We start from the raw sequence: 72,089 nt of genomic DNA, 5'->3' as shown, positions 1-72,089 counted from the left end.
TGAACAACTTACCTCTTCTGTAAGCTACATCTTTTAATGAGGTTGAGTGGGATTTTTGTCCTATTAAACTTTACCAACCTTACAACAGTAGCTACAAATAGATGCATTTGTGAGTGAAGCTCGGATAACACAATTGGATGGACAATGTAAGAGCAACATATATACACACACACACACACACACACACACACACACACACACACACACACACACACACAAGCTCACTTACAGCTAAGCCTAAGAGGGAGAGAGTGTGTGTGAGTGTGTGTATCGCTCTTACACTGCGCCCAGGCTGAGGTAGGAAGCGGATTAGGAGGTGAAGGCGCTCCGGTTGCCACAGAGATGCTGACCGCAGTGCTGAAATCACTCGGCTTCATTCATCAAAGCCTCTTTGAGCAGCTCCAGCACTGAGCCCCTGAGTACGGTCGCAGTTTCAAATCCAACTCTACTGCCCCGAACACTTGGCTGATGCACACATACACACACACTTTTTTTTTTTTTTCTCTCTCTCTCACACACTCACACACACACACACATCTCTCTCTTTAAAGCTGCTCCAGGGCTGATCTACTCTCTTCATAGGCCTGGGTGATAAAGCAATAACACTAAATAATCAAACATTATTTCAGTATACTTGACATTTTCTTTCAGTCTTAAAATCAATTGAGGCTTAAAACTATATGGAATAATAAAAAAAAAAAAGGTATATGGAAGTACTGGTATCCGATGTTATGTTATATAATGAAACTATATTTTGAATCATTATCCGGTTGTAAAAGCCTCTCATCTTTCATCTCGGATTTGAGAATCAAGGTCTAAGACATTGTCAAAACATGTAACCCTATACCCAACCCTTACCTTAAACTTACCCTTTTAGGGTTAGATATAAGGTTTAGTTTAAGATTAGGTTTAGAGTTTATGGCTGATTCAAGGGTAAGGTTAAGGGTAGGTGCAGGGTTCCATTCAATGGACGGCCATTTACATTCAGCTTACAGTTCAGATGCATTTAATACACGTCATCGTGGTCACACATCCCCAAAATGGTGACTTTACAGGAGAAGGCATAAACGTTCTTAACTTTAAATGGAAGTCAATGTATTCATCCAGTATTATAAACACAGTGCACAGAGCTGCTACAGGGTTCAAACCATGGAAAACAAAAACTAAAAACAGACAGAAATTGAGATGTTTTTCACATGTATGAGGGCAGTGATATTCAGTTGAATGTCAGGTGAGCATCTACAAGGCATCTACAATGGACCATTTCAGTAAAGTGTTACCAGCTGATGAATTAGATTGAGTTTTTTAATGTTATGAAAACAGTGTAACTGTGCATTAGGGTTTACTGAAAAGCCTATTTATTATTTTTTTGACTAGATAGAGTTTTTGTTTACTACTGGGGAAATTTGTGAATTTCCCCACTGCGGGACTAATAAAGGACTATCTTACTACATAGCAAAAAAAGCTGGAACAAAATATGTAAAGAAAAACAAAACTTAATAAATAATTAATTAGAAAATTCTCTCTAAATGCAGGTATAAAGTGGATCTTTTGATATTGAGGTCAAGGGTCTTATTTGATTTTCATTAACTCAATGTGAAGAGTTTGCAATGTAGCAGGTGGTCGGAATATGGGTAAAGGGATAGGTGCAACATTTTTTTCACCTTTTCCTGCAATATTTTACTTTGTTTATATGAGGATTCTTGTGTCTTTTAAAATCAGAGCATTTTATTAGCTTTGTTATTTTTTTTTTTAGTTCTCATATTTAAGTGTTTTTGTATTTCAGTCTGTCCTATTGGTCTGTCTTAAAATGCAGGATTTGCCTTTGATAAACCACACTGCTTGATTTTGACCCCTGTTGTGACTGCAAGAATAATTTCGAGAAGACTCTGTTCATGGATCACATTTCTACCTATCATTTCTTAATGTATCCCCCTATTCAACAACTTCCCACGGCACCGCTGTGCTGATGAGACGGGTTAATCCATGTTCGAGTTCAATACGCTCTCTCTGTAATGTTCTGAATGGCACTGACAAGCAGGAAAATAAGTATAGAGTGGAAACTTGTGTGTGCACGGCTATAAAAACCATGACACTATTAGGAGCAAAAAAACAAACTGACATTTCACTGCTAGGAGTGTGAATGTCTCTGGTGTGCCACGGTGTGTAATTGTGGCGAAGCGTCGGCGAGTGTGGAGTGTAAACCTGCTAACCGGAACAGGGAGGCGGTTTCAGCTCAGCCTGAAACGATCTAATGAGAATTAAAGCTGCTGCCTGATGTCACACCTGTTGATTTCGGCTTCAGCCGCACCAGAGTGGCTTACCTAATTGTTTCGCCAAGCTTAATTTGCATCTTCCAAAAAAAAAAAAAAAAAAAAAAAAAAAAAAAGCGCCTCTGCAGTAATGAGCCAAGCTTGGCCATGTGCGTGTGTGTGTGCGATTCTCATACACAGCTCAGAACAATAATGCTTGATCGCTGAAGGCTGTAACAGCGCTTGTAGGAAAATGGAAACAATCAGCTTTTCAATTCTCAAAAGCACTACAAGAGCAAACAGAGTCAAACTGAACAAAAGCTAAACCTCTATTGTTCTTCACCAGTTCCAACAGGACGCTAATCATTTCTTTGACTTGCAAGTTAAAACCACAACACCATCTGGATTCCAACATGTAACCATTGAATGCCTACCTACTGTCTTTGACTGCCCGTGACCTCATTTGCCCTTCTCCAAGTCATCTGTTGTTTTCAGATAAGACAAATAAAATATCAAAATATGATTTTTTTCAGACAGCTGTTTATGTTGCAGTAGATAGAAGTGTCAGGCCACTCAGTACTTAAAGTACAGAGAAACAGAGGAATAAAACATTTATTTAAAGATTAAACATCCATGCAAATAATGGGTAAATGCCCATGCAACCTTTTAAGGGTTAACCCCTCCCCCCGTATATATCAAACAATCATGCATGAAAGTGAAACAACTTTAGAACCTATAGATTTAAGTATTAAAAACTTGCACTTATGTTGTGCACTATGCCTTTAAGGGTTAAACACCAATGATTTTAATGTTTCCACAGCTATGGACTTCAATGTTGAAAGTCTATGCATTTTAGATTAAGGCTCACTGTCTAGAAACTAATTCGTTTAAAAGTTCAACACCTGTGTTTTTAATGCACGTATGCATTTAAGAAATAAACAATTCATTTAACGCATCAAAAAAAAAGCATGTAAAGATTAAATATGCATTTAGGAGTTAATCCCTTAAACAGCCTTTTGGTACAAACTTCTGTTACCAAAGATTAGCCCCACCAGTTTGTACAGAAGTCCCAGTAGTTACTGAATAACACATCTTAGTGTGTAATAATCCTTTCTGCGTTAAGGGGTTAAACATCACTGCATTGGAGTGTTAAACATCAAAGCATTTAAGGCCTAAACATTTATACACTTTAGAGTTAAACAGCAACGCATTTAGGGGTTAAAGATCTATGACTGAGTGTTGAACCCCAATGCATATAAGGGTTAAACCTCAATGAACCCAAGTGGTAAACACCAATGCATTTAAGGGGTACACATCTATGAATTTCAGTACTGAATCCCAATGCATTTAAGGATTAAACACCAATACACTTAAGTGGTAAACACCTATTAATTCGACTGCTGAGCCCCAATGGATTTAAAGTTAAACCACAACGCATTTACATGTTAAACACCCATACTTTTACAAGTTGAATTAAAATGCTTTTAAGGGTGTATGATTTTAAGGGATTTTAAACAAATTACATTTCCGTATTGAACACCTTTCAAATTAAAAGTTGAATAAAGGTCTTACAAAGAAAGATGCAGATCCAAGATGCATATCCGTGCCAGTCCCATATCTGTTAAGGTTCTAATAAAGACTCAAAAGACTCGCAATCAGCAGCCTTAATGAGTCAGTTTTCTCACTGTCACATGAGGAGCTTGATGGTCTCCGCCAAACTCCCCTGTCGCCTAATGACCGAGCTGAGAAAGACCCAGTGTGTGCATCCAGATGCTTTTTGGTTTGGATTTGAACTTGCTTTGTGTTCCAGTTTATGTAATATGGCCTGGATTCATACTGCTGTAGGATCAGCCCTCATTCTTGTGGGAATTTTTCTCAACTCACAGCCATAAAGGGCATGATCAAAAGGCAGGATTTTGAATGTGAAAATGCAAGTGCTTCCCAGTTGGGAATCAGTTACCGTGGATCTCTTTCACTCAGTCAGCCGACTGATAATGCAGTACTCTACTTCTGAAAGAAAAACTTTATATTCTTTCTCTTAAATAGCTACTTAAAACAAGCAACGTATACATCTTAGCAAAAGTTTTCATTTGCTGCAGAGGCATATGTGAAGGATGGACTCTCTACATGATCATTTATGTGCCAGTACTCGCCAAGCACTTTCAATCAATCATCACTTGAATGCCACAGCTTGTTTGAGTATTGTTGCAGACCATGTGCATCCTTTCATGGTCATGTGTTATTCAGGGGTCTTCTCAAGCACCGAATCTAAATCCAGTAGAACACAATTGGGATGTGAAAGAAAAGGAGATTCACAGCTTGAAAATGCATCCGACAAAATCAACAGGAGTTATGTGACACAGGCATATCAACATGGACCAGAATCTCATCTTGTGGAAGAAAGAATGTATTGAGAGCAAAGGGAGGCCCTACCTAGTATTCCCTAATAAAGTGCCCAGTGAGTATATCCATATCACTGTTCACAGCATTTCTTCAACATCAGTCTGAGTATTGAACATCTATGCTACAGCTATAGTAGTTACAGCTATCAGCCAGAGTAGGTACAGCTGTCCTTAACAATGCGTTCTTGGCTACATGCTTGTTCTCCAGAATAGCACAGTTTAATTTATGAATAAACACATGCAAAATTCTCAATTTACAATGATAAAATGATAAAACTGCTGTCTGGCCATGGCAAAACTCATTGATTTCAGTATTCAAAACTGGCACTTTAAACCAAGTAAGACCCCTGGACATCCTTAAACACTCTATTTAGTTCCAAAGTTCAAACTGACTCTCAGTCCTCCTCAAGTCACCTGGTACCGAAACTTGAACTGAAACTACATTTTGAGCTGCGGTGAGATGTTAGCGCTATACACTCTTTCAGTGAAAATGCTGCTGTCAAACTGATGGGACAGTCCAGCCACTCTTAGCCTGCACTACTCACAGCTCATTCATCATTCAAACACACTGCAGATAGCCTTATGTAAGCTCAAGTGATAGTTCTGCCAAAAAAAATAAAATAAAAAAGAATCACATGTACAAATTTTCCTCTTAACCTAGATGTCATCTGCTAAGACTTGATTACTGTCTGAAGTCTGTTCCTTTAGTTTAACACCAATAAGCACTGTGCAAACGACATGCCTAAACCATCATATGCTTGCCTCAACAGTTGTTAAAGGTACCCTAGAATGGCATTTACCTAAAAGGTATTTACCGTAGTTCAATAATGAGCGTTCAAGTGGAAGTAGAAGTGACATACCATGAACCTCAAACACTGTTATTTTCCCCTTCAGAAGAAACTTCTGTATAAGTAAAACACGGGCTGGAAAACAGGCCAATTCCAAACACTCAAAACTCAAAATATGTTACTGTACTTGTTCTGTTCACACCTCTAAAAATGTATACACACCCAGAACAACACTTTCCTGGTCAAATGACGCAGCTACTTCATGAGAATACAAAAGTAAAGCCAAAGAAGGGGTACAACCGGTAAAGCAAGCGGGTGCTAGGCTAAATGCTAACCCAGCAGTCCAGGAAAAGAAGACGCCAAGAAGACGCCAAGAAGACGCCAAGAAGACACCAAGAAGACACCAAGAAGACACCAAGAAGACACCAAGAAGACACCAAGAAGACACCAAGAAGACTTCAGTGCTAAAAACAATGCTAGGCTAAGTTATGCCATGCTATGCTATGCTATGAGCCATCATAGTGACCACAACACTGAGCTCCCACTGCAAAAGGAAAAAGAGCATGTTTAATTCTGAGGCAAAATAACAGGGTGGTAAATAGGCTTGTAAAACTGCATCTGAGGCTGTGATCAGAATGGCACTCTAGCTACATTTTAGGGCACTGATGAGTATGTCGGCCATTTTTCGCAGAGTATCTGAATCGTAAAGTGGAATTCTAATGGGATTTTGAGGCCACTACAATCGCCCTTAATACACCACTAATTTACTCATTTATAGTAAACACTGTAGCTCAGTACATCAGCTGATGTGGATCATAATGCCTTATGCATCTCATTACTAAGCAACAGACAGTGGAACGAAACTGAGTCAACATTTGTAGTCCCAGGTAGTTTTTTTTAAATAGAGGCTTTTTATTCAAAGATTATTCCATGAACAGCACAAGATTTTCCTAGCTTAAATTCAGGATTCGGTTCATGTGCTTTAAACATAGCTCAGCCACTCACGTTCGTTTCTAGAACTACTTAGTAAACTAAATTCTCTCCATATACAACAAAATCCTAATGAGGCAATAGGGATCCATTTCAGTCACAGCCTTAGCATTTTTCATTCCAACCAAAGTCACATTTTAACTATTTATAAATTAAACAAAAACTAAAATACTAAACAACTGAATACCCAATAAATGCATTATATGGAACATTTAAGTAATCTCTTGAACAGCAGATTTCTAAGACTGTATGGCACATTTATCTTTAAAAATGGACAAAAGTACAGCCAAAATTCTGACTTCAAGACATCGGCTACAACACATGGCAAAGTTATCTTTTTAAAAATCTGCTTTTTTTTTTTCCTTCCTACCAATTCAACTGATTATACATGGATTTATTAAAAACACTGTAGGTGTTGAGCCCAGTGGACAGCACTGGGTCAGAGAAGGCCTCTAAGCATGAGCTCAGAGTTGAATATTTAGCAGTGTGCGAAAGGCCAAGCAGAAAGTTTTTTGGGTCGAGCTCATAGTTTTGCTGAGTCAAATTAATTTCACTTTTTCCATGTCTGAGCTGAATGACCTGTCTGATCGGCTCTGCAGCTTGCTGAAGCTAATCCATTGAAGGCTATGATCCTTATTCCTTCAGCACAGAACTCCATCAGGACTGCAGTCACAAACATGTTTACTGAGGTAACTTTAAATAACTTCCAAGCGTTGTCTTATTAAAATCTATGTTTAATTCAGCAGGAGGAGGGATTAACATCCTCTTTTGGCACTAAGCGCTTTAAAGATTTTGCAGAGTATTGCTTTACAGTTTTAAGATGGAGGCAGTTTTGCTCTCTGGTGACTTTAAGTGCTGTAAGTGGAAATATCTGTCTCTGCATGAGATCGCCAAGTACGTTTACATGTACAAAATAATGTGAAATGTGCAGATCAGATTTTGGCAGTAATTTATCCCACATGCTACAGTTTATCTAAGAAATTTCATCAAAGAAAAACCCCAGCAGTTAGTAACCATATTTTTTTTTCTGACATGCAGATCTACAGCAGCTTTCCAACCCCCCCAATAAACTCAAGCGACATGAAAAGGAAGCAAAATGAAAATATCTTGCCACAGTTTGTTATTTTAAATTTCTAATCGCTTGCTGGAGTTTTTATGGTTCCAGATTTACACAGTGCTGTCATTCGTCCACTCCCTGTGGCCGGCGATTAGGACAACGAGGCATACCCACAGTACTTGCCTGTTCATTAAGTTGCATTCCAGCACACAGTAGAGACCTGTATCTTAGCTGGCTCACTATAAACATGAGTTCTTATAAGATGGATTACATGTTTGAAAACAATGGCAGATGAAAATTAAAACTGCTAATTCCACTTGAACCACCCAACAAAGCAAAAATGAACAGAATCTGAAAAGAAAATGTTGTGTAACGCTAGCTGGCAGAACTGGTATTTAGTGTTCTCCTCCAAGCATGTTCAGCTACACATCATTATTTTGCATAGCTCAGCTGAATCAACTGAATCTAAGTGCCAAAACCTTATGAATGAACATACCACAGGCAGTATCAGGCAGTCTAGCATGGGCCGTGCACATACTACATGTGGTACACATACTACATGTGGTACACATACAAGGCAGAGGTTTGGAGGGTCAGTATTTGGCTGATGAATTTCAAAACAGTTAGCTTCATCATGGTGTCCTGTTTCTGGGAAAAGTTTATTTATCAGGTTATATTCTGTGAAAACAAAGACTGTCAGATGTAACATTTACATGAATAACAAAGAGCTGCCCATACATCTTTTTTTTTTTTTTTTTTTATTCACAAGGAGCCAAATCCACACAACCGGTCTGCCATGTACTTGAAGAATTGAGAAAACAGTGTAGCTACAGCTTCATTTATGCTGCTTTTCTCCGTTATGGAGCTTCTAAAAAAGGGAAAGGAATAAATGGATGGAAACTCCTGCAGAAACTGTAAACGTTTTACAATTCTACTATAGTTTAGGATTAGGGTAAAGGTTGGTTAGATTTAGGTTATTGACAGATAGATAGATAGATAGATCACTTTATCCCACGGGGAAAGTCAGTTTTCACAGCAGCAAAATCAAACAAGAGAGCAGCATAATAAAGGCACTTAAAATAGTAGTAAGAAGTGGCAAATAGGAAATAGTAAATCTGACTATAAATACAGCTATAATATACATAATATAACCCAATTATATAAATAAGAAGTACTAGAAAAAGTGATTGCAGTGCAGCAATAACATTAATATAATGTAATATACAGAATGAATTATGTGTAATGTAACAGTGCAGTAACTACATTAATATAATGTAGTGATGTAAAGCATCCTGGGGTATCAGTACAGTATAAGTGATAAACAATAGAGTTTTAAAGTGGCAGTGCAGATGACAGATGTGTTAAGGTAACACCCTAACACAGAAAGGCTTATACAAGGTGTATTATTCAGTAACTAGAGGACTTCTTTACAAACTGGTAGGGGGAATTCTTTGGTAACAGAATTTAGTAATAACACTTTCGGCCCACCGGTGGGCCATAGGATTTTTAAGGGGTTAAGTATAGGGTTAGGGTAGGTTCAGGTTGAGGTGTACAATCAGGTAATAAAATTCCTCTGGTTGCTTTGTAATATTCTCTGTTCATATCGATCAGTTTCTGCATGTTTGAGTTGTGTCAGTAATTTGTACATATGTCAACTAGATTTCATTCACATTGTACATATCCTGAAATGGTCTTTTACTCACATTTGTAAGTATTTCTCTTGAGACCAGGCTGCAACATGTCTATTGATTTGATTAAATACCTTTAATATATGCAGTCTTAGAACGAAGGGTCTGAAAAGAGTGGAATCCTTTTTGGTCGAAACATTTCATATTTTTTAAATAACCATATACAAATTTTCCATTACAGACAAGAATCATTTCTACATCTAAATGCTTCTTTGAAATAGTATGGTTGTATACAGAAATGTTGCTGTTACTAATAGTCTTTACTTTGTGTATGTACAATGCATATATATCATTCTGTTTACATGGACACTCAAAAAATAAAATCAAGTTATTAGTGTATTTTATTGCTAATATTACTCAATAAGATACACTGAAAATATTAATACTACCTGAATCTTTTTTTTTTTTTTTTTTTTAAATCATCTGCTCTGCAGATCTCCTATTCCTCATGGGCAAAATTTATATTCTATAACTTGTAACTAGCTCAGACAGACTAGAAACTTTTTAGGATTTCTTTGAAAGTAATACTTCAGTGTTTTGATTGCAAAGTTTGCTGTATATTTCTGATCCTTTTTAAGTAGAAAGAGGCAGGCTGAGCACGTTGGGGGAGGAAGCTAGCTTTTCTTGGATGAGCTATATTCTCCTTAGGGTTAATGTTCAGTCCCCTGAAAAAAGGGCCACTAATTGATAAATGGATGTAGAGCTCAGGGATGTACTCAAGGCCACTGGCTGGAATGGGCTGGGGGAAAAAAGCTCTTCTATTGTGAATTATTAATAGACCCATTTCTTCCCCGACCCCCAATTTTGCACCATGGCAGACACTAAGGACCTAAAAAAGCCATCAACATGACAGGGGACATCATAGCAATCTTACACTTTTCAAAGGAGAGAGAGGGAAAAAGCATCGTTCACTTAAACTGTCTCAGTATTTCTCCAAAGCACGGCAAAATTACACCAGTAAAATCAGTCTTCTTAAAGAAGAAGTCTAAAATTTGTTTAATCTAATATTTTAATAGGTTTGTAAAATAATATGTTAATTAAAAAAACATATCTTATGATGTATGCTTCAAAAGGTATGAATAAAGGAACGACTTTCCCTAGGGTTCTATAACACACACCTGCTTATTTATTGTTTCTTCTGAAATCAAGGGTATTAAAAAAAATATTATCCTGCTTTTGTTGGAGTAACTGTCCAGGGAAGGCTTTCTACTAGACTTTGAAGCACACTGCTGTGAGGATTTGATTGCGTTCAGCGAGGTCAGGATCATGTATGATCACCACATCACCTCATCCACAACTCATCCCAAAAGCATTGGATGGAGCACCATCATTCCAGAGGACACAGTTGCACTGCTCCAGAGCTCAATGCTGGGGAGCCGAATATACTCCTCTAGCTCATGCCTGGCATTAGGCATGGTGCCAATCGGTTCATATTTATCTATTCTATCGGTAGTACTTCTCTATAGGGACTAGACAAGCTGTCTGTATGTGCATTTGCACATCTGTGTCAGCAATGGGTGCAACTTAAAGTAGTTAAAAGCATTCACAAGAATAGGTGTCCACAAACTTATATATAGTGTAGAAGTATATCCAGGTTCAAGTACGACAGCAGGCAAAAAAAAAAAAAAAAAGGCAAAAAAAAAAAGTTGAACATCAGATCTTATGGTTGTCTTATGAATTATGAATGAGTATTTTCACATATCTATAATGTATTTCCTTTCACCAATCCCTCGTGTTTTTACACCAGGGAGAAAAGTGCAAAGTGGTGAATCACTTCGCACAACCAGTGCACTGCAGTAAAACAGGTGCAAATGAGCGATTCTGAAAGCAGTCATGGTGTCCTTGTTTATGCCAAAAAGAAAGCTTGGAGCAATACTTTTTTTGCTACATTTAACAATTTAGATAACCATGATTAATAGGACTCAAACTCAACTGCTGCAGACTTCCTTTTAGCCAGGTTTTACTCTGCAATTAGCAAAGCGATTAGCAATGAGAAGTGATTTTAATCCAGTATCAGTCTAGTGTGTGTGCATTTTTACGGTCTAACATGTAGCTATAACTGTAGTGGTTTTATTCCACTGTTACTCTGTACAGTATGTAGTGTTTACAGTGACCGTAGACATTGTGGTGTGAAGTCTGTAATAGTCTGAACGTGGACGTCCTTCAATAATACTAGTCATATTCCCAACCACCCACACTAAAAAAAAACAACAAACAAACAAAAAAAAACATAACTTGCCAAAAGACATGGGGGTGATTTCGGACATGGATTTTGCCTGATCTTAGACTTAGCACCACTAAAGATCTTTTCAGTCAGGAATTTGAGTCTGGTAAACTAGGCCAATGGTTTACAGCTTCTACGTTATGAGAGCATTAAGAGAAACCAGCTCGGATTCTTCTGCATTGCTCTGAAATGCATGGGTTAGTCTGATCCATCAGGGATACACATTACATGCAAATCAATACAACATTATGCAATATTTTGCCATAGTTTTACCATAGTATTGATACACAGAGGCCCAAATAAAGGTAGTTTCTAATTTACTTCTTTATTCGAAGGGCCCTATTTTAGTGATCTTGATTTAGGGTATGTCAGTGTGTCTTTCCTATCATAACGACGGGAAAAGTAAGTCACACATAGGTGTGTTTTGGGTGTAACGTGCTATAAATCAATCGGCAGGTCACTCGCCATTCCCTTTAAAAGCCAGGTGCGGTCTGACTTTGGCGGATTGCTATTTCAATGGCGCAAAGTGGGTGCGTATGCACCTGTGTTGACAATTCTCTGCCAAGATTTGTTGATATCTGCCTAGGTTGTTTTCAGTCAGTGGCATACCTGTGTTTTCCGTTGCCAAGATAGCGATATGCCAGAAATTTACTTGATCACACCTCATTTCGAGACCACCCCGTCCATCGGCGTAGATATATTCGCAACCACTATTATGACGCAGGCGGAAGACGTGAAAATAGATGGTTGGCGGAGTGTAAGACAGGGTCCTTAATGTTTTAATGTGTTTAAAGTCTACCAAGAGACAATGTTGTCTCAGTCTGTAGGGAGAAGCTGAGAAGTTGTTTTCCCCCTCTCTGGTAAAAAAGTTTGTCAATAAGGGTGCGATTATATTTTATGGTGGGGTCTCTAGTGATTCTCAGCCCTACTATGCACCGGCCTATGTGGCAGAAGGACAAGATGCCAACGAAATGATTAAAAGGAGCATCCTCAAAACTGCTGAGCAAAAGAAACAAGTTGTTAGTTGGCACATACACACATGCGCACACACACAGTAAACATTCTAGGACTCCATAAGCCCCAGTGTCTTTCTGATTTGAATATGAGCAGAATGCACAAACATCTAGATCCAGCCTTGAATAACCCACTAACCCATATACCCTATAATTAGAGACAGTAGACCAACGTTCCAGTTCAGTTTCTGCACAAATAACAGCGAGACAAGAGTGCAGATGCAAGCTGAAGTGAAGCAGCAATTAAAGATAAAAGAAAAGCTTATCCTGCTCAGGGACAAACACATGCTCTCTTTCTGAAGTTCAGTTTGCTGGCCTGGTAAACATCAGTTCTGCTCTGCAGGTCACAGCTGGATAGAACGGCTCCATCTAGACCCTTGTGAAAAGTGCATAAGAAATTAGTCAAATAATCCATGTTAAATATCTTCCATATTTCATTGGAAATCTCTGGTGGATGTGCTTTGTGCTTTCTGTGCTGGCAGAACACGTCACACTGGGAAATGTGTTCTGAACAGAGTTCACAGTGTTTAGGTATTGCGGTCAGTGTTCACTGAACAGCGTTTAGGTATTGCGGCCAGTGTTCACTGAACAGCGTTTAGTATTCAGATACGTGTTCACTGAACAGCGTTTAGGTATTGCGGTCAGTGTTCACTGAACAGCGTTTAGTATTCAGATACGTGTTCACTGAACAGCGTTTAGGTATTGCGGTCAGTGTTCACTGAACAGCGTTTAGGTATTACGGTCAGTGTTCACTGAACAGTGTTTAGTATTCAGATTAGTGTTCACTGAACAGCGTTTAGGTATTGCGGTCAATGTTCACTGAACAGCGTTTAGTATTCAGATACGTGTTCACTGAACAGCGTTTAGGTATTGCGGTCAGTGTTCACTGAACAGCGTTTAGGTATTGCGGTCAGTGTTCACTGAACAGCGTTTAGTATTCAGATTAGTGTTCACTGAACAGTGTTTAGTGCTCTGATTAGTGTTCACCGAACAGTGTTTAGTGCTCTGATTAGTGTTCACCGAACAGTGTTTAGTGCTCTGATTAGTGTTCACCGAACAGTGTTTAGTGCTCTGATTAGTGTTCACTGAACAGTGTTTAGTGCTCTGATTAGTGTTCACTGAACAGTGTTTAGTGCTCTGATTAGTGTTCACTGAACAGTGTTTAGTGCTCTGATTAGTGTTCACCGAACAGTGTTTAGTGCTCTGAATACTGCTTTTCCTTTTTGAATTTTAAATTATTATTAAGTCAACTGAGCATTGCTGCAGCAAGTCTATCAAAGACCTTTCAAATCCTTACATCAAAACTATCACACCATCAACACATGCTTGTATAATGAGATGAAAATGTATGAATGTTGGAAGAAGAAAACCCTGAGACTTTAGCCAGGAGTCCTGTGTGGCTTCTTCTCCCAAACCTTAGTTATTGTATGACACCATTTCAACTGTCCTATTGAGACCATTGGACTCATTAGTAAGTACAGACTGAACCACGGTACGTCATGACACTGAAACGCTGAGAGACAACAGAGACATTCTGTTCTTGCCTGATAAAAAGTAGTGCACCTAAAGTCACTGAAATTTCTGGAAGGCATATTTTGTGCAAGTGAAACCATGGCAGTTTCAAAAGTTTAAAATAAAACATTCTTAACTTTTTATTTTTATGATGAATATCATTGCTGACTATGTAAACAGAACCACCCCCTCCCCACACATACAAAAAAGATGGTAACTTTCTTTTCTTTAATGGGCCCATGTGATACATTTTCCATGTTGTTTATTCTTTCTGTGATTTTATGTACCAAAGTGTATTTTGTTTTTTATATATTTGTATTTTTACCAGTTTTAATACTAAACAAACAAACAAATATGGAAATGTGTTTTTCCACGACAGCACTCCTTTAATTATTTTTATTTTTTTCTTATTTTATTAAACATCTGGATGAGGCGCAGTAGGAGCGAGACTTCATCGTCTGGTCGTTTCGTCTCTGATCTTTATTTCATATCATAACACACACTGATCTCCCATGTGGGAGTATGAAAGAGTCATAAAGCCAAGACGCGTGTGTGTACAAACTGTAAACAACCGCATCAAACATGCACAATAGCGGCACTGGATATTTCTGTTATACGGGCCATGCAGTAAAAGTCCTGATGGCGTTCTCAATGGGAAACAAAAAGAAAAGAGCATAAAAAAGGGAAAATAATAATCATAAGTGACTATAAGGATCAAAGAGGGAGCGGTGGGATTGGACTCGGTCAGAATGACTCGCATTGTGTTTTTGTATTACAAATAGCAGGGGAGTGGCGCGAGGGTTTTTTTTTTTTTATTCAGCGGAGAGTGTGATTAATTGAACACATGTTCCTTTTGAAACAGCCAATGCCTCTGAGAGTCACTTCGTCTGTGCTTTATCGCTCCTGATGTTCTAGCAGACAGGAATACATTAAAATAAACAATCAGAATAAAGACATGCAAATAAAAAATGGCACAAAGATAAATAGCACCAGCCATAAAGACGGGGAAAAAAAGCCCAAAAGAATGAAGCTGGTCTATTCATTCTGATGGCAAAAGTGTAGAGACGGCAGCAGCTCTGAGGCAGTGATGCACTGGCATAAACACACACTTGACAAATGAACGCTGAGCGAAGGGCAGCAGATGTTTTACTCAGCATAAAGCGCAGCAATTAGAAATCATCATTAGCCTCTGGTGTTTCTGTGTTAGTGTGGCGCTGGTATTTGTGTGTTATTAAACTTCACTTGAGGGGTAACATATACTGAAGAGCCTTGGAGAAACGAAATGTGCCAACCTTCCCTCAGAATGCAAAAAAAAAAATAAAAAAAAAACAAGAGCAGCAACAGTTACAATGTTGTAAGAACTTATATATCTTATAGGAAAAAAAGTTTTCATAATAAAATATATATGGAAGTAATTTGTAAACACTGTGAAAGTTATAAAACATACCATACACTCCACCGTCCAAATATGTAAATGAAGCAGAATGAAACAGCCTGATTTCAACTCGTTTGTTATGACGTCTCGAAAAGCAATACATTTACATATATTTGTGTATTCAGCCCACAGCAGTTTGGCTCTGCCCATTCACGCCGAAGTTATAATGAGTGTTCCTTCGGAACTTCTTCTTAAATGAAGCCCAAGACATGGCAGAATATCACAACAAAACTGTGTGAAAAAGCTCTGTAAAAATATGCTCCTAACCTTTCTAACCTTTCTAACCTTCTAACCCTTTTAGTCATATACATCTCAGTTAGTCCGACTGGAATCCAATCAGCTAACTCTCGTTCAATTACATAGTCTCCTTAACCAGCTCATGCTCACTCTTTCACTTTTTCCACTGCAGCGAACAGTGCCATCACATCATTGCAACTAAAGCTACGCTTATACAGCAGGTAAAAATGGCCCAAATAACAAAGCCCAGTTGAATTTTTGAAAAAAAACAGCCCCTTGAGGGGGTTAAATCCCATATTTTTGTCATATATGACAGATGTGCCACTGTGTGGCAGTGTGAACGGCAAAAAACACATTGAATCCGACATATTCATTTCCGATTTGGGCCACTTTCATATGTGGCATTGAGAACACGAACAGCCAGACCGGAATTTATGTTGCATTTACATCAATCCAGCTCGACATTAGTCATAAATGTGTGCTCAGAAGAAAGGAAAATGTACAATCGACAGCAGTGGGGGAGGATTTCAGTGGTGGGACAGTGAGGTAACAGTTCTCATAAATATTTGGGATGACGTCTGTGTTCAAAATGTCAAAAGAAATGGCACAGGAGGACGTGACTGCAATGTCTACTGTCACCGCACTGTTGCTAACTGTTACTAATCCACTGCAGCTAACAGTGCTAACCTTCTGCTGCAGCTACACAGGCTATTATATCACTTCCACAAACAACACGATTACTTTACAGCAGCTAACATTGTAATCCACCACAGCCAGCACTGCCATCTTTCCATTGCAGCTACTTCATGTTTCTTTGACCCACCAAGAGATTTTCCTGACCCATTGGGAGACCAGTGACCACCTTTCTGCAGCCACCTGTAGTCCACATTCACACTCCAGGAAGCTGCAGAGGGGTCGTCACTTGCCGTTACATGTCAATGGTGCTGAAGTGGAAAGAGTCAGCAGTGTCAAGTTCCTTGTTGTACACCTTACTGATGAGCTCACCTGGTCCCTCCACAACAACACAGCTGTGACATCTGCCCATCAGTGCCTCTTCATCTTGTGAAGTCTCAAGAAGTTTGGTCTGGCTCCTGACATTCTCACCAACTTTTACAGATGCAGCATAGGGAGCATCCTCACGATCAACATCACCGCCTGGTTTGGGATGTCGGTGACCGCAAAGGACCACCAGAGAGCAGTGAAGAGAGCAGGATCCATCATAGGCAGCAAATTCCCAGAAGTAGGGACATCTATTAGTCAAGAAGCCTGAGGACAACCCACAAAACAATGTCACAGAGCAGTCACCCAGCAACGGTCATCTGACAGGGGGTACTGCAGCATTATTACTATTATATTAGATTACTGCTATGGACACGGTTACCACGCCACCTTGATATTACAATAATAACATTATTTAACACATTTTTTTCTGGACCTCCTTGAGGGGTCAATAGTTCCGGTGACCCACGCAACCCCCACAAGTACCTCTGCATACCGGTGTGGGTGCACACCATGCTCCAGGTGCAATGGCACCCCATTTGGCGATCCATTGGCCTGGTGATGTCTGGCGAGCTGGTGCACATACATTAGCAAAGGGCCCATGCGGTGTTATGCATGTCCAACTGAGCTTTCGTGCTGCTTGAACCTATGCACGTTCCATGGAGAGCTGTGCAGCCTCCTCTTAAGCACGCTGGTTCTCCTCACAGCTCGCAGTGTCAATACCGGTGACATTGGGGGTGATGACAGCAGCAGCAATCTTCCCAGCCACCTCTACTGTCCGTGCTTTCCACATACTTCATCGTCTGCCATACTGTCAACGCCGACGAGGGTGCTGCTTGTGTGCACTGCCCACGGGCCTCAGGGATCCACCAACCGGTGCTCACGTTGTGTGTTCAGCTCCTCCAGCACCGCCAGGCGCAGTACCTTCTGGGAGCTCTGGCTCTCCGCCTCCACTCTCTGCCTCTAGCCACCCTAACTTGTCTCCTCTTTCTGCTCAGTGCTTCTTTCTTGAGTTTAAGCACAGCCTCGGCCAGTGGAAGGAAATCCAGTCTGAGTATGTAAGCATCCTGAATGAGCATGAGCCAGAATTCACAAACTCGGCTCATCTCTCCACCACAACTGGAATTCACTTCCTACCTCACATGTGGATTCAGCTGATTCAGCTTGTGTCAACAAGTGCAATGAGCTGTTTCCCCTCTACACTGCACTCCATCCAAAGCCTGTGGTGGCAGCCAGTCCTCTCTGGATAATGTCGCTGTCTGGCGTGGTGTCCTCTCTCCTTACACCGCCAGCACACCAGCCGCAGTTCGCTCTGGGTTCGCTTGGCATGTTGCCTCTTCACAGAGCTTTTTTTGTCGTTCACAGCATCGTCATGCTGCTGAGAATGAGTTCTGCCCTCTCTGCTTCCACAGCAGCCAAGTGGATTTTGGCTAGCACTACTCAATTTGTTTGCGCCACGTCTGGTAGTAGCGTGTTCAAGAAGTTGTCCAGTGCAAGCTCTCTTGTGCAGCTTTTGGAACATCAGATAGGCCTGTCTAGCACACTTACCTGCTCTCATTTCATCCTTCGCCTGTCCGGGAGCAGTCGGTTGACATTTAGCGCTGCTGATACTGCTGGAGGAAGGTGCTATTCAGGGGAACCTGTAGCACTTTCCCTTCCAGCTCTAAGCATGACTGCATTGAGGTGAAGTCCAGTAGGGATGCTGGGGGACCACTTGTAACTGCATCATAAGGTTCCCAGACGACTTCGCATTTGTAGCCATCTCCTTGTTCCGGGCTGGTGCTGAAGTCATGCTCTCCTTGGCCTCTGTCTCTCTAGTGCCAACCTCTCGCCAGACCCCATAGTAAAGCCCTCCACAGCTGTCTTTCTCCATATTCCATCTGGGCTTAGCCCCCTCCAGAGTCTCCCAAGCCTGCCTGAATTTTCTTTGCCTTCTTGCTTAGCCAACCGTACTCTCTGATCCATCCAGCAGGGGGCAGGGGTAGTGTTAGTCCACTTCCTCTAACCGCTTTATCACACCACTGAATTTAACAATGCTATCAATGCTGGTAGCCAACAGTGCCATCACTCCAGTATAGCTAACAGTTTGATCACTGCACTACAGCCAAATGTTTTTTGCTTGTTGGCAACCCCTACCTGCAGGATTTGTCTTCTTTGCTGTCCACCTTGTTTGATGATGCATTACTCATCTTCCAGGTTAGCCCCTATTGGCAGTCAAAAGAAATAGAGTGAGCAAGGTTCGTCAAACATTTAAGGAGGAAAGTGAGCTAGAGGAAATTAGATCACGCCAGTAATTTACCACTATATTGCCATCGGACATGCTTTTTGATTTTTTTAAGCCTAGAATTGAATTTACACTTTTACTTGGAAAACAATAAGCACTTTATTGTAAAGTCAGACAGAAAGCCTCACTGCAGTCGATACATGAACCAAGAGGTTGCAACTGATTCACTGAACAATGACTCACTCTGTGCATTATTCAATAAACACACACACATAGCCATGTCACTCACTACACAAGGCTTTTTCGTACATGGTAACTGATCAATACATGTGCCTAACTTGCATAATGTGTGCAGTTTAATGTCCTGTTTTTGCATGGTAGGTGCATTAGTTAGTTTATATGTGTGTGTAACAAATAAGGCTCAGTGTGTCATTGTTTAGTGAATTAACTGCACCCTCCTGATTCATGTATTGACTCCAGCAAGGCTTTCTGCTCAGTTTTACAATTAATAGCCTTTTTTCTAAAAACAAAAGTTGGAAAATGAAAATGCTACAATATAGTGTGTTTATATTTTTGTTATGTTATATATGCTATAGATTTTGTAGTCAACTTGTGAAATATATATAGTACAGATATCTGCATATAGGGTCCTTTGTGTTCTGTATATTTAGCAGTATACTGCTGTAGAGAAATGTACTGGCTTGTTGTGCCAATGACTTTGTCTCTGACTCTGACAAGAAAGGAACCTTCTCCATTTTCACCATTCACTTTTATTCCTTCAGCTCTCACCTTTAAATTGAGTTCCGTAGTGGCTGAAGTAGAAGATGGCAAAGCTTAGTTAAGAGGTAGAGTTATACTTCCTATTAGACTTTCTAATAATATCTATCACTTTGCTATAGTTAACATTACTACAGCTTTATCGCTCTACTAGAACCAACAGTGCAATCTCACCACTGTAGCTACAAGTTCTGTCATTTAATTGAAACTAATGCTATTCCACTACCTCTAACTTTTCCATCATCCCCAGTGGAGACAACAGTGCCATCATTCCCAGTGAAGCCAACAGTGCCATCATCCCACTGTATCCAACAGTGTCGTCATGCCCACTGTATCCAACAGTGCCATCATCCCCACTGTATCCGACAGTGCCATCATCCCCAATGGAGCCGACAGTGCCATCATCCCACTGTATTCAATAGTGCCGTCATTCCCCATGGAGCTGTATCCAACAGTGCCATCATCCCCACTGTATCCAACAGTGCCATCATCCCCACTGTATCCAACAGTGCCATCATCCCCACTGTATCCAACAGTGCCGTCATTCCCAATGGAGCCGACAGTGCCGTCATTCCCAATGGAGCCGACAGTGCCGTCATTCCCAATGGAGCCGACAGTGCCGTCATTCCCAATGGAGCCGACAGTGCCGTCATTCCCAATTTAATTGAAACTAATGCTATTCCACTACCTCTAACTTTTCCATCATCCCCAGTGGAGACAACAGTGCCATCATTCCCAGTGAAGCCAACAGTGCCATCATCCCACTGTATCCAACAGTGCCGTCATGCCCACTGTATCCAACAGTGCCATCATCCCCACTGTATCCGACAGTGCCATCATCCCCAATGGAGCCGACAGTGCCATCATCCCACTGTATTCAATAGTGCCGTCATTCCCCATGGAGCCAACATTGCCATCCAACTGTATCCAACAGTGCCATCATCCCCACTGTATCCAACAGTGCCATCATCCCCACTGTATCCAACAGTGCCGTCATCCCCACTGTATCCAACAGTGCCGTCATTCCCAATGGAGCCGACAGTGCCGTCATTCCCAATGGAGCCGACAGTGCCGTCATTCCCAATGGAGCCGACAGTGCCGTCATTCCCAATGGAGCCGACAGTGCCATCATCCCCAATGGAGCCAGCAGTGCCATCATCCCCAATGGAGCCAGCAGTGCCATCATCCCACTGTATCCAACAGCGCCATCATGTTATCATGTTATCAACTGGTTTCGCTAACATTGCTATCCTGGGATAATGCGAACAATGACATCCTGGGACAAAATAAAGGGCGACCTATTGTGACATTGTGGTAACATAAGTTTTATTACTCCACTGCAGCTTATTATTCTCGCTCACCACTGTAGCCAACTGTGCAGCCAATTAATTGAAGCTAGAGCTATTCTACTACTACACTACACGGGGAAGTGGCGGCTCAGCAGTTAGAGCTCCAGGCTATTGATGGGTTTGATACCTAAGCTCTGCAAGCTGCCACTGTTGGGCCCTTGAGGAAGGCCCTTCGCCCTCTCTGCTCCCTGGGGCGCCACAGCAATGGCTGCCCACTGAATGGATGGGTTAAAGGCAGAAGCCAAATTCCAGCTATGTGTTTGATACAAATGGTGAATATGGTTGTCTTGTCATGCCTTGTCCTCTAACTGTGCTATCACACCACTGTACAGCAATGCTACCATCCCACTATAGTACTATCATGTTATTGAAGCTAGTGCTATTCTACTACCTCCAACCATGCTATCACACCACTGTATCTAACAGTGATATCAGTGCTTTTGTGACACTGCAGTGAACAGCGTGATTACTCCACTGCAGCTAACAGTGCTATTACCTCACCACCTCTAACAGCGCCATGATTCTGCTGCAGCTAAAGCTGCTATTATGCCACTGCAGCTAGTGGTGCTATCACTTCACTGCAGCTGCCTCATGTCTCTCTGACCTACCAAGAGATTTGCACAGCCCGCTGGGAGACCAGAGAAAAGTGAATCTTCTCCAATTTCTCCCCTCACTTTTCTTCCTCCAGCACTCACCTTTGAATTTAGTTTCACAGGGGAGAAGGAAGGAGGGAAAGCAGGAGATGACAAAGCAAATTGAAGGGCTGTGGTAGAGGGAAAGTTCTGAATAAGAAATACATTTACTTATTAATATAGTAGAAAAGGTCAAAAAAGGCCATCATTGGCCTTACTTAATCAATGGCTTAAACAAAAATGCATCAGCTCATTTCACAGTATTAGAGTTGATGCTATATATTCAACAGAGCCAGCAGATCTAGAGATCTTTCTCACCACTTACTTCATCTGTTCTTTTCTGTTAGAAAGTACATAAGGCTTTCTTGTCACAGAAACTAGTACCTTGTACTTTCTCTATCTGGACACTTTAATTGAAACGCCTACCTTGCTGGTGATGCACCATGCTGGTGTACAGTTCAAGACTGTAGCCCATTTCTTGATGGACAATTTTGGGGGGGGGGGGGGGTGAACCTCTAGTTCTTGGTGGGTTTTTAGGATATGCTGAAGATGAAAGGAAGTTTACATGCTAGTAATTCTATTTTAAATAGAAAGAATGCAAAAAATGTTCAGAAATCAGAGGTGTTGATGAAATGTCTCAATATCCGTTCTCCAGGATTAACTTGGCATTAGACATAAATCTCATGTTTTACATGGTCTTATACTGTATCCAGTGAGGATTGCTTAGTTTCTGGACAATCTGTCTAATTCACATAAAGGTCAGGGTCATGGGGGCACTGACAGAATGAACAATTTAATTAAAACATGAAGAAAAAACTAAAAAGGTCAGATGAGAGAAGTCTAAATAAACCCCTTTGCCAAAGGTTGAAAGCTGTACTGCTGATTAGTGACCAGTCAATTCTGACTTTAATCAGATGTTTATATTTTTGAAGATATAAATATGGATGTTATGAGACAGAATAAAAACAAAATCATGTGTATAAATGCAGTGTTATGAATATGATGGGATATGCTTTCACATATGGATGATATTCAAGCAAAACCCCCAAAACACATGTTTTAAAGCAGCAGTATGGGAGAATTGGTCCTGGGCCCCCCTACAGCCATGAAGTGGAATTTGCACAGTGAGGCACCGTTAAAGATGCCTACACGCTTACATGTGCAGTATATGGACAAAAGTATTGGGACACACCTCTTAATCACTGAATCATTCATTTAGTCCCCTTGACACGGGTGTGTAAAATTATACCTCTAGCCATGCAGTCTGCTTTTACACACATTAGTGAAAGAATTGGTGGTTCTAAAGAGCTCACTAAATTCCAGTGTGGTATTGTAATAGGATGCCACCATTGCAACAAGTTTGTGATTTTTGATTTTTCCGCCCTCTTAAATACTCCATTATTGACTGTGAGTGGTATTATTAAAAAATGAAAGTGTTTAGAAACCACAGCAACTCAGCCACAAGCGGATCATATAAAGTTACCAAGGGGGCTCATAGAGTGTTGAGGGGTCATAGCACATAAAAGCTCTGCTTACTCAATAACTGCAGATTTCTAAACCTGCTAGCCTATATTAATGCCTATGGATTTAAAATGGGTTATAATAAAAGCTCCTGTGGGTGTCTCGATACTTTTGTCCATACAGTGTATATCTGCATACAGAACTGGCACTGAACGTGAAAGAAGCATGTGGGCCGTTGTGGTTTTCTTTTTTGTGGCTTTTTGTTGTCCTGCCCATGTTACCAACGATATAGTGCAATTAAAGAGGGGGGGCCGAGGCTCTATTTTCCATATAGCAGAGCATCTCAATGATTTTGAAGCTGTTATATTAAGGTGAAAATGCTACATAGTGCTGCTCTAAATGATTATTTCATGATTCCCGAACACCTGAAATAGAGGCTACACATTTTTGATATTTTACCATGACAGGATGGCAAAGAAATGGCAGGATCCCTCCTCTGCACTTGGAGGGAGAGAACGCACAGAACTGACACCCTGGAAACCATGCTGTGTGTCAACGTAATATCTAGGTTTTATGCAGTTGCTGGTGGAAACTGAAAACGGGTTGTAATATTTCCAATGTAATTAAACCCATATCCAGCAGAGACTCTAAAGCCAGTGAACGAAATGCTGCTGTGTTCAGACGTAGATCACTTAACAACAAGGTGGACAACTTTACAGTTGACAGTTAATTGATAATCATGAACTTGTGATTATTTTTAGACTGAAACATGGCTAGGTAGTAGGGCAGCACAATATATTGTTTCAGTATCAATATTTCAATGTGCATTTGTGCAATAGTCACATTGCAGGACATGCAATGCCAAATACATCTACGACTTTGTTGCTGCTCCATAGAAAAGGAAAATTCCCACTGTTCTCATGTTCCATGACATATCTACCAAAGGCAGATTCTATCTGCCCTATATTGTTTATTTTACTCCAGTCTTAGATATACAGATGGCATTATTAATATTGTGACATGTTGGATCACTGACTTCTGGTAGAAATCAATGGAATATTACTGTATTTTTATTTATAGTTATTATCGCAATATATATTGCAGAAAATATATTATACACACACACACACACACACACATATATATATATACATATACATACATATATTTATATATAGCAATGTCCCAAAGGTGGCATGTGTACTACAAGATATGCTGTCAACCTGTTTTTCTCCACTAAATCTGTAAAAAATACTGGTTGTATATCATCCTCCCAGACATCAAGCAGATTTTTTTTCTGAAGAATTTGAGAAGCTACTGTTTTGTGCTATTTACTATGGCCTTTAATATTCACTTTGATTAGCTCTGGGATCATGTTACTATTGACGCCATTATGTTATCTAATATGCCTGACTATTGATTCAGCATGTATTTAGGTGTACACACAAATGTGGTCTTTTTGTATCACAAAGCACTGTTAAGGAAGGCTACACGCTTACATGTGCAGTATATGGACAAAAGTATTGGGACACACCTCTTAATCACTGAATTTGAGTGTTTTATTTAGGCCCATTACCACAGGTGTGTAAAATGAAACCTCTAGCCATGCAGTCTGCCTTTACACACATTAATGAAAGAATGGGTGGTTCTAAAGAGCTCACTGAATTTCAGTGTGGTATTGTAATAGGATGCCACCATTGCAACAAGTTTGTGATTTGTAATTTTGTATCACAAGGGCTAAACATCGGGGTGTCTACGAACTTTTCAGATCACTATGCTATCTTCTTTACAGTGACAGTGTTTACAGACTGATGGATGCATTAGGTCTGTGCCTTGTATTTCTAAAGCCTCATGAAGAAACTCAACCTTCATAACTAAGTTAAAGAGGAAAGCAGAACAGAACTGGAGACAGACAAAACATCCAGTTCTGTTTATTATGACAACAACATCACATGAAGTTGCTCAATAAGCAACTTTACAAATAGAGAGGATTTTTCCAAACCTTATTTACAATCATTCACGAAGACAATGCTAAATTCCCTGATCTCACAGTCAAAATAACCATGTTGGGTGTTTTCTAATCATCTTGTAAAACGACCCATGGCTACATTCAGAGGAAACAAGCCCTCTAGCAGCAAAGGAAAAGTGTACAGGCAAATTGTCTCACAACAGAGAATCGACTCACAACTGAGAGTTGACTAGTCAAACCCAACATTACTGTACCCAAACAATAACTACAAAAAAGGTGAAATGTAATATTACTACATTAATCTACACCTAAACCTACACCTAAACATACTCCTAACATAACCTTAACCAACACCTCAATCTACATCCAAAACTTACCTTAACCCTTAATATTAGCCTAACCTTAACCATAGTGAAATGAGGAATCCTTACCATTCCTCTGTTGATGTTGGTTCATTATCTTTTTTATAAGCTCCAGATAGTTCATAAACAGTAGAATTTTCTCCAACAGCATCTTCCAGTCTGGGTTTTTGAATTCTTCTTCGTGTACATGACAAACAGGTTGTGTGAGGGTTTCTGTGTATTTTGGTCAACGGCGCCACCAGTGGACTGGTGAAGAAACAACCCAATAGGTTGTATTTTGGCACTGCAACAGTCAACCTATATGAACATTGTTTTTCGTGAGATCATGTTGGATAGACTAGTTAACAATTCTCGTTGAGTTCTATTAGAACTCCCTGATTACAAATGAGTTTGCTCTTTCTTAGTAAAATACTTTCCATTAAGACAGCACAGCTAATGACTTTTGCCTGCCCACAGATCTCATGGTCCACAGTGGGGCAGGAAGTACATCTGTTTTTGCAACAATCAGTCCTGAAACACTTACTAAAGTAAGTACTCTAGCCGCCCTCTTGAATCTCTACCCACCATCGTTTTCAAACAAGCATTTGACTAACTCTCAAGGGATGTCCCTGGGCATAATCAGTTATTTCAGCAAGGAATTGACCCTCAGAGTCTTAAAACAACTGTCATCAAATAACTGTTTTCTCTCAGTGTGCTGATGACACCCAGTTGCACATATGCCTAAGTTCTGAGCCTCTGAGATTTAGCAAAAAGTGTTAAAAAGACATTAAGTCCTGGATGTGTCATAATTTCCTGCATATTTCCTTGCATATTTGGAATGTTTGTCTATGAGGGCTCAAAGCTCTGCCAAAAACCTGGCTGTTACTTTGGACAGTCGCCTTAACTTTAAGATTCACATATGCAATGTCTGCATAACAGCATTCCTTCTCCTTAAAGAAATTGATCCAGTGTAGATATCAGAATTTTATGACCACATACCTAATAGTGAGAAAAATCATCTTTGGCTCAGACAACACTTAGTTAATGTAAGGTGTTAATTGTAGAGGTTAACTGGTTCACAGATGCGCATCGATTGCTCTGAACCCGCCGGAGTCGCCGTTCCCCTTTGGCATCAATGGAGCGTGGGGCACCACTGCTATGCTGTTGGAAGGCACTCAGTCCATTCTTGGTATAACCTCACTACGGCAGCTCTAGAACATCCCACAAATTTAGCGGTTTCTGAGACACTACCACCCTTCGCCCACTGTCGCAGAACATATGAGCATAGTATGACCACCCCTGGTTTGGAATGCAAAACGATCATCATGGGAAATTAACGCCATTTTACTGTTCTCCAAAAGGGCATGATAATAGGGTACCATGTGAAGGGTGGTAGCATCTCAGAATCTGCAAACTTCTTGGGATGTTCGAGAGCTGTCGTAGTAAAGGTGTACTGAGAATGGACTTCTCGCACATTGAGTTCCTCCAAACAGAATAACAATGGTGCCCCATGGCCACTGATGCCGGACTGGAACAGCAACTCCGGAGGGAGCTATAGAGCAATCAAACCAGTTAACTCAGTGGACCAGTTAACCTTTATAATGAACCTATAATGTCACCTATTACAGTTCATGTCATCTGGGCCAATGTTTTTGCAACTGTTAGGTAGCTGGTCATTATATTCTGATATAAATGTGTATTAAAAATCTGCAACTTGCTCTCATTGGCTGGTAGTAAAAAACATATACATGATTTTGAGTCATCATGCCTCTTTGGCCTACCAAAATGCCTTATTCCCCACTTGCAAAAGACTGTGGTGAGAATCTTGACAGAATTAAATGAGGGATCAAATTAATCCTGTCTTTAAATGGCTGCATGGTTGCCAGTGTCACTTAGATTTGATTTATGATTATATTGGTGATTTTTAAACGTTTTGGTGGCCTTTCTGCACAGATATATGACTGATCGGGTATGAGTACTCAGATTAGCTCACAGGAACATGTTAGCTATAGAGACCACCTGTCTTAAACCATTATGTCCTTAATCTTAAGTACTGATCACCTGAGGGCTCTTGAAAGTATTTGCACATTTAAAAGGAGGGTGTTTTGTCTGGATTTTCACAGCTTGCACTTTATTGCATGTAGATTTTAGATGATTTTTATTTTTATTTATTATCTGTGGTTGGTTGTACAGCTTTTGTAAACCTTTGTTTACAAAACAAATGGGTTCTTTGAATCAGGCTTATTATTCTGTAATCCTATGACATGAACATTTATGACTCCACACACATTATAACCAGAAAAAAGAATATTTGAGTCAAGTTAATTAGCTAGTTAGAGCTAATTAGAGAAGCTAAGCAGTTGGAACAAAATCTTGGGAAGGATTTTTCTACTTTTATTGTCTTGAATTATCCACCTCTGATCATAACTATTACATTCACTCTACAACGCCTGATACATCACATTTACTTTATCACTCTCTCTGTCTCTCTCTGTCTCTCTCCATGCATTTCCCATTTCTATTTGCAAAAGAACAGAAGACACACACACAAACGCACACACACACAAACACACTCTGAGGACTGACAGATCCCCCCAAGCAAACACACACAAACATGGGGACAAATCAATAAGCATCCACACAGAACAATTACACAATTTATCTATCAATCAATAAGCTGATATTAATATGCCCACAGGAAGATTTCAACCTGGCATGTTTATGAAAGTCATAAATACTGTGACTAATCGGTTACAGCTCGAAACTGAGAGAGAAAGAGAGAGAGAGAGGGGAGGAAACAAGAAAGAGAGAAATTCATCTTTACTAAATCTTCTGCTGCTACTTGCATTGACTTGCACATAATAGAGATTTGCACTGCTTTCTAAACTAACCAAGATAAACAGCATGTAATGTAAGATGCCAATAGTCAGTGTGTTCTTTCATTTTTCCCCAGTTTGCATTTACATTTGTTTTTCCTTTCAAAATGCAATATATTTTAAATATTTAACAGTATATTCCAGGCATATTTTGTTATATCTTAGTCAGCATATTGGATATGTTACAATTTTACACAGGTTATCCAGACATACCAGGTCACAATTAGCTAGCTCTATCACATGCTGGATAAATAGGAAGGAGGCCCAGTGATCCCAGATATTGAATCTATGAAGTTGTTCAGACGTGTTGCGTTTACCGATGTGTTTACACTGCTATAACATGTGGTTCAAATGTGGCTCAGACCACCTTCTAAAGTGGTTTAAGTGTTCGAATTTGTGTTTGGTTGGAGTCTTGGGTGCGTTTACTCCTGCGGTTTAATGTGGCTTCTCCACAAATAATGCTTATACTCTTATTGTATGAAGTGAACAGGGTGAAAATGGGGTTAGTCATGTTAGCCACGGTGAAAGAGCTTTTCCACAAGGGACCAATGTGTGGAATCTGCATATTTTAGGCAGTTCTGCATTTTATGTTACTACATAACAGAAACAGCAGGATGACACACATGTTTACTGAGCACATATTTTTGTCTGTGAGAGTGCGTGTTCAAACAGCAACCAGAATTTTTGTTGCTGTTTGGTTTGATGGTAACAAACAATACAAATCTCAGTAAACCCCAAAATAGTTTTTAATAAAAAAATATATATATAATAGCAGACATATGTGTTAAGTCAGGCCTGATGGGTTACAGGAGATAATGCCTTCAGCATGAAATACCAATAGTATAGTCAATAGTATCAGTAGCTGTATTATTGCTGAATTATGTAAAAAATGGTAGTTATACAATGTCAGTGTGTAAACAACTAAAGTGTGTTCATCTGAGTCGCTTCCGGCTTAATAACACCAGGCCTCAGGAAGTACAGTGAAAAATTAGCTGTTGGCTAACAGTAGCAGATTCAGCTTTGAGTCCCTTAATGTTGCATTGGCACTGATGTATAAACAAACAAAGAAACAAAGTTTGTGCTTTTCTGTTGTGCCAAAGCCTTTGACTGGAGAGCTACAGTCTGTCCTCCTGCTGTTGTGTTATTTATTTATCAGCAGACACAGTGATCTACGCGAGGCAACAATAATACCAAAAGAAAATGCTAATAAATAAACAACTTGAGTGAACGTGAAGCGTGGAAGCACTCTCATTTAAAGCTCTTTGAGTGTGAGAGGTAATTAGGGTCAGGGCCCAGGCTGTTTTCGGTCGGGGCTATGTTTTTTTGGGTGTTTACTCAGGCTCGATCGCCCTTTTATTGATATTTGCCTCTCCCTAAAGGGATGTTAGCCAGCATCAAATATTCATGCTGTATCAACACAAAAATGGCTGTTGGAGTGAAGCTTGACCCATTTCTAACATCTGCCCTCGGAGAAAAATCACTTCGGAACAACAAGAGAAGAATGCCTGGCCTAAAGCATTGTTCTCATGGGGCAGTGTTGAGAGTGTTGGGGGGAGGGGGTGGGTGAAAGAAAAATATATATAAACTGACAAAAAACAAATAAATAAAAAAAGAAATTAGATATAAGAATATAAGATTTAAACAATCTGCAGAAACTGTTCATTTTTCAATTGAATATTTCTGTACGTTCTTGTTTTGTAATGTTTCCCTGAAATATAATTTTTGGTGGAATATTTGTATATATTTTGTTGAATACTTGCAGAAAGCACACGGTGGATAACTGACAAATGAAAATGCCTAATCATAAAAAGAACAGAAGAACAATTATTTTCTCAATCAAAACAACATTAGAAGGGAGCTTGTTCAAGTACAGCTGTGCGAAAGTATTTGTCCCCTTTCCTGGTCTTTTATAAGAGAACCTTATGAAAACTCATCATTTCATTTATTTTAAGTAGCAAAGTCCTCCAACATATGAATCAACCATGTGGAAAAAGCAATTGTCCCTGTAGATGCACAAGCAACCAGTTAACCAAATTGAAATGATAATGAGATTCAGCTGATTGAACACAGCCAACTCTGCTGGATGTGAAAACTGGCTCGGATTGAAGTTTACCCTCAGAGTTTTAACAAAGTTTTAACAAACACACCAAGCCATGATCAGAAGAACATCCAGAAGAGCTAGGAAGACATCTGGTAAAATAGAACAGTCTAAAAAATATCATTTTCTCTCTGGCCTAACAAAAGTTCTCCAAGGATTTGGTAGCAATTCATCCAGGAAGACAAAAAAAATGTTCCATGGGAACATCCATGGAACTGCAGAGCTAAGATGTAACAAATACTGCCTATTCAGGCAGTATTACAAGGGAAGAAAACAGCTAGAACACTAAGGCACAGCATGCGGAGGTACAGTTTCTCCTGCTTTGGTTGGAATAACTGTCTCTACTGTCTAGGGAAGGCTCTATACTAGATTTGAGGGCGTTGCTGTGAGAATTTGCATTCAGCAACAAGAGCATTAGTGAGGTCAGGATGTTGGATGATCACTACACCACCTCATCCACAACTCCCTAGCTCATCTTAAAAGTATTGGATGGAGTTCCACTGCTCCACAACTCCTAGGGGGCTTTAAACTCCTCTAGCCCATGCCTGGAATTAGGCATTATGCCAAGGGGTTCATGATTATCTGCTCCAGAAAGTCAATACTTCTCTACGGTGACTAGACAAGCTGTATGTGTGGATTTGCACATCTGTGTTTCTGTATTTCAAGCATGATATCCCAGGTCCCTCCTAAGGCACAAGCTAAGGTCACAGCCTAGGTCTCTCTCACTAAGGTTTTAATGGGCAAATGGGTAAACTTTGAGACATCCTTGATATGCTCCAGTGGGAGGAGGAAACTTCCATCACCATGGCTACAAAAAGGCCATTTGTTTGCTGAGCAGTGCTTTTAGCATGTGCTAGGTAAGTGCTGCACTGTTTACTAAAGGAAAGTCTTGTCAAATACTTGGACAAGATACCTGTTTATACTCATAAATGAAAGCCGTCCCCAGGGGCCTCTGTGTGGCTCAGCGGCCTAATGCGCTACCACTATGGCTCGAGGGTGTTGAGATTTCGAATAGTCCGAGCCGTGCCACTTTGCCATCAGCAGCTGAAGTCTGACAGAGCACAATCGACCGTGCTCTGCTTCGCCTCTGGCCACCTCCGAATGTGGATTAAGTGATCTGATCACAGTGAGCCTTGGGGTGTTTATACCTGGCTTTTTATACAGATATGTGAAATCCAAAAGTCATCCGATCACCAAAGATACATGTTAACGGTAGGTGTAAACAGGCCTATATTTCCTCTACCCATTCTGTGATCTCATTAAAGACTTTATTAGGAAAGGTCTTTGAGAAAATGTCCAAAGTCATATGAGCATAACCCTAATAATATCAGACTAAATATCAAACAGCTTGGACTAGATATAGTTTGCTGTCTTTTCCCTCATTTCAACTCACTCTGTAAATGTAATTTTTGCTGGAACTATTCCTTTTATGCCCCCTGTGATTCTGCTCTTTGTGCATCTCTGCATCTGTTTATGTGCTGGTTTTTACTGCAGTTTATCTGCAGTGTTCACTAAACTCAGCTCCAGGAGGGGGTGGAGGGCAGTATTTGGGTTTAATGAGGAAGAAGAGGAGATGGTTAAGAAAAGGATGAAAAACCACAAAAGCCTGCGTTTATAATTCCAGTGCCCAATGGTGCTTGTAGCAGTTCTGTTTGAGTAGCTCTCTGTCCAGCAGATGGGAAACTAATGAGGCACACAAGTGCATACACATACACACAAACACACAGATACACATACACACACACATACACTTCAACAACAAACAAGATCAGGACACAGAGTGATTATTTATATAGTCCGTCTTTGTGCAGTTCACTTCAGACACCACCACACTGTACAGGGCCCTGCTGAAAGTTCAGACACAGCTTTGAGTATTTATGAGAAATGTTAGAGACAGTCCTTAACACTTAACAAGTAGACACAGGAGCAAACACAATGATATTGTGCGAGTTCAGGAAAGGAAAATAATACCAGTAACTCAAACTCAAAATCATATCATAATTATTTTAAAATTAATAATTAAAATGAAATGTCATATGCATTTGTCATATGCCTCACAGTCTATCTCAGTTCGAACAAACTCCGCGCCCACCTCCTCCCCACCCCCTCCCTCTTCTTTAGACCTTCAGTTTTAGCAAGGCTATGATGTTTATTATATCAGTTTGTCCTGATTTTCAATCCATGACTGTGCTTTACCCTGTGACCCAAAGATTTAAAAATGATGTCCTAAAATGTGCCATGTATGAGAGACCAAGACAGCGTAACTGTGTTTGGTGATCGGATCGAACACCCCCAATTTGTGATCAGATAACAATCGGATTCAGTCAAGCACACAGAAATATGACTGTCAAAAAAAAGGAAGGAAGGAAGAAATTGAAGTGTGCTTTTAAAAATGCTCACATGTAGCAAAATGTGTTGATTTGGTGAGTTGATTTGTGAACAGCCTCATCATTTAGAAGGTACAATGACTTGTTCAAAAATGTACACAGGACTTATTGGGTTTACCACAGTGCATTTTTAAAAAAATCTCTTTTTTTTTTTTTGCAGAAATCCAGATACTACACTTAATATGGCCATGATGCCAACTACAGAATGACACCAAGACTGATCTATGAAAGTCAATGTGAAACCAAAACAAACAAAAAGACACATGCAGCTCCAGTGTTTCTACATTATTTGAACATTGTTTGCACATTTTACAATGATTTTACTAACACAAATGCGTACCTTAAAGTTAAGAGTATTTTTGCCAAATATGTCCTTTATGTTTAGAGATGTGTTTGTTTACACAGTGCCAGTACATACATAGTCAATACAGGACATAGTAATTAAATGTAAATGTAAATGTAAATGTAATCCACACTCATGTACAGTCAATCTACATACATTTTGCATATTTATTTCACAACAGATTGCATCCTTGTGCATTGTAAACACAGTTTTCCATCACTGAAAGTCATGTCCTATTGTTATCAATGCCGGGAGTCGGGTAATTAGCTGCAGTGGTCGCACTTCTTGAACCCTCAGCCGGTGAAAGCTTTTTGGTGGCAGTTGGCAGAGCACTAACCTCAGGCATGAAGCCCAAGCGAATGTGTATTAGATTGTGTGTCTAAACCGGCAGCAGTGCAGGGATAGCTGGAGTGTAAGTGAATTTCCAACGAGCCGTCTAGAGCAGCTGGCAGGTGGAGAACAGGTGTGACAGGTGACAGGTGATGGAGTGAAAGACACGCTGCTTTTCAGCACAATACTTCAACACGAAGCAAAGCCGACAAGTATGTGGTGACCAGCTGGTGGAACGGACAGTTCAGGAATCATCAACCCTCCGAAGGTTAGAGTGCCACGTGTTTAGGACCCAGAAATAGGTATGTAACTTTTTTTCTCTTGTGATTTTATATATATATATATATATATATATATATATATATATATATATATATATATATATATAAACACATTAAAAAGTATTCAAATACATATATTTAATTTAATACTGGAGACGCACTCATCAAAAAAAAAAAAAAAAGGGGACTCTTTGGACACTTTGGGGACGCAAACCATGAACAACAGTGATAAACAAAAACATGAACAAACAAAAGGGCGAACCAAAAACCTGGGACTGGGGGTTGAGCTGGGACTCAACTACTGAGCAAGAAGGACTAGGCTGACCAAACCTGCAACCGCAGCACGCTGCCGTGAGCGTGGGTCGTCTAGCTGAGACGTGGGTTGACAGTAAATCCTGGCTGTGAGCGAGCGAGCCTTGCTGATGACTAGATTGGCAGGGTGACCTGCTCCTGAACATGAACACTGAGCAGAAGCTGACCTTAACACACTTCTACAGTATGTGGGACCTCTCATGAAACCTTGAGGTCCCAAACGATACAATTCTCGGCACCGAATGGCGGAGTCGAGGCTTTTAAAATACCCCCAGTCTCAGGTGAAACACATGAACCCAATCAACATAATTTGACACAATGAACCAAACATAAACACAAACGAGGAGAAAGTCCTTATTTGGGCCTGCGGGTGGCGGCTCGGAATCACCCCGGGGGAGGGCATGATACCGAGGGGCTGACAGTCTCTCTCTGGGGCTGACAGAAGGTGGGATAAATTTCATTTTCTGGCTAAACTACGCTTTATAAAAGGTTTCCCCTCTCAATTATGGGGCTCTCCAAATGTATATATATTTAGTCTCTAAACAGAAATGGTGGCCCTGCTTCCAATCACCACTAGTAGGGCAGAAAAACATCATTCTCAACTCTAAAGGAGGTCAGTAGTGCTCAGATGTCTTATAGTTGTAAGCAGACTTTAGGTCAAGAAGCTTTGACCAAACCCCTTCGATCTTCTTATTACAATTTACCCTGCTTTTACCCTCATGTTCTCCTAGACTGACCTGCATTTCACCTTTACAGAACCTTCACACTGAAGCAGGTCTGTAGTCTTCTCTAGAATGCAATTTGACATTAAAGGAGACATCAAGATCATACACTGAAAAATAGTGCATTGAATCTACTTGATTTAAAATGTCCATATAAAGAAAATATGTTCATATTAAAAGCATTTTTAATATGCAGCAGTTTTTTTTTTCATTTCTTAATAAAGGAAGTAAAAAATTGGGTTATTTTTTATTTCTATTATTTTATAATTTGTCACACTTGTTTCAGATCTTCAAGCAAATAAAATATATATGACAAAATAATCATGAATAAAAACAAAATAGTTTTTAAATGACAAATTTATGAAAGTAATGACATACGAAAGAAATTGATTGAAATCTGGAAAGTGTTACAAAGCCATTTGTAAGGGTCTGGGACTTCACACTGCAAGTCCTTACCTTCAAATGGGATGAAACAAATAAAATGAAAGAAATGAAAGAGAACAGTGGAAAAAAACAAACAAACACACAATTCTAGCTGCAAGCGGCAATTCCTCGGGTCCAAGCGCAAATTAGCCCAATATAGCCCAATACATAAGTATGGGACCATTACAGAGACAGAAGCTACATTACGTGCAGTTTTTGTACATGCAGCATTTAAAACTTTGGTCACTGGTCAAACATGGTTGTGGTCCACATGCTTGTTTCCGTTCAATGCTGTTTCTGTAGCTCTTGGCTTGTCCAGGAATGCTTGTGCAATGTGATTTGCTGCTTTACTACAATGAAGTAAAAGTGTGGTCTCCAACTGGAGGACCAATTCCCGCATAATGCTTCTTTAATATTAACATATTATGTGTAAATCCCTGTCCATATACTAAATTGTAAAATTATAAACATATAGAATAACTAAAAGCACAAACTATATTTTACATGACCATTTTCTTTTAAACCTAGAATTAAACATGCTTTATTTTTTACTTTAAGACTGATGTAAATGACCTCTGTTTTGATTGGCTACACTGTATTGTGCCTCATGCAAAAAATAATATTAAACGTAATTTTTTTAAACGTAAAAAAGACATTAGTTTACCACGATATAACCTCTTTAAGATTTTGTTTCCAGTTCATCAGTAGTTCACTGAGGGAGAATTTTATTCAAAAATGTTTATTGGAATTGGACCTCAGCATTAATTGTGTGTGGCTAAATTTCTGCTAGAAGAAATTCATGTGAATATGTCACAGACACCCGCATAGATCACACACACTTCACCTGAACCTTATTCACTGAAGATCACTGTGGCCCCGTTAATCTTTATTTAGAAATGAAAACATAGAATCTCCTCACTCTAAAGGTCATCAAAAAGAGATACGATTGAGCAGAGAGAGAGAGAGGGGGGGGGGGTGATTGCTCAGGCACCTGCAGTAATTGGGTCAAACTCAGCCTGTGTCACTCTCACCCACAGGAGAACACACTGCTCTATTCACAATGACCTTAAGATTTTTTGCCACATTCTTCATCTTCTCCTCCCTCTCTTTCTCTCTCTCTCCAGCTTCCTCCTCCAGTTTCTCTGAGATGTGGAATTTGCTCTACAACTGCAGTAACTGGTTGCTCTGTAGCTGGAAGGTCGTTTTGTTGTACAGAATACAAGCGAAAAAGTGTTCAGTTGTGCAGTGACACCTTTGAAGTTGACATTTATAAGGAGGTAAAATAGGAGATGATGTCTGTAATAAATGACATAATATATAATATAAAATAAGATCAGTATCATTTGATAATTGTAAATGGGTGACATATTCACCTATCATCAACTAATCAATGTTTTCTGATTTGTCATAAACATTTAATAGAAACATTAAAATCAATATTCATTATTATTATTAGTAGTATTATTAGTATTATTATTGTTGTTGTTGTTGTTGTTAGATTTTTATTATTTTTTTAGGAAAATGGTGTAAGTTAGCCCTTAAACTCTAAGTTAATGATTCTGTGATTAATCCTAACAAACACGTAACAAAGGAACATGGGCAAAACAAAATGCACACCTGAGGCTGGTGGAAAGCTAGAGGGCTGAGCTTGAAACAGGAAACAGAAACGGGGAGATATAACTAGAACTAAACAACCTGTCGGCCGTGCCAGCGGAAATACATGGGAGAAAGTAAACAGCGCTCGTCAGGCACAACAAAACTTACGAGACGTGAACACGAAGCTTAGGGATCAGTCGCCGTACCCTAGAGGCGACTCAGAACGAACCAGAGCAGAAGTACTCTCATGAATGATGATAGTTCAGCAGGACCCTTGGTCCAGACTCTCACAGACGTCCACGTGAAGAACTAACTAGACACTTGACTACGTGGACCTGATACAGACGCCGACTCACCAGGTTGGCTCAGAACCCTAACAGCCAAGTTGAACACAGAAAATGTGAAGGACTCCTATGGACGTCCTTGTGAATCTCTAACGAGACGCTTGACAAAGCTAAGACGCCAACTCACCAGGTTGGCTCAGAATGGTGAATTCTCGGCAGCGAGAATGTCAGCGTTCGCTCCCTAAATACCCCAACCTCAGGTGAACCAAATCAATGAAACAATGAACACAAATACGACACACGTGAACACAACTTAAACGTGGCGTGATACATGAACAGAATGTCAACATAAAAGCCTGTGGACCGCAGCGACGTGGACCTGACACCTAAAGCAAATGAATATTGTCCAGCCATTTAGTTTACTAGAGTTTTAGTGCCACATGTAGAGTTCTACATTAGGGCATATTAAAGTAATGCAAATTTCAATAGTAATATGCCATGCAACCTCTCTGGAAATGTTCCACATTTATTGTCCATTTAATGAATTTTCAAAAGATTTTCTTACTCACACAACCATTGACTTATTTATTTATTTTTCTCAGTATTTACCCCAAAGTACTCTGAACAACCCACACCATTCCAAAAGCATTTGCAGCATTAGATAAATGCTTCCCCCTTTTTCAATATGTAATATTAACTTGAGCGCCAAAGAAATAAATCATATAGACAGATACTGTACCAGCTTCAGTCTAAATATACAATATTCCCACCCCACCATCAGGATCAAAAGAACACTTTATTCACCAATACATTATGCAATATACACAATACAAAGAAAAAACAAGGTACATATCAAACATGGAAAAATGTTGGTCTTGTGCATGGCTACTGCACAAGTGATGGTAATGTTGTAGAATTATTCACATTTGCAATAGAAGTAATACTTGTCAGGTACACTATCACAAATAAAGTTTCTTCTAAGAGCTCCATTGGTGATACCACAGAAGAAGCACCCATGGTCCCAAAAAGAACCATATTGGTTTTAAAAGCATTGTAAAGTGAAGGTTCTAGAGGCAGCAAGGTGTTTAAAGTAAAAGCTGACCAATTAGACATGGTATTTAAGGGGTGTATCTCAAGGACTCTTTGTATGCTAGGTAGCTGAAGGATGCTGAGGTCAGGGCTGGTATATTGCTTGACCTTTGCTAGCCGCTGCAATGTCAGCAATAAAAAATGACAGTTTTTCTGGTGATAAAGGGTGTAACTCTGCTATGATAAAGGTCAGGGGCAGTGCCACACTCTGGGTTAAGCAGGCCATACTGAAATATTGATGAAATGGACACGGTTAAAAAGTTCTAAAAATGAATATCAGATTGGGGGCATTCTTTAATTCTCCTAATTCACTTCATTTTCTTCAACCACCCTTGGACCAGAACAGTTCCAAGGCGTGCTTTTAAAATGCTTTAGAAAAGAAAGCTGTTAAAGGTGCCATATAATAATTGAATTGGCCGTTGGAAGTTGTTCTCTGGTATGGTATAAGTAGAACGAATGTAACTTTGCTTGGGGTGAAAAATGCTCAGACGCTGTTTTACAGGCCTATTTACAACCCTGTTATTTTGCCTCATAATGAGAAGCTCTTATTTTTCTTTTATAATGGGCTTGTGTAAAAGAAAAAAAGAAAAAAAGGAGCTCTGCTTTTATCGGCTGGTTTATGGCACAGCAATGGCTCACAGCCTTGAGCCACTGCCTCAAATGGTAAGATCTGTTATGATGACACCAGGGGGACCTAATCAATATTAGGCAGGGGGTGTTAATGTTATAGCTGATTGGTGTATACTTCTCTATACCCAACATGAGTGTGTTTCAAATGGCAAACCCGAGCTGTGCTCCTACATCATACAGAGTGTGTAAACACACTGCTGAGTAGTTGTGTATCTGTGGGTGTATCAGCCGTGCCCACTTTAGAAGCATGTTTGTTTTTCTCTCCTCCCTGCTTTTCTACCCGCATTTCTCGCTAAAGGTTTCCAATCTCCTTCTTTCTTTCATTCGGAGGAGGGTGCTGATGAATGCTGCCCAGGTCAGCCTGACCTCAGAGATAACCCCAGCATTCTCCCTGAGAAAAATTCATCATCAAGACTGCGGGACCCGCCATTCAGAGCATCGGAGCACAAGTGTGTCTCGGGGAAGGAGATCAGGAGACCGGAAAACACTTAAAAAACTCACCACAACACGGAAACTACCAAAAACCCCACCGCTGAAAAGAAAAACACCTACTTAAACAAATCTCTCACTGCTGTCCACTTCCTCCATGCACAACTCCCCACATCTCCTACTTTAATGTACTCTCTGGAAGTCTGGAATTCCAGATAATGGCATCAAAATTGCCAAAGGATCTAAAATTTCTCTGTCATGATTTAGAAAAAAGCAGATATGTCATTGCAGGGCTAAATCCTCAGGTGTTTTGGTGAATGGATTAGAGTTAGGATTAGGCTGATGTTAAATTTAGGGTCTGTAAATTACAGGAGGGATTAGCACCTCTTAACCTCATAACCTGTTACTGGGCTGTGAACTTACCAAAAATGTTTAAATCCCCAAAGACTAATTGGTGTAAAAAATAAATCAAATTCCTGTATATTATCCTCCTCTGCTGCTCTTATTACAGCAATACTATCCAGTATACCACTACATCCCCAATTGTATGTTCCACACTCAAAATATGATCACAATTCAGACAAAGCTTTAAACGTAAAGACTTTTTGATATCAGCCCCCCATATGTGATAACCACCTTTTCCTAGCAGCTACACTAGCTCACTAGATAAGAGATTAGGTGTTGTTAAGTTTAGTGATCTTTACATTAATGATACGTTTGTCAGCTTCAATTCTCTCTCTGAAAAATTCAGGTTACTGCGATCAGGCCTATTTCAATATTTTCAAGTCTGATACTTCAGAATCAAAGCTCACCTTTTCCCTGTTTTATCAATATTTTCCTCAACCCACAACCTAAATCTAAAACTCACTATACCTTAACATTGTCCTGAACCCAGAACCTAGATCTAATACTCATGTTCTAACATTCAGGTTCTGGGTAAGCGACTCTGCTGTTTGGGCACACAGGCGAAGTTCGTTCCACCACTTCGGTGCCAGGACAGAAAAACGCCTGAACGCTTGTCTTCATGTTAAGGACAATGTTAAGGTAGAGTGAGTGTTAGATTCAGGTTGTAGATTAAGGTTAGAGTGATTGTTAGGTTAAGGTTAGGTGTAGTTTTTGGGTTGATGGTGGCTAGATGGCCATATCCACCATATGACTGTTGAAGGGCACCAAAAATATGTTAATTATCTGTTTACAATCTATTTATGCACTAGCAACCAAGCTGTACATTTTTCATACTCATTTACATAACATGTACCTTACATTTGGCAGACAGTGGTGCTTAAGTATAAAACATGGACAAAATGACTGTGACATCAGTAATCTTAGCCAAAGCACCAGGGGAGCTTGAAGCTCTGTTAGAGCTGGATTAGTTTTGCCTGGGGAGGTACTGTAATTGAAGCGATTATTGATAAGGTATGTCATTTTAATCCAGTGTGAATCTGCAGTGTCCATGGTTTTACAAGTGTGATAAGTAATACTTTTAGAGTCAATCGTCTTCTATAATTTGCCAAACTCTGAGCTCCCTCTGTAATTACAGTCCTGATTAAATCAGCCTTACAGTCACATAACAACAAAATCTGGTCATGCACCTCTTTTATTATACCTACACAAGAGTAATCGGCCATATTTTGATGATGGCCAAATTAGAGACAGAGGGAAACCTTTAAAGTGCCTCTCACAAGGTATTGTGATTTTTGCATGGTAAGTTGGTGAGGATGTGCCTCTTATTGTAGACTATGTAGGCTTTTTGTTTGCTTGTCTGTTTGGACACCCTCAAATTTAATCTTAACACTGACATGAATGTCTAGGTTATGATGTGTTCATTTGGGCCCTCTGAGGTAATTTGGGGAAGTTACGCAGATATGTTATCCTGCACAAATCAACTAGTCAAGACACTTGTAGTAACACAAATCCAGCTCGAACTGGGCTTAAATCTGACCCAGGGTTCTGGTTAAGAATTATGGTGAGGGTAAGGTTTAGGTTTAGTGAAGTGTTTTTGTGACTTTAATTTTGAAATAAATAACCTAACTCCAACTTACGTGTTGCTACTGTAAAACTTGAATGAGTGAATGAGTCTCTGTCTCTTTTAGGCTAGTTCACCTCAGTCTTGGGCTGTGGGTTGGTTGAGTTGGCAATGGGTAGCGTGGTTGAATGGAGAGATTAAGAGTAGGAAACTCGGTCAGTAATTCAATTTCCTTTAATGTTGAACAGGCTGCTCTGAGGCTACTTACTTTCTCACTCCCGACATTCACACTCCGCTCTCGTCCCGCTTGTCCCTCTTTTTTCCTCTCTCCCTCGCTCACTCAATCAATCACTCACTCCACCTATCCTCCTACGTTATTCCAGTGTGTAACCACAGCAGTTTTAACCAACCATTTACATCGTATTATTTTGTCTAACAATAATTATTATAATATTTCTTACTCTTACACTACATTAAGCTAATTTCACTCCAGTCATGACCACCAGATTGACTATAAACCCTGTGTCTGTTATTGCGTCTAAATGGCTCACTGAAACTTGCTTTCCTGTCTAATTTCCTTGATTCTGTCTGATCTATATCTCATGGCTTCAGTACATATTCTGGCAGAGCTGACTAGCCTATGGATTCACATGGCAAACAAATTCTGCCCCCCCCCCCCCCCCCCCCCGCCCCATACAGCCTTTCCAGAGCGTCTTCAAAACGTGTTTCACTATTTACTCAAGAATACCCTTAGCTAGTTTGAATAGACTAAAATTCAAATACCTCTTAGCTTAGACACTACTAAACACAAGTCAATATGGAGACCATCAATGCTACACTTCGCCCAAGTACTCTCGGAAGAGGTGGGTCTTCAGTCTGCGTTTGATGACATCCAGCGACTCTGCTGTTCCACCACTTTGGTGCCAGGACAGAAAAAATCCTGGATGCTTGATATAGCAATATCAGTGTAACTATGGATACTGTACGTGTTGTAACAGATGTATTACAGTAGTATAGTTTATTTAATTACACATGTCTTTTGACTGGTTCAGTTACACAAGTGAATCTTAATAGCTGTATCACATAAGAGGGAATATGTTAACTACTTAAATACATTGCTCCAATTAGATGAGTTGCAACTAAAATCGAGACTATAATCCATCTGTAAATATGAATACATCACCAGTAGTTGCACTATTGTGGCCGGGATTATTACTGTGTAGCTACGCAGTTAATAGAGATATGGCAGGATATTTCTGCTAAGGGCTGGACATCACATAAACAAATAAGTACATTCAAATGTACATTAACTTTAATATACAAATGATTTACGATATTGAATTGTTCTCCATTGTTCTAACCAGAAAATCAAACAAGCAGAATGAAATGCTAATTAAATGTAGACATTAGGTTTAAACACGGCTTCTTCCAGTTTAAATCCAAATACAGGTTCAGATACAGAGAAGGGCATGGTGTTACACCTCGATATGAGAGGAAGCTGAAAGTACACTGTCGACCCACATAACTGTTAAAAGTATGAGATCCTTGAAGAACATTTGGCGGTTGTTCAATTTAAAACTGTGGAGGAACGTCTTAAGGTGCTTTGAGGAACCTTGACAAAAAACAAAACAAACAAACAAACAAAAAAAAAGTTCCTGGAAGGTTCCTCAAAGCACCTTAAGAGGTTCCTGCACAGGAAGAAAAAAGTTCCTCAAAGATCTTGTACTTTTAACAGTGGGGTATAAGGGTTTTAGTTTTTTATTAAGGCTGAGACTATGGCCATTATTCACTCCTATTGTTCAAGGACAGAGCAGATGTTAAGGATTAGCATTTTTTCTCAACATTGCTACTTTATGGTTTTATGTACTAAGTATAAGAAGCTAATTATTTTAGTAAATTAATATTTTAAGCAAACTTGGCTTGCATGCAACTCTAAAACACTGAGAGGGAATAGGATATATGTACCGTATCAATGTGCATCAATGACATATATTCTATATGTTTAACATTTACAAACATGTAGATGGCAGTAAATTATGTACACTCCTGACAATAAAGGTGCGTCAAAGGATTCTTTAAATGATGCCATCAAACAACCACCTTTGGGTCATTCCATAAAGAACCAAGTGTGTAATAGAGATATGAAGAACTTTGATGTGAAGTTGTCTGAAGAAGCATCACATAAGGCAAAGGTTCTTCACTAGTTTAAAGGGTCTTCATCCATTGATACAGCTCTATTACAAACATGGTTCCTAATGAAACCAAAAGTGGTTCTTCTATGAAATTGCTCAAAGACCTGTTTGAGGCACCTTTATTTTTAATACATTTATGTACAGTAGGTATGAAATCTTCCACTAGGGCGAGTGTTTGTTACTGTTTCTGAAGACACTTACCAGAGGAATAACTCCTTTACGAGCAGATGCCATTCCTAACACACACTCAACCACCAGAAACTAGTGTAAATAGGCAGTTGGCACAAATTTACCACATCATCTTAAGTAATGTCTTGTTGTGTGGTAAGGCAGAATGGGAATTAGCTGTGACTAAAATTGGCGGAAATGAATGATAATGGCTAATGGTCTCATTTAAAGCTGCAGTTTCTCGCTGAGGGAATAGATGCCTTCTCTGCTCCGTATTAAATGCCATCCTTCTCTGCCTTCGGCATTCTTTTCCCATTTCTCCTAGTGTGTGTCCTCTGAGAAGTCACTGTGGCGCCATTATCTATAGCATGTTGTGCAAAATGCACTAAGCCCTAAAGACTCATTGGCCTTTCTACAGGCTGTATTGTAATGTCCCACCTGACCAATCGTCCAAAATACATTTTCAGCAGCACAATAAGCCCAGACTAGCCCTTGACAACTCACGGCCAAGCTTGTGTTGCCTTCACTTTGTTGGCATAGTGTATAGCATAATAAGCCAAATGCATAATGGATAGCTGTTGTCCTCTAGCCACCTGTCCAGCCCTGCAAGGCTTCTGGAGTAACAGAAATGGCCAACTCAAATGTGGAGGGTCCGGCTGCAAAATGACACTTTTTTCACAAAACATCAGGAAACACTGAATAAAACTGTGCAATTAAAATGTGCATATCAATTACAAATAAAATACATCAAGATGATAGTTTTACTATTATTTCTATTAATTTTTTATAGTATTTCTGTCATATATTTCATTCACATGGGAATTAATAGCAAAACAACACATGAAGCATACAGTACAAAATAATTACAGTGCATATGTAGTAACAGATTTACCAGAACATGTGTGGCATCAACAAGATTGTAAGAACGAGTGGAAACAGTAACTCACTGTTAGCCGTCAGGTGCTACAGTGAAGAACATGAAATCATTAGACGTTTGAATGCGGCAGGAAAACACTCGCTCTCTGACGGTTCTACAGCTAAACACTCGCCCATCCGGCCAGAAGCGATGGAGGAGCAGCACAGAAGTGAAGCAGGAGAGCAGCTGTTAGTTAGTGACAGGGAAACAATTTGAATTCCCAGGCTGCTTCTATTTCATCTGATACCACATCTAGTCGTGTATGGCAATGTATACGAAGAGAAGACATATGTACTGTAGCCTTGTACAGCCATGTTAAAACATGCAAGCTTTCACTTCATATCATTGGCCAGATCAGATCTTCCATTTTCATTCCACCAGTGCACAAGCTCTGATTGCTTGGTTCAGTTTATAAGGACAAAATTAGACTAGTATATTTTTAATTTAAACATTTTCTGTTGGTCTATCTATCTATCTATCTATCTATCTATCTATCTATCTATCTATCTATCTATCTATCAACCATAAATTTATCACCACCTACCCAATATTATGTAGCCCCCCCCTTTTGCCGCTACACTAGATCTGATCATTCGTCATGGACTCCACTCCTCTAAAGGTGGCACCAAGATGTTAGCAGAACATCCTTTAAGTCCTGTACATGGACAACATCAATAAGCCTTAGGTGCCCATGACCCTGTCACTGGTTCATGTGTTGTCCTTTCTCTGACCACTTTTGGCAGGTACTGGTCACATCATACCAGAAAAACCCCACAAGACCTGGCTGATCTATTAGGGGTGTAGTAGTGTAATAGGGTGTAATAATGTAATATTTCATTTTAGACACATTGACTTGAGCTAAACTTAGCATGGCATGTTGCTAACTTACTAATGGCTTTACACCTTTTCATGCTAACAACCACCTTTGTCCACTATTATTAAAATATGTTTTCAGATGAATTCAGCACTAATCTTCAGTTTGAACACATTAATACGTAGATTTTCCTACTATTTAGATTTAGACATTTTAACCTGTGTTGTCAGCTACAGGTCTGGGTTCCCTGCTAGTGTAAATGTACAGTTACAGTCTACCGGCTTGTACTTTTTGTATTTTGCAAGTGCTCTGAATTAAAGCATTTGCTTGAGGAAATGTTAATGTAAGAGGCACCAATGTTTCAAAGAATTGCTAAACAACAAAGGGTCAATCAAAGCAGCACTGTGCAGCTTCTTCTGGCAAGTCCCCAACCCATGAAATGGATCCAAAAAATGAAATGGTGTCAGGCTGGTTCTGTGAGGATTTCACTCTCTGTAAGAAAATGAGGGGGGAATAAAAAGCACAGCATCAAACTGCAAGCGCATCCTGGTCATTTGGCTTGTTCACGTTACGGAAAAGCCATGGATTATAGACAGAGTGAAATCCGATGCCAAACGTGTTTATTACAACGTTATATAATTTTATATGTCACCTTCACCCAGTATGAAATATTCATGACCGTGTTTTAAAACCCTAATGTGTGTTGCGTCTATGAATGTATTGGCCTTACAATTCATTGATGAACATGGAAGGGAATATGGCTTAATCTCCATCAAACATTAAAGGCTAGAGCTCTAAAACATACTCCTCCAAATTGTTTCATTATTCTCCCCTTTCTAATGCAACTGAAATCAAATTGTCCTTGCCAGGAGATTGGCACATTCCGAATAAAGGTTTGTACAAAGGCAGTGCTAGCGGTAGTGCTAGGAGAGCAGTAATATATCCTGATTGAAGAGCATTGTTGCTTCGCCTGCGCTGCATTTGTGCAGGAAATGACATTACTCATCTGTTCATCATTTTCCGAATCTGTGAAGGCTTATCCGAGAGGAGAGAAGCATATGCAAATTCGTGCCTCTAGTGGAATGACATCGAGACTGATTAAAATAATTCAAACAAGTGCATTTGGGAGGTGATGTGAGTGACAGAGCCTGTAGAAGGAAAAAAAAAGGAAAACGGCAGTTCTTTCAACTTTACTGAGGGATTTATTCTACACGGAGCTCCAATTACAGTTATGAGTGTAGTTTTGCACAGTACACAAACACAGCTTTAAGCAAAAGTAAATAGACCGATTGAATCCCGTGATGATGCTAAAATGCTTATTCCTGTTCCATTTACCTGCAAGCTAAAGAAAATGCATCTTCTATGGTTCGCTTACTTTCGCTTCAGGCGTCATACGTTTGTAGTGAGCAATCGATCCACCCTGTTCATGCCGACATCAAAAACCTGTGTGGGATAAATGCTTTTTTTTATTCTAAAGTGCAGCTTTTGAAAAAAGAAAAACACATGCTTTTCTATAACAATGTTGACATTTGCAAATATTTTGTGCTATTCATAAAAGCTTGAATTTTGCATCATTGATCTATGTAATGTAGTACACCGGAAACAAGAGCACACAGCAGCACAGAAAGCACGTACAAAGTTTATTAAAGAAAGTACAGAACTGCAGGTTGTCCAAGCTGCTGCTCTTATGATTATCTACCTTTCTAGCTTTTGCTGGATGTAGAGCTGCCGATGCTGAGCCGCCCTCCATGCTTTTGGAGGCCTCTGCTGTTCTGTGTGGGTCCAATACCATATTGAGGCACCATATGGACAATAAAGAGGCATGAGACCATGTCATGGCAAATCCAACTGCATTTTGGATTATTTGATCTGTTATTAGTTGGGTACAGGGTTTCATATAATTTAAAATTTAAGTTAATATTTCCCAAAAAGAGCTCTATAATGTTCTATAGTGTTCTCACATCTATCTTTTTGATAGACTGCTATACACGACACAGAGTATCGTGTATAGCAAGGGTCTATTATGGCTAATATGTAGCATTCCATTAACCCCTTAACGCAGAAAGGCTTATTACACACTAAGGTGTATTATTCAGTAACTACAGGGACTTCTGTACTTGTGGGGCTATTCGTTGGTAAAGACTTTCGGCCTGTCGTAGGTTGTTTTAAGGGGTTTTAAGGGCAGCCTGAAACACTAAAACATTCATATTGTTGGTTGTATAGTACTACAAAAAGCAAAGTGCTAATGTGGCTTTTACTTTTTAATTTATAAAGAAATACACAATAATAATCTAAAATGTTCATATGAACCACTGACAGACTCACTATAGGAAGTATAGCACTGAATCGTAAAAAAAACTGTCATAGGTGGACAGACTTTTAACTTTAAACTTTGAATTAACTTTAAACGTCAAAAGGACATTAACTGAAAAAAGGTAGTGTAGGTATATTAGCAGTTCTATTAGATATTATTATTTAACATATAAGAGATTAAATTGATAGACATGTCGGCAAGGGGGCTGAAAGCACGCTGGTAGCATTCACCAAAAAAATGTTCTACTTTAGTAAATATTTGTGGACACCCCTTCTAATGAATGCATTCAGCTACTTTAAGATGCTCCCACTGCTGACACAGATGTGCAAACACACACACACACACACACACACACACACACAAAGCTTGTCTAGTCCCTGTAGAAAAGTGCTGCCAATAGAATAGGACTCTCTGGAACAGATGAACATGAACTCACTGGCACCATGCCAAATGCCAGGTGTAAGCTACTAAGACCCCAGCCCCCCAGACGAAACAGTGAATAAGGTGTCCCAATACTTTTACCCATATAGTGTATGTTGACTGTATGTTCACACTGCTTTTCAGTCAGCGGTTCCTTTCTGGGTACCACAACTAAAAAGTTCAGAAGTCATTAGTTGAACTAGGAGAAGGAGAAGAATGCCAACTAATGCCACTTTTAGTCGCTATGCTTTTGACAGCAAGAGCCCTTTTGCTGGTGCTATTGTACTGAAACCTCTGGGTTTGTTCCAGTTTGTTAATGCTGCCTGGTCCGTGGCACACTGGAGCTTAGAACCTGAGCTAGTTGCCCCCGAGAGTTTCCTAAATTGATGGCTTTCTAATGCCCAATTCCAGCATCATTTCATCATTTTCACTGCGCTGGCAGCAGCGGCTCTGCTTTCTCTCAGTTCATATTCCATTTCAGCTTTCGTTCCATTTCTCATCGTTCCTCTCTCTTTCTCTGGCATTCCCCCCTATTTCAGCTCATTCTCTCTCTCTCTCTCTCTCTCTCTCTCTCTCTCTCTCTCTCGCTTTCTCTCCCTGTCTTTCCAGGTGAATTATGGGATACGGCAGTAGGGCACCTGTGGGGTGGATGTAGGAGAAGAAAAGAGGAAGGGAGAGAGGAGGATGAACGAGTGAAGGTCTGCGACACTTTCCCACCGGCGCCCCCCACTGACAGCTTGGGGGAAAGAGGGATTACACTCCTTCTGTCCAACACACACACATTATTCAACATACGGCACTGACACGGTCCCTGCTGTGTCCCAGAGAGGAAATAAGGAACCGCAAAAACGGAGAGAGGATGAGAGAGAGAGAAATTCACAACATAAAAGAGAGAGAGCCAGAATAGAAATATATATATATATATATACACACACACACACACACACACACACTATATTGCCAAAAGTATTCACTTGCCTGCCTTCACACACATATAAACTTGAGTGACGTTCCATTCCTAATGATATCGGGCCACCCTTTGCAGCTACAAACAGCTTCAACCAGCTTCAACCAAACAGCTTCAAACAGCTTCAACCTTTCTGGGAAGGCTTTCCACAGGAAGTTTAGTGTTTATGGAACTTTTTGACCATTCGTCCAGAATTGCATTTGTGAGGTCAGACACTGATGTTGGACTAGAAGGCCTGACTCGACGTCTCCACTCTAATTCATCCCAAAGGTGTTATGTCGGGTTGAGGTCAGGACTCTGTGCAGGCTAGTCAAGTTCTCCTACACCAAACTTGCTCATCCATGTCTTTAAGGACCTTGCTTTGTGCACTGGTGAGCAGTCATGTTGGAACAGGAAGGGGCCATCCCCAAACTGTTCCCGCAAAGCTGGGAGCATGACTAAAATCTCTTGGTATGCTGAAGCATTAGGAGTTCCTTTCACTGAAACTAAGGGGCCAAACCCAACTTCTGAAAAACAACCCCACACCATAATCCCCCCTCTACCATTTTTGAATATGGTGGTTGTTCTTTACACTTTCAGTTTTCAACTGTTTCAGTTTCAAATTTCCATGATGAATGGACCAATAGAAATGCTCCACAATGATTTGAACTATAATATTTTTACACTGACGTCCATTAAAAAGGAGGGGAGAGACTGAGGTGAGCACAGTGGCCGGAGCCTCCCCGGAACAGAGATACAGACACTCGTCGTTAGTGCCTACTGGGCTTAGGCATGTTTACTTGGGTGGTGCTTAAGGGTTTTGTGAATAAAGTAAATGTGGGGGTGTGAGGGTTTTCCTTATCAAAAATGATTTGGATGATCACCAGGGACTGCCAAATGATAGTTGTTTACACCTGGCATTTAGAATGTGTCTCCAGTGACCACTGATAGTTTCCACAAGAGGGGGACTTTTACATACATTTCTAATGTCATTCCCTCATGGTTTTCATTTGGAGACCAAAATGTCCAGCGAGTCTATACTCATGTTTCAGGACGGGCTGTTTCAAACTTTCCAATGTTGTGGTCTGCAAGTGAACTTATGAATGAGAGGCAAAGTAGCTACATGTGACAAACAATGAAAAGGTACTGCGTTCACACAAATCTCAATGATTGCTCTCTCCAGAAGTACAGATTGGAAGGACCTGATTGGATATGGCATTCACTGATGAACACTGGCGACCACTGTTAACACTGGAACAGTTGAGATGCTCATTGTCTGTTGTTTCTGGTGTTAAACCAGCAGCAGCCATGTTTACATTCCTCCATTCTACCGGCTACTTCGCATCTGGCTCGGACTGGAGTAGAATCTGGTTGGAGTTGTAGATCGTCACTATTGAGGATATATTAAGACCTACTAGCCAGGGTGCTGCCAGGGATTTTAGGCTCCATGAAAATATATTACACTGGGCCCCACAACTCTATCAAACAAAACAAAAATGAACATAGTTGTAGGGCCCCTGCCAGTCACAGTCCCTTAGAATCATCCACCATGAACCATAAACCACCCCTCTCCCCCAAACTATGCCCATGGTTGTAGCAGTCACACTACAAATGTGACATGGTCTGATGGATCCCTGACTTTACTTCAGAAGGTGCTTCGAGTGACCGGTTACAGCATGTCTAAGACACACATTGTATCCTGTTCACACTTGTACTTGTGCTGGTCACTTCTGATTGGATCAGCCGAGATGTGAAAATACCAGATGTGAACAGGGCTGAGGCAGAATAGAAGGGAAACAGAGGGAGACAGAGAATGAGAAAGCAGAAGAACCAGAAAGAGAGAGAGAGGGTAACAGAGTGAGAATAAGACAGAAAGAGAGTCACAGAGAAAAGAAAGAAGGGTGAGAGATACGTGAAAAAAGAGAGTGAATAGAAAGAAGAGAGGGAGAGCGAGAGAGCGTGAGAAAGAGTGAGAGCTACGGACATATTGTTTCTCCACTCTGCTGTGTCTGAGCGCATGCTGTGTACTGTAATAGATGCAGTGTATGTGCTGAGCTGATGGTGACTGTGTGTGTGTGTGTCACAGGGTGTTGTATGTGTGTGTGTGTATGTGTGTATATGTGTTGAGTGTGTATTTGTGCTTGTGTTCAGATCAGCGGCTCACAGCTCTGTTGCTGTTTGATAGAAGGTTCAGCTCTGCTGTTTTCTTTCTGTGACACAGAAAAAGGAAGAAAGGGGCTGTATGTGTGTGAGTGTGGTGTGTTATTGTGCTGTGAGCGGCTGTGTTTACTGTCAGAGCGTCACACACACAGAGTCACACACTGTGGAGTCTGCTCAACCCCTGATAACCCCAAACATCAGAAACACTGCTATAGAGCGTTCACCTTCAGAATTGACGGCAGAAACTGGGTGTTTCTAGGTAAAACTCTGGCTGACTTGGCATAGGGAGAATTCTAGTCCAGCATATTAACATCAATGTACACCTTTTTTTTATTTTTTTTTTTTAGATTAGAATAGAATGGAGCAGAATTAACACAGCTAATGGTTAGTGATGTAGTTTACTGGATTGTCAGCCAATTTTGACCTCTTTGACTGCTGTAGACCTGCCTTATACAAGGTATGAGCACTGCTGCCCAGTAACAGAAGGTGTAAGAATTAGTTTCGTTTGGGCCACAGAGCGCTCACCGTTGACCTGAATGAACAACATGTGATTATTTCCTCTCGAAAGGAAAGAGCCTGCTCATCAGACTGACGACGCATGACAATTTGCCCTGATTAATCATCACATTTTCATCAGCGAACTCCAAAAGTCTTGCATGTGGCGAAGCATGAAGCAGAAGGACAAAGAAGGATGTTTCTGAAGGCAGAGGGAGGAAAAAAGAGAGAACACAGGCACCATTAGAAAGAGATAGAGAGAGGGGGATAGAGAGAGAGAGAGAAAGAGAGAGGGAAGGGAAGCGGAAGAGAATCGGTTTGTCTAAAGGTTTGAAGGTTGGGTGGGAAGAAAGGAGGAAAGTAAGAGAGAGAACAAATTGGGAGAAAGAAAATGAGAGAGACAGTGAGTGAGAGAGAGAGAGAGAGAGGTGGGGGGGATAAAGCCCTTCACAAGTTTAATACATGCTGTTGTGGAAATAAAACATTAAAGGCAGACGCTGTTGTCGTGGGGGCAGATACATGACAGTCAGCTTTAATACGTTTACCTGCTGCTGAATTATTGAGGCAGTGTGAGTGCGTTCGAGTGTGTGCGAGCACGAGTTTGGTCAGCGAGGGGCCGGCCCCCTCTCCTCTGGAGCACAGATGCATGCTGGGAGTTTAATGGAGCCTCCTTATCCGCCCCGGTCCCTTTTCCCCTGATAACGGCTCCGTGCAGCGAGCTTTCAGTTCGGTTTTGGCGGACTGTCTTAGTCGTCACTTTTCAGGCCGTAGCGGGGAAGCAGATTAGAAATGTCTCGTCTCCCTTTTCTCTGCGTTTATTCAGACAGAGGGAGAGAGGGAGAGCGAGAGAGAGAGAAAAAGAGAGAGAGGGAAAGAGAGAATCTACTGCAGGCAAAAAGGCATTTGCAGGATGAGCCCTGAAATTATGGAGTTTAAAGTGTAGATATTATTAAACTTAAATTTAATTGAAATATTAAAATGCCTTTAATTAAGATTAGTTGATTCAAGTTGTGCTTCTTCATTGTTCCTTTAAAGCCCCTCAGAACACATTTTGATATAGTGAATTTAATAAAACTCAAAAAATCACCAAAATGCATTTATCAGACCTCTCTGACAGCAGTCTGGGCATGGTCTTAATATTCTAATAAACATGTGTCACTGACAGCCCCCATCACTGGCGAAATTTTGTTTACATTACCATGGCAATGCACAAGGCCTCGAGACCTCAAAGCTTTTTGCTTTGAATCACAGATCTCTTTGATTTCACAGATCTTTGGGTTTACTGAGGTTCGGATATCTGTAACCGAGTTACCAGCCCATATACAGATACAAGCTTGATCCGTGTGCCCAGGCATTCCTCCCGTCCCACTCCTGTCGCCTCTTTGTATTTCCACATAGGACTTGCAGACGGCTATGCGTAGTGTCGGTAGGGTGGGGTGCGGGTGGAGGTTGTCAGTAGAGTGGGATGTGGGTGTGAGTCGGTCAGTGGATCTCCCTTGCTACAGTGCTATGGTGTTATTGCACCCAGCCAATGAAGTCTGCAGGAAAGCCAAGTGGAGACGGGCGCCGGACATGAGGGATGCCGGGGCATGCGAGGCAGCCGCTCCCCCAGTCGTGACTCGAGCTTAAGCTTGCCAGGTTAGCTTTAGCTTTAGTTCTCTAGATTGCTCAGACTTGAAAAGAGGGTGAAGCCATGTTAGGCTTGTAATTGGTATTACAAGTGGTAAGTGGTATACTGATGTAAACCGACCCACTTTTAGAAACGCCCATTCCTCACGGAGAAGAGAGCAATACTGGTGAAATACAGCAGCTATTCATTAGACTTTGGGAAAATATTCATGAGACATACTTTGTACATTTACACTGGGGGCCCTGAGGAGCTCCTAGTTCCTAGGATTTCCTGGGGTTCCTATTCTGTTTATATAGTGCTATGTACTGTTTGTCTGTTCTGTTATTATTGTGGGATCCACTACTGTTTGTTAAGTGGTCCACTCTATTAGACATTCCTTCCTAGCTGGTCCACCTTGTAGATGTAAAATCAGAGGCAGAAGCACATCTGTTGCTGCACAGTTTTTGTTGGTTCCCCCTCTAGTCCTTCATCAGTGGTCACAGGACGCTGCCCACAGAATGCTGTTGGCTGGATATTTCTGGTTGGTGGACTGATCTCAGTCCAGCAGTGACACTGAGGTGTTTAAACCCACCAGCAGCTCTGCTGTGCCTGATCCACTAGTACCAGCACAACACACACTACCACCACCACCACGTCAGTGTCACTGCAGTACTGAGAGGTGGTCTGGTGGGGTCCTGACCATTAGAGAGCAGGGTGAAAGGAGACTAACAAAGTATGCAGAGAAACATATTAACTACAGCCTGTTATTATAGAACTACAGAGTGCTCCTATATTGTAGGTGGAGCTGATATAATGGGTCAAGTTCATTCTAAACCAGAGGCTGGTCATAATATGCTAATAAGTGTGTTTCATAACAGCATTGCATCTGTTATAAGGAATTATAAGCTCCAAATGTCCATAGTTCAAGCATGCTAAGGTGACTTTTGGAAATTACTTACTGTAGTTAATTGATACTGGCCTTTTATCACACATATTAAATGTTTCTCTATTAAATATTGTCATTCTTATAATTTAACTGGATATAACTGTAATGACTTTGGGCATATGTCAGCCAATCAGATTTCAGAACTGGACTTACCTGCCAATACTGGCACTGACTGCAGACTGTGGGAAGATGGAGTGGGCACTATTTAGGGGCCATTATTTTTGGAGCCAAAGAGGTCCAGGCTAATCAGCTTTTAGTCATGACTATGGATCATGCTCTACACAACTTCAACCTGCCCGACCTGCCCAATACACATGTGCCTCACATGACCTAAGAGATGCCTCATGCCTCATGACACCATTTGTGCTGAACCAAAATGAAAGAAAGATGGTTGTGGGTGAGAACGTGGGAGTCAGCATGGTCTATACAGACTGCAGAGGGAGTTGGAGGTGAGTATCACAGTACATACTGGAGGCTACCCTAAGTACGAGGCAGAGGTCGCCTTCTTATATAATCGTAACTCGGTCATGCAGATTCCTCCTGTTCAACATCTGGAGAATTCGACCCTTCCTCTCTAGAGAGGCCGCCCAGGAGCTCGTTCAGTCTCTTGTCACTTCAAGACTTTATTACTCCAACTCTCTTCTGGCTGGTCTCCCTCTGCGCACCTTCAGGCCACTGCAACTTATCCAGAATGCAGTGGCATGGGTCATCTTCAAAGTTCAGACATGTAACTCCTGCATGGATGTGCTGCCCACATCAGATTCAATGCTGGCCTACAAAGCCAAGACTGGACCAGCCCCTCGATGCTTCATGGCAATCGCCAAAAGCCGATCTGCACCAAGAGCCCTTGCAGCTTCAAGTACGGCTCGGCTCGACCCGCCATCCCTCAAAATCCACGGTAGACAAGCGTCCAGGCTTTTTCCTGTCCTGCCACCGAAGTGGTGGAACCCAGGAACGTCCCCTGGGTGTCCGAACAGCAGAGTCGCTCACTGTCTTCAAACGCAGACTGAAGACCCACCTCTTCCGAGAGTACTTGAAGTGTAGAGTATTATGGTCCCCATATTGACTTGTGTTTAGTAGTGTCTAAGCTTATTAAAGTCCGGATGAATTCCGTTGCACCTTAAATGAGGCTACACTATCAGACATGTACTAGTGCCAGAATGTAGCAGCTGCATCATTTAAGGTAAAATGTAAATTTCAAATAAGAAACTATCTAAAAACTGAATAAAGACTGATCAATTTTAATGGGATGTTTATGTTACCCATTCAGATTACATGAGTATACACTAATCGATTACGCTCAGAGTCAGGTCATCCAAAATATGTTTGATATACTCCAACTGGTCTTAAACGCAATCAGGTGGCCAAAAAATTAGAAATTCTGCGGCCCTCACACAGTACTGGATTCTCTCTCCAACTGTCAACTTGGCCTGACAGAAAATCTGCAGACTAGAGCCATCCAGCACAGACTCAACCAGACTGATAGTCGGGGCTAAAACCGGGGTAAAAATTGCATAGTGTAAGCTGAGCTTTAGCCCCACTAGTACATTCATACTGGCTGTCCCTGTATATCAATTATTTTCTTTATTATATATAAAAAATATATTTATAATAATAAAAGGTAAAGGTGCAAATTGCATGCTATGTAAAGCTGCTTTTTGATAAGGTATATATAAGGGCACTAAAGGTACTTCACACTGGTAAAAACTTGTAAAACTTCATAGAGTAATTAAGCTCTTATTAACATGCTCCAGTCAGGAAACAGAAGAAAGGCCAGAGTTACAGAGGCTGAACAGCTGCTGCACTGCTTTAATGTGTCAACAACTACAGCCACAGTGCTAGTAAAAACATCAGCAATGTATTATTTATGTGAAGCCTTTGTACTTACAGAGCAGCACTAATGCTATCAGGAGCCGGAGAAGAAACTATAGCATGCTACAAGCGCACACTCACTCGAGCGCGCTAACTCTACGCACACTAAAACATAACCCCATGCACACACAAACAAAACTTCATACACATGAACAACTGCCGAATCTTCTCTATAAAGTAAATGATTTAAGATGTTTTGCTGACTCACAACACTGGCTCGGCTGGCTGACACACACACACACACACACACACACACACACACACACACACACACAAACAAACAAACAAAAAAAAAAACTGTAAGTGCAAAGATAAATGACAAGTACTGGACAAAAGTATTGGGACACCTGCTTATTCATTGTTTCTGCCGAAATCACTCTTAAAAAGTTAACTGTCTCTACTGTCCAGGGAAGGCTTTCTACTAGATTCTGAGGGGAGGGCTTCATATCCCTCTAGAGTCCTATTATATTGGCAATACTACTCTACAGGTACTAGACAAGCGGTGTGTGTGCTTTTGCACACCTGTGTCAGCACCGGATGCAACCTGAAGTAGCTGACTGCACTCATTAGAAGGGGTGTCCACAAGCATATGGAAATCTGTGTAGGTGCAACACTTAAAGACATATAAAGATAAAAAATGGTCATGTGTTGTAAATATTGACATTAAGCAAAAATGGAAGTGTACAACCACTAATAGCTCATCCTCACCCGTACATCCTAAAGTTGCCATGCTAATAGCTTTACTTCACTGCTTAAGGCTTACTAAACTCCACTGCTTACAGCTTAACTTTACCTTGTTAACACATCATTGGCCTAGATACAGGCTACTGGGTCTAGTAAGGAATCATTTAGGGCCCTTATGGACTTGTCCCTTTGTGTATGGCGTTGGTACAGAGTGTATGATTCAGCTAGAGCTGAATACGCCAGTGCATAATGTTTCCGGAGAAAGAAAAGACATGGCCACATGCTGTCCTGCTGAACAGAACACCAGCCTGCCCCTCACTCCCACCACCTTTGCTCACAGACACAGCAGGGTTATCAGCTCTCTGAAAGAAAAGACTGTCATAAAGGCTCCGTCTTCATCAGGCCATTGCCAGGACACTAGGGTTTAGTGAGCAGGGGACAAAGCAGTCATTCCAATGTGCAGGAAGCGCTGCGACCTGTTATCATTACCACTTACAACAATGAAAACCACTGGGGTCCTACCAGATAGTCAGTTTTCTTTCCCTGGGGGAACATATTACTGAGGGTTGATGATTTCACTCTCGGGTGGCGCAATGCACCAAAGGACCACATCTGAGGATGTATCTTTTAATTTACGTCTAATAGAACCGAAATGAGTCTGAGCAAGCATATGTGCTGCTGTATATGTTAATGATGTTAGCATTAGCAACCTACTTAGCCACACTAAAGGATCATTTAACACTTGGGCCACACTAAAGGATATTAGGAGGATTATAATGTGTGTCTGTCCCTCCCAATAATCACAAATAGTCCTGAATTTAAACTTGTCTTAGACGATTATCTTCGTCATGGCCAAAAATATTGGCACCCCTGCACTTCTTTCAGGAAATGCACTATTTTTTTCCTGAAAATGGTTACAAAGGCTTTGGGATTCATTTGTTAATTTCTTTGCTTTTTGTTAGAAGAAAACACAAAAAGAGAAAAAGTCAAATCTGATGTCATTCCACATAGAGACGGACACAGTTATTACAGAATGATGAATTTAAACTCCAGTATATTTTCCCTTATTATTACCATTCTGAATGTTATGTAGTCCAGGCCTATCTTAATATCTTTCAAGATAACTTACCCTTTATTAAATACATTACTAGTCTTACCCCATTGTTAAGTTTCATTTGACAGGTTAAAGTTACAAACAACCAAGCATTAATTCTCCAATCAGCATTCCCCATGGTCTGTAGATACAACTAAGCTAGGTCCCCCATTTGTTAGAACTTCACAAATTTGAAAGTTCTAATGTGTCAGATTAACCATCAACACAATTAGGATGGCTGAGACCGATTCTATGAAAAAACAAAATCATTGGCCTTTAGGAATCCCTAAATATATAAAGTGGTGGAAAACTATTTACTAAAACAAACACTTTAAGACTGCTACACAGAATATTATTTGCTAGCTTAGCACATACTACTTGAATGCCATAGGAAACCTAGCAAAAAATAGCTTTACTGTTCAAAGACCTAGGTCTACTCTTCATTGTTCACCACTAGTGTAAGGTGTGTGGAATCCAATCATTATTCCACTGATCTGCTCTCAATTGTTATGACCACCTAAATTTTAAATATTGAAGATTTACACTCAACATCTTGTTACATAGAGTCTTTCATATAGAACACATAATGCCTAAAAGACCATTAACCAATGAGGGCTTAGCTAAATGGACAGCTGAGCTAAAACCGAAGGATAAAATGAATTCTTACCCTATGAACATTGTAGATAATGTATTAAATATACTTCACTTTTACCAAAAACAATTTTTCAGAGAATACTGAAGTTTCCATAGAGTGTGCCCACAATAATTCACAATGGAGTTTATTTGAAAAGAGGTAAGATTTATTGGACAGAAAGGGGGCGTCCTGGACCCTTACCGATTTAACTAACTGTACCCTATTGTTTTTGCAAGTGGTCAAAGATTTATCATTTGGCAACTCTGCCATTGACTGTCTCAGTAAAGGTCCAGCAAGATAACTCAATATCACACACTGGTAAAGAGAAAAATAAATAAATAAATAAACACCCCGTTTCTGAGGACTGTGAACCAGTTAATACACAGGGAAAGATACAGTATGTGCACATATCAGTATTATGGTGTATATAACATTAATCGTATGACACCCAACATGTGTCATGTTTAAGGATATTAGGGAGGTGTTTTGAGTTTTGTAGAGCAAAAAAAAAAAAAAAAAAAAAACAGTGACATCATCAGGTTAAATGATAGAATAATGATTTTCAAAGTCATTACTAATGGATAATTTACATTTAATAGCATTCTATAATGTGACATGGGACAACAGAATACACACTTGACTGACAAATCAAACCACTAATGCATGCCCTGCTCTCCTTTTGAAACCAAGTTTATGCAAATGAGCTGAGCGCAGACCAATCCCATTGTTTACAACTCGAGCTACAGATTATGATTTCATATATAAACATACACTGAGCAGAAGATAATTACGGTTGAAGATTGATGTATTAAAATGTGAGAAATTACTACATTAGCTGATTTTTTTAAAGGATTAAAAAACTATATTAGGCCACTAATATATCAATCACACTTTGCCTACTGGATGCCTTGATTACATGCATGGCATTTTGGAATATACATATGGAGTGCAGTGTAGGGCCCGGTGTCAGAAGGCTGGGCCTCCGTCAGAGTTCATGAGTCTCCCAGCATGACAATGACCTGAAGCATATTTCAAAAAGCACCCAGAAATTGTGTGATTTAAGACAAAGTGGAGAATTATGAAGTGGCCAGCAATGAGTCAGGATCTAAATCCTATAGAACACCTGTGGAGAGATCTCGAAACACTAACCCCTTCAAATCTGAGAAACCTGTGGTCCACAATTCCAGTAGAGAGGTGTACGCAACTCATTCACCTAAACAGGGAGCAACTACAATGCAAATGAGCTGAGCACAGACCAATCACATTGTTGACAACTCAAGCTACAGATTATGATTCCATATTTAAACATACACTGAGCAGACAAATAATATGTATTAAAAATGTGAGAAATTACTACATTAGCTGATTTCTTATGAAAGCTTAACATTTTAATCTTTAAATCTAAAAAATAAATCTTGCACTAGCTCTAACCTCCTTTTATCTTTTTTTAACCCTGCATCCTGGCTGAGTAAAATTCTGAAGGAGAATAAAGGATAAAGTGACACTAAGCAGCAGTGTCCAGAACAGAGATCATGCATCAGGAATAGGCTGATGGATCAGACACTCTGAGCACCCCTGCCTAGCATAGTGCAGGCCAAGGTCAAGTCTATGGATAGTCTATGGGGCAGGATCAAGTTGCAGAGGGACATTCAGGACTGCAATCTTCTGTGCTCATGACTGAGCCCGGAGGTACCAGACCAGGCTATCCATCCGTCCAAATTCTTCTGGATATACCGTATGGACAAGACAGTAGAATGGGGAGGTAGAGTGTTTGAGCTTGTACGACAATGCCATTGTTGTTACTGTTGCACGCTCCTGCTCACTCAACCTAGAGCTGCTTACCCTCCTTTCTACCTTCCTGGGGAGCTTACTTTGGTCTTTCTTAGTGCCGTTTTTATCCCACCCCAGGTGAACATGGAAATTGCACTGTGTTGACTTCATGAAGCTCTCACACAGTTTTAGACACACCACTGGGATGCTGCGCTCATTGTAGTTTGGGACTTCAACAGTGCCAACCTCAGTGCTGGATGCTCTGGATGACAAAGACTGGGACATGTTCTGATGCACCTCTGATGACCTTAATATGTTTATGGACGCTATCGTGGGATTTCTTGGGAAACTGGCAGACGAAATGGTCCCAAAACCCATCATCAAAGCATGTGTGGATATAACTATCTTCAGCTCTGAACTCTTGCATTGCTGCCTAGAACGTGTAGCTCTTCAGCAGGAACATGACGAGTACAAGGCTGCCACCTATGGGGCATTGCAGAGTGGCTCCAGAACCTTGTGGAAGAGTTGTGGACAATAACAGTCCCACTCTTTCGATCAGTGAGCACGAACATGTCTCTAGTGCTCGAACTGAACCCTTTCTACACTCACTTCACTTCACAACAGCGCAAGAGATGCGGTTGGCAAAGGACAGAACCCGTTCACCATCACAGAGAAACTTAGTGTTCAAGGGAGTGAATTGACAGTATCTGTGGTCAAGTCCTGCATGGACCAGCTCACTCTGGTTTACAGATATCTCTCCATGATGCTGGGCATTGTTCCAACATGCATTAAACAATCCTTCATTGTTCCTGTCCCAAACAAACCCCAGCCAGCCTGTCTCAATGGCAATTGCCCAGTGGCCATCACATCAGTCATGATGAAGTGGGACAGTGGTTGCTCAGAGGTGGGGCAATGGTGGCTTAGCAGTTAGAGCTCTGGGCTATTTATGACAGGGTTGTGGGTTCAATACCCGGGCTCGCCAAGCTGCCATTGTTGGGCCCTTGAGCAAGGCCTTCACCCTCTTTGCTCCCCGTGCACCACAGCAATGGCTGCCCACCGCTCCGGGCATGTGTATTCACTTCCCACTGTGTGTGTTTCACTGGTGTGTATGTGTGTGTTTACTGCACGGATGGGATAAAAGTGGAAGCCAAATTCCATGTGTGTCCATCACAAATGGTAAATATAGTTGTTTTGAAAGGCTGGTCAAAGACGTTATCACGTCCTCACCGCTGGACTCTGTGGATCCACTAGAGTGTGGATCCCTATATCCCTAACCACTCTACAGATAACGCCAGCACAACGTTTAAGACTATCCCATCCAAACTTACCACCAAGATCTTGGACTTCATACCTGTGTCACCGAATCTTCAGCTTCCTGACTGACAGACCCTGAACAGTAACTACGACAACTCACCATAGATACATCACACACAAGACTTTGCACTGGTCATTCAACACTTTACCATAGATTATTATATTATAACTCCCACTCGTAGCACAGCATTTGGTTGGACTTCACTCTTTTGCACATTTTGCATGCTGTACTTTACAGTTTTATAATCTCTTACGTTACATGTTTACATTGCACACATTCTGTTTCTATCTTATGTTAATAGTGTATATTTGATGTATGTAAATACATATGTTTGAATATGTTAGACAGCAAGTGAACTTAAAGTTGATGTGTTAAAAAGCAAGAAAAGTGGGCACGCATAAGGATCTGGACCACTTTGATGAGTACCAAACTGAGGGCTGGATGACTGGGTCAAAACATCTCCAGAACATCATGCAGATCTTGTGGAGTGTTTCTGGTAAATATTCTCCAAGAAAGGACAACCTGTGAACCAGTGAAAGGGTCATGGGCACCCACGGCTCATAGATGCAAATGTACAGGTTGATCTGCTGCTAACATCTTGGTGCCAGATACCACAGAGTGGAAACGATGTCTCGAATGGTGAAATCTGTTGTGGCAGCACAAGGGGACCTACTCAATTTTAGGCAGGTGGTGTTAATGAACCTTTGGGGTACAGAACTAGCCTACATACTCCCTGTGTTCCCCTGTCTGTGTTGTATGTGCCTTAACACCTACCTTGTTTGGTCTGGACCTTTATTTTTTTTGTTTGGTCCCAACCAAAATAGCAGATGTGAAAGGTGCCTCAGACCTTGGTCTGGACCAAATGAAGACAGTTTGTTTCAACCAAAAGAGATGGTCTCGATCCGAATCAAACTGAACCATGGTTTGGTAAGTTAGCAGTGTAAAAACACTATTTAAGGTTTTGGACACAAGATAAGGTTTGGACTTTCGGATCAGTTACAGGACGTTGAGGCAGGCAATGATCACCCAATCAACAATAAAATAAGAAAACTAACACAAAAAGATGCAAAAATGATCCACATTCTCAAAAAGTGAACTATTAATTTATCTATTCATTCCTTTTTTTCCATTAAGGCTACCTGCCGAATTGACAAGATGCCAAGCATGTTCGTATACAAGTCAGTGGCAAGCATAGGGAGATGCTGCTCATGTAGATGATGATGATGATGATGATGATGATGACAGGATGTAGGTATGTTAAGCAAAATTCTTAAGTGCGCTTGCTAAATTGCAATATAAAACCAAAACTAAGCCGATCAAATGTACACAATGTGACAAAAACACTGTCCGGACTTTCATGTGTGTAAACGGCCTTAGTAACATGCCCAAAAAAAGCAGGCAGCAGTAAGAGAGGAAATCAATTCAGCACAATGAAATAAAACACAGTGTTAACTTAAACAGTGCATAGCTTCTGCAGGTGTTTAAAAGTATATCTAGAAACAATACTAAACCAAACTACCCCACCCTAAGATATGCACACATAGGTCTTTTGCTCAGATACTTCTATTTTTCTTTGTAGTTATCTGCTAAACAGTCTTACTTCCCCCTAAACCCATATTTCTTTCTTTATGGTTTCTTCTCTATATTAACATCACTAAGGCTTACTGTTTATGCAGGTGTACTTAAAACAAAGGAAGCCCATAAAATAATTCTGATTCTGATATATTTTCAATGTTTTACTACATTTGTTTTTCATTTGAAAACTTCAGCTGTCCACTGTGTGAGCATTTCAGGATGAATAGACCAATAGAAATGCATATAAATTGCATTTGAATATTGCTCACTTTAAATGATATCACATTTTTGCCTTTATTTGAAAGTTACCATTTTGAAGATACAAGGTGGCCAGCGACAATATACAAATTAACAGTACTGCACAGCCTTGTCTTTAATCTGTCATGATTTTAACATGATTTGGTGTTCCTTGATCTCTCTATCTGTGTGTGTGTGTGTGTGTGTGTGTGAATTTACTTAATTTGAAAAAGGTTGGAAATATATTTTCACAGTAGATCCGAGAAAAGGATTTGCAGAAGGCTGTCAATGTTCAACATGGGTGAGTGCTGTGTGTGTGTGTGTGTGTGTGATTAAATGTTTTAAGTGAAGGTCAGCAGTTCATTAGGTGTATGATATCACTGCCTTTGGCAAAATGTCTTTCAGTATGGCTTCCTAATGACACTGTGCATTAGCCATAAAATAGCAATCAGTAATGCATTATTCAGGTACAAATTACTACCAGGCAATCACTTCAAGTCCACAATTACCCGGAATGTGTCAGTTCCTCCGCTCTGATAACTGCTAAATCAGCTTCTGAAACTGCTCCTGACTTCATCATTCTAAATCCCCACCCCTGATGCTCACTAGCAGCAAATGGTCATTTAACAGAACCCATTGGGGACTTTACATCAGGCCTCTGCAGTTATAAATAGTAAATATTAACTTTCAGACTTTTCTTCATTTCTGGATGTTATTTCGAACTGTAAGAACGGTTATCAATCATAAACCATCCGTCAAAAGTTTGGAGACACTTTTCTATTTAAATGTGAATTCTGCTGCTGTATTTAAATTCAGTACATTGGTAAAAGGGTGTTCGTTATCTATTTTTATGTTATACATTTTTTTCATATAATGCAATTTCTAATGCTATTTCTATATGCAAAACCATTGTCTGCAAAAAATGTATACACAACCTCTGCAGGGCAAGAGATATCAATGTTAACACCCAATGAATTGATATTTGAGAGAACCTATTAAAAGCAGTAAAAATACATCTATAGTGAGGGTCCCAAGGTGGTCTAGTGGACTAATCAGAGGATCCCAGTCATGCTGCTAACCACTAGCAGTCAAGGCCCCAGTGGGTATATGGCACTCTCCCCCTACATCGCCTAGTTGCGGTGCTGGCCGCCAGTGGCTTCTGCAAGCTGTTGCATTGGTGCTGAGTATGTGTCACTTGTGACTGACTGGGGCCCTAAAAAACTTGTCCAGCCAATTACCAGCGTCCACCTGCGTTAAAAGACCTCTACTTAAACTTTTCTTGGCGCTCTCAGAAGTGACATCACAGTCTTTGCCCAGTGGTAGGCTCTGCCCTCAGTCTCTAAATTCGACCTGGGCTGACAACAGGGCTTAAACCAAAGACTTCAACAATGAGTTTGCTAACATTGTTCCCATCTGACGGCACTCATGTCTCCAGAGACTTCTGGTAGAAAGGGTCCCATGGCAACTCCATGGCAGCACCCCTGTGTGGCTTTACTTAGTCAGTTTCTAAGAGCTTGTAAAGGCTTTTGGTAACCACCCAGGAGTTTTTCTGTCTCTTGTTTTGGGTTCCAGTTGCAGTTAGGGAACTGTGGGCTCCAAAAACCTTAGCCTTCTTGTGTCACTGCCTGCAAGACAAGCCCATCCCGGGTCCAGACCCATGCTTAACCATTGGTAAAATGTAGAAATTGTACACAAAATAACTTAACAATGTAAAGTTTGATACTTATAATAACATATTTGTATCAAATGGTATAAATGGCACCTTTAGGAACTATTTCATTAAATTCGGTTTACATAACAATAAGTAAGCCTTGACCGTGAGTTTAAAAGTATCTAGAAATGTTCAAAAGCATACATGCCAGCTGTAACACATCTAACTGCTCCCATAACTCATTTGGTGTGTTTTTTGCGTGTGTCTTTAACCATATCTCAGAGGAAAGCTCCTAGTTTGTCGTTTGTGTTCATCTTCCTGTTCCCCAGCCCGCTCCTGTCAGGCTCTGTCACATCAGCTCCATTCACATCAGCTCCATCACTGAGGCGGGGGTAATTAACCCTGGAATTAAAGCTGTCAAATCAAACAGGTGACAAGTTGCTTCCCCCATCCCCTTTCCTTTAGGGCTGAGAAAGTTAACTTATTGTTGCATTTCTCCTCCTAGTGGATAAAACGACAAACTTGAACTCTGGGGATGACATCAAGGAAAAGATAAAAAAAAAAAAGATAAGAAAAAAATGAAAAACAGGGTTCTGATTGAAGTATTGTTAAATATTCAGACTGAAATGCAGAGAAGATCGTAGAAGGAGGCAGTGTGGTAGGAGACTGATGATAAAACCAAAGGAAGTTTCTCTTCCCAAGATTCCACTGATTCCATAGTACAATTCAAAAGTTTGGAATCAAAGGTTTTCGAATAAAAAAAATCCATTCAATTGCAGATAAATGTGTAAAATGATTACGCTATGTAAACGATACGCTATGTTTGTCCTGAGCACTTTCAGCAGCTTCCCCAGTTTCAACAGCTTTCATATAATTTGCAGGAAAATGAAAATAAACCAAAATCTATTAGGGGTATAAAATACTCTTTGGCAGAGGGACCACGCCCTAACTCCATGTCCTGTCTTCTGTAACCCGCTCCCCTTCACTTTCATGACCAACAGTTCCACACCCACCACCATCCTGTCTCCTCCCCTTCCTCCACTGGTCCAACATTATGCAATGTAGGGGTCTACGGCTTCCAACACAACTTTGAAATCATCCAGAACTCCATTCCTAAGACCCTCATCACATCTCTTCCATCATGTCATTCCAGCTCGTGGTTCGCTTACAAAAAATATCTTTGCAAAGAAATAGATTTTGACCTTCATCAGGGTTTTCTTATTTGGGATTTTGTTCAGTTTTACGAGAAGAATGAAATCCATAATTATAAGAGCAGAGCTGAGAACAATGCTGTGGTTTAGAAACACATCATGAACCTGAGATAGACTTATTGTTAGGACTAAAGACAATTATTAGGAAGATGTGGGTGAAGAAGGCCCATTGAGTCTAAAATATGTTATTTTTGTCACATGCAAAAGTAAAATTATGTTGCATCTAAAAAATAAGGCATCTTTAATACACATCTTCTATGTGAGATTCACGGGAGAATTTTAGATTCCCCTTTCTATTTATTAGTTGAATTTTAGCATTGTGAGAAAAAAAAACAACAACATATAAAACATATAAAATGTGCCATAACATTTATACATGACCTCAAATATATCAAATTTATTTGTATAGCACATTTTACAACTGTTGTTGTCACAAAGCAGCTTTACACAATCAGTAATTGATGAAAAGACAAGAAATTAACAACATTAGAAGACATTAAAACCTAAGACCCCCAGTTAGCAAGCCAACGGCAACAGTGGCAAGGAAAAACTCCCTCAGAGCTGGAGGAAGAAACCTTAGGAGGAACCAAGACTCACAACGGGTCAGACTCACTCCTTTGGTGATGTATAAATTATTAATAAATTATTAATTAAAGTCACCGAACCACCTGAACTGCTCAGAGAAGATTAAGAACATAGTCTTAATCATGATATAATAATCATGGTGTAGTATAACTTAATATAGTCATGGCAGTGATGCTAAGAGTAATGAGAGTAATGATGGGTAATAGTGGTAATATTAATAGTGGCAGAGTTAACAGTCCATTTAGGTTTTAACATGGTCATTAGGCAGGCAACAGTGGTAGAACAGTGTGCAACTGCTCTGGCATGGATGGTGGGGGAGCCTGGTAGTCGGACTGGTGGGTGGCAGCTGGTCTGATGCAGATAAAGGGGACCCCAGCGGGCAGTCTTCAAGCAGGTTGGGCTGTATGAGTGGGCAACCATTTAAATAAACAGTAATAGTGCTTTACAATGGGCAGAGGTACGCTCTCTGTAAACCTATGTGAACCTAATTACATACACAATTAACAAAGGTTTTTTGACACTGCAGCTTATTGAATTTTGACAATTACAGAATTGACTAAAATTACATTTACAAGTCAAGTGAAGTTTGTAGTGATGGCAGTTTTATACAGTCCAGGTCCAGACATTTAATGAGCAAGCAAAGTTTAAGAGGAAGGAATCTTAGCATAGTAATGGTAATGGATAGGAGACCAAGAAGATGTACTTACATACAGTACTTACATTTACAGTGTATATATATTTACATTTGACCTTAAGGTCTATCATTTTTTTTCTAATATTATAATAGACATGTAAGAAAAGGTTTAGTATATTAAATATTTAAAAATAACGTTTCAATAAAATATCTTACAGTTGCTGGTAGTCTCCACAGTACCCTTCCATGCAGCAAATGACCAAGTTTAACCTGCTCTTTTAGCCAAGAGGTATGATTAAGACTTTTTGAACACCAATTAATGTCACTCATTCAAAAGCATTGGATCCTTTATGGAGCGCAGCAGGCTTTCTTTCTCCTGCTCTCCAGCTAATGATGAGGCTTTGGAGGAAGCGACTTTCAGCTACATCATCTGTCATTACCAAATGTGTGCTTTCAGCAGCTACAGCCCAGTTATAGGTCAAGTGCTGCTGACCCGCACAAATGGCTCTCCTCCATATTGTATTATCAGAGGATCTGGAGAGGCCTTGGTGCTCTGAGATGGAGCACACTGAAAGAAACAAGGCCAAAAGGTTCGAGCTGTTTTGTCATTCGAGAATTTTGGTTACATGTGATGCTTTAGTGAAATATACAGCATTAACACAGGTAGTACATTGGAATGGTTGTTTCTCATTATAATCACTGGGAAACACATGTAAACACATTTTAATGCCACTTTAATGCCACAGCTGTCTGTCAAAGTTGAGGACACTCTGCCTTTTTTTTTCGAAGCTTCCTTGTTGACTCAATTCTCATTCCAAGCCAGTCACAGTCTGAGCAACAGCGATATCCAATGTTGTCCATAATTGTTCATAATTTGTTTCATAAACAAATTGAGCTACTTGTTGCACTTTCATTGCCATGATAGGCATTAAATTGTGCACAAGCAGCTTATAGACTCATAAAGAAAGAATTGGCAATGGATTGGCAAATGCCAAGCATCTGTTAGAGGTGTATAGGCCCCCAGCACTGGGCTGTGGAATAGTGAAACTCGGTGTTCTCTGCAGTAACAAATCTGTTTCTGATCTATATAAATAAACATATAAATTTTCCCATATAAATAAATGTGGCACCATCCAAATGTAACAATGATACACATGTAACACCCAACCATCAACATAGGGTACCACATCAACCATTTGGCAACAACTGAGCACCCACCTGAGACCATAGCAACTAGCAAGCAAACACTGAGACCATATCAAATATCTAGCAACATCATTGCAATCACCTGGAACACCTGGAGTAACCACCTAGCAATCACATCATAGAACTTCACAGAAACCACCTGTATACCACAGCAACCACCTAGCAACACTATAGCAACCATCTGTGATACCATAGGAACCACTTAACAACACTATACACTGTTAAAAGTATAAGATCCTTGAGGAACTTTTGAAGGTTCTTCAGTTTGAACCTGTGGAGGAACCTCTTAAGGTGCTTTGAGGAACCTTCAAGAACAGGTTTTTAGAAGAAAAGGGTTCTTTGAAGGTTCATCAAAGCACCACAGTGTCAAACTCAAGAACCTACAAAGATTCCTCAAGGATCTTCTACTTTTAGCAGTGTAGCAACCGCATAGTAACATCCTAGAAACTGACTGAATTGCTAATTGCACAGTGTTTCTTCTTCACATACTTCGGCTTCAAAGCTAGGGTCAGCTATGCAACAGAAAGGTTAAGGCCCCAACGGTGACACCTTCGTGGCCCCCAGGTATTGAACCTACAACCATGTGATCAATAACCTAGTGCTCTAACCACTGAGCCTCAACTGCTCTTCTGTAAACTGCTATTCTGTTACATCAGCTAAAGTCATGCTGTGTGATGGGTTTTAATTTATTTGTATAGAAAACAGCACACCGAGCAGTGTCAATAACCAGTCTACGTGAGATTATTTAACAACTCTACACAGTTTAAAGGAAGCGTGTGAGGGTTTGCGCATGTTCGGAGTTCACACAATATCAATGATTTCGCTAATATGCTGCCATTGCTTGTAAGCTGCATTAGCCTCGTAGCTCCTGCACAAAACTAAGGGCATCCTAAAGAAACATTTGTTTGTAAAGGAGACACTTTCACTTAATGTAAAGGTATTTGACAATTTGCATCTTTTACTTACATGGTTCTTTAGGGAACTCAAAGTTCATTGTTTAAAGAACCATTTGTAGGATGTTCATAAGGAGTAGATGTTTTTAAGTGAGTAGCGTGTACTGAGTGTACTGGGCCTTTTTCTTTGCCAAATAAGAGCTAGGAGCCTCTTTGTAGCTGATTTTGGATAATCTTTAAAGTATTAAAGGAAATGAAGATATAATGCCAGGTCAGAAGTTAAAAAGCTGTAGTTGAGGGTGTGAGATGGGAACAGATCTTCATTGATGGCTGTCTGTCTGTGTGTGTGTGTCTGTGTGTGTGTCTGGGTGTGTTTGAGCAGCCGAGCTTTAACTTGTGCTTCATTTTCTCCGATGCGAGCCACAGGCCGGTGCATCCGGATCGATTGTCTCCAGTGCTCTGTAGTCAGGCTGAGGCTCCGGCTGCCCATGCCTTGCACACTTCATTCTCTGTCTGACACACACACACACATGCACGCTCACACACACACACACACACTAATCTCCTGCTTTTGTTTTTGCTACGCTTCTCTGCCGGCCGTGTCACTGATCCCCTCGCCCTGCTCCCACTGAATCTATCAACCTTTAAAAGTTAACAAGTTGTCTAGGGAAATGCCATTTGTTACCAGTCCAATAAGAAATGTCAGTGTCTAATAAAACAGTGACGGTTGATACACATGTCAATAGTGGCCTGTGTGGAGGGGATGAATGCACTTAAAGCTGCAGAACGCCGAAAAGTCAGCGCACGGAGGAAATAAACACTGTCAGGAAATAAATCATTCTGTTAAGAAACACACCAGCCTGCAGACACACACTAAATATATACAGTGCAGTGTTACAGCATGTTGATGCGAAGCCTCAGCATACGCCATTCCCTCCTGACACTTTCTCTCACGAGTACAAATATCTCTCTCAAGTGTTCTTTTTTTTTTTTTTTTTTTTTAAAGAAGTTTCTGGAAAATTCGACAGGAACAAACTTTCTGTCACAGCGCCACCTTTATACCCACTGCCTGATCTTCAAATCCTCAAAAAAGCCCTCCCAACCAGCTCAAAGCTAGTTTGGCAGTGATGACACTTCATATTCTTCATCTTAGCTCCATAAAAAAAAACAAAAAAAAAAACTTTTAGCTTCCTCATCTGAGAGCGACCAGGGGTGCAGTTATACACAGGTATCTCCAAGGCTAAGCTTCTGGTCTTGCTGAATGCAAGTCAAAGCAATTTTCCAACATCTTTCCAGAAGGGATGAATTCCCAGTGCATACCCTTGATTTCAGGGGAAATATGGATGAGCAGATGTTCACTAACATTTGGACCTATAGTGTGTTTTAAAGTTAAGTAGGCTTTTGTTTATTCTGCAGTCAAACCTGAATGTCAGTGAAGTAGATTTGGTCTAGATTTTGACTGGCCAGAAAGTGAGGCTGAGGCTGTTTAGAATTCATCACCAAATTGTTATTGTGCCAGTTATTTGGGAGGTCAACTACCAAATGTCTGCGTTACTATAGTAACAGAGAATGCTGTGAACTCAGGTAACATGCAACTGGCTTGAACATGCCACTTTTTATGACTTCAACCATTAAGGTGCGACTTTTTTGTGGTTTTCTTGGAAATTGCCAAATTTTATGAGAACTGTCTTTCAGCACATCAAGGCACCTTGTTGAGTAATTTTTTGCCATCCCCCAGTGTATAGAGAGACATGTCTAGGGCCACAGCAATTAGTAAACAAACTTGTTCACAGATGACACTGAATGTTTAAACAGGCTATTTTTGTTATTGTGCCTTCAAGACTGATTTATGTAAATGTAAATGAATTTGGCTGTCCTGCATTTTGTAGTCTGGGTTGAAACACGTCTTATAACTTCAGCGTAAATGGGCAAGCCCAAACTGTCATAGTTTGTATTGGAGGTTCTGGATAAATGTGTTGGTTTTTATGGCAAGACAGAAAGTTTGAACTCAAAACAGGCGGTTTCTGCTCATTGTACATATATGGACTGTGAAATGACGGCTATAGGTGAAAACCAATCGAAATTGTGTGTTTCAGAATAGATATAATGTTTATTAATATACACTGGGGTGGTTATTAAAAGATGTATCAACAAACACTTGTCTAAGTGACCTATCTAATTACCACTACAGCAAAAAGTAAGTAAGGTTACCCAATCATATATAGAAATAACTGTTGGTTGCAGCCATGGTGTGCCATGCTTTCATTGACACTTGGTGCAATATCAGCAGTGCTAGACTCCATCCGTGTAAGTATTCCGTTTCATTCAAGGTCCTGCTGGGGGACAGTAATCTTCCTTTTAGAAGGCAGTCTGTCCTGGCCTCCAAAATAACCCCAAATGACCTACAACCACAAGGACTGGAGGCAGGGAAGGTGGTGAGAGAAAATCAATCAAAGCAATTAACTTCAGGAACTGAGCACTAATTCCCTGAGATGATCCTTTTTTTTCTTGCCACTATCTTCAGATTGTGATGGAGCTTCAGGGGAAATCAAGGTCTACGCTGATAAGCACTGATTATTTAGCAGCTTCTTTAAATACAAATGAATTCTCCAAAGGCGGATCAACCGACTTCT

This window comes from Salminus brasiliensis, chromosome 7 (assembly GCF_030463535.1).
Source record: "Salminus brasiliensis chromosome 7, fSalBra1.hap2, whole genome shotgun sequence".
Lineage (NCBI taxonomy): Eukaryota > Metazoa > Chordata > Actinopteri > Characiformes > Bryconidae > Salminus > Salminus brasiliensis.
Note: the sequence above shows the minus strand (reverse complement) of the source record.